The sequence below is a fragment of the Lygodium microphyllum genome, chromosome 18, assembly GCF_053477565.2.
Source record: "Lygodium microphyllum isolate KBCC chromosome 18, Lygodium_microphyllum_v1.1.10, whole genome shotgun sequence".
Taxonomy (NCBI): Eukaryota; Viridiplantae; Streptophyta; class Polypodiopsida; order Schizaeales; family Lygodiaceae; genus Lygodium; species Lygodium microphyllum.
In genome coordinates, this window is record NC_141152.1 from 118,270,727 (window position 1) to 118,342,815 (window position 72,089).

The 72,089-nt window shown below is 41.0% G+C and overlaps 1 protein-coding gene across 1 annotated transcript; it reads right to left on the reverse strand.

Annotated features, from left to right (window-relative positions):
* Positions 1–40,797: 40,797 nt before the first annotated feature.
* On the reverse strand, positions 40,798–45,034 carry LOC148021299 (cholesterol 22-hydroxylase CYP90B27-like). Its single transcript, XM_087699166.1, has 10 exons — positions 44,303–45,034; positions 43,537–43,855; positions 43,193–43,351; positions 42,420–42,695; positions 42,202–42,306; positions 42,025–42,103; positions 41,814–41,920; positions 41,574–41,695; positions 41,297–41,448; positions 40,798–41,157 (listed from the first exon to the last, which is right to left on the reverse strand). Exons 1-9 carry the CDS (start codon positions 44,659–44,661, stop codon positions 41,346–41,348), a joined length of 1,629 nt encoding a protein of 542 aa, XP_087555292.1. The 5' UTR covers positions 44,662–45,034; the 3' UTR covers positions 40,798–41,157; positions 41,297–41,345.
* Positions 45,035–72,089: the final 27,055 nt, after the last annotated feature.

A 72,089-nucleotide genomic window follows, 5' to 3' on the forward strand; every position in this document is an offset into this window, starting at 1 on the left:
AGGTAGATTAGCCCATGTTTGATGTGAATGCAGGTCACTCTTATGTGGATGGTGAATCCAGTGGCTCAGAACAGAGCATTGATGATGAGTTGGGTATTCCTTCTATTGTTACACCTGGAGTAAGGAAGACCAGGGATGTTTTGAGAGCACCTGGGAGTGAACTTACTTTGCGCAGGTCTACCAGAGCTAGGTATCCTGTGGATAGGCTGAAATATGATGGATTTACAGCCATTCACTATGCCTATATGGTCAAAGTGATACAGGAACCAGAATCCACTTCTTTTGAGCAAGCCATGGGAAAAGAAAAATGGGAGAAAGCCATGGATGAAGAAATGGATGCCTTGGAAGCAAATGCTACATGGGAATTGGTACCTTTGCCTAAAGGTAAGAATGCAATTGGATGTAAGTGGGTTTACAAGGTGAAGCACAATGCATATGGTTCTGTGAACAGATACAAGGCAAGATTAGTAGTCAAGGGGTATGCACAAACATATGGCATTGATTATGAAGAAACGTTCAGTCCGGTTGCAAGGATGGCAACCGTAAGAGCAGTCATTGCTATGGCTGCATCAAAGGGATGGTCTTTACATCAGATGGATGTAAATAATGCCTTCTTGCATGGTGATTTGCAAGAAGAGGTCTATATGGAGCAGCCACCAGGTTATGTGCATGTTGTTCATCCTGAGTTTGTTTGCAGGTTGAAGAAAGCCTTGTATGGCTTGAAGCAAGCACCTAGAGCATGGTCTGACAAGATAGGACAGTATCTTGTCACTATTGGCTTTCAGATTTCCAAGGCAGATTTCTCACTTTATGTGAGAAAAACAGAGAAAGGTATTATGCTACTTGTCATTTATGTTGATGATTTGATTATGACAGGTGACAGTGATGAAGATATCCTTCATGTGAAAATACTATTGAAGCAAAAGTTTGAGATGAAGGATTTGGGAGAGTTGTGTTATTTCTTGGGCATTGAGGTGATTAGATCACCAAGTGGGATACAGCTCTTGCAGAGGCAGTATGGATTGGACATGCTGTCCAAATATGGGATGACAGGCTATAAGCCTATTTCAATTCCTTTGGAGCAGAATGTGAAGCTGAGCACAGATGCAGGTGAGCTTCTGGAAGACCCTACTATGTACAGACGCATAGTAGGAAGCTTGATTTATATGACTATTACCAGGCCAGATTTGAGCTATGCTGTTGGATTGGTAAGTCAGTTTATGCAGGCTCCAAGGAAACCGCATTTGGATGTGGCTAGACGCATACTCAGGTATGTGAAGTCCACATTGCAGTATGGACTATTTTATGAGACTGGGGTTCACATACAGTTGCATGGATACACTGATGCTGATTGGGCTGGTAGCATTTTTGATAGACGATCTACCAGTGGATATGTGTTTTCTTTTGGGAGTGCTGCAGTCACTTGGAGCAGCAAGAAACAGCCTACAGTTGCCTTGTCCACCACAGAGGCTGAGTACAGGGGTGCAGCAATGGCTGCATGTGAGGTAGCTTGGTTGCATAAGCTACTTTATGATATGCATCAGCCTACAGATGGGCCAGTTGTCATTTATTGTGACAACATGAGTAGTATACACTTGGCAAATAACCCAGTCTATCATGCTAGAAAAAAGCACATTGAGGTGCATTATCACTATGTGCGGGAGAGGGTTTTACTAGGTCTTATTGATCTAGTTTATGTCAGCACAGAGGATCAGGTAGCTGACATATTTATGAAGGCATTGGGCGCGGAGAAGCTGTGCAAGTTCAGAGACCTGCTTGGTGTGCAGGAATTGGGATTGAGCTCGAGGGGGAGTGTTGAGATATCGAGCTCCACTCGTGATATGCCAGGGTGACCGTTATGCATTTATGTCACCGACTTGTCAGTTGCAGATGCGGTTGGTACACCGCCCATGAATAATAGCTACATGATAGCTATCCTTATCTACTCTAGTTCGTGGCTCAGTTAGTATGCCACCTTAGTTAGTTGAGTTTGGTTTGAGACCCATATATAGGGTTCTTCTATTTCCTTGTACTAGACTTCTTTTTGGCTTACACAACTAGAAGAGGAAAACTGTTTTCAGCCTCCACCCTTGTGTGTATTCTCCCATTGTGCAAGCAAGAAAGCTACAAGTGAGACTCCTTCCTTCTCTCCCACAATCTTGACATTACTGACCAACTTACCATGGATGAACCAAATGAGAATGCATAGCCACTACTAGATCTTCTATCCATAGAGCTACCTGCCCAATCTGCATCTAAGTAACCAAACAATGTAGGCTTGATTCCTTTTTCATAAAACAAGCCATAACCAACTGTCTTCTTCACATATCTAAGAACTCTTCTCACTACATCCAAATGTGATTTGCATGGTTTCTGCATAAACTGATGTTTCAATCCAACAACATAACTCAAGTCTGGTCTTGTAATGGTCAAGTAGATAAGACTACCAACCATCTTTTTGAACATAGTGACATCCTCAACATAAGATCATCTCCAACGCATATTACCTTTGTATCAGCCATATACCATGAGGAGTGTCAATAACCTCAATACCCAAGAAGTATCTTAACAAACCAAGGTCCTTTATATCAAACTCTTTATGTAACCCATGCTTGACTTCGGTAATCTCCTTCTCAAATGTACCTGTAATAATGAGGTCATCAACATAGATGACAACAACAACCATACCATCTTCTGTATGCCTCACATAAAGTGAATAATCAGCTTTGCTCTGCTGAAATCCCATACTACATAAGAATTTGTTGATTCTATCACACCATGCTCTTAGTGCTTGCTTCAGTCCATATAAAGCCTTCTTCAACCTGCATACATAATGTGGGTATTTTGGATCTACATAGCCCTCTGGCTGATCCATGTACACTTCCTCTTCTAGGTTTCCATTTAAAAATGCATTTTTCACATCCATTTGATAAGGCTTCCAACCATAGATAGAAGCCAAGGCAACCACTAATCTCACTGTTTTCATTTTTACTACTGGACTGAATGTTTTTGCATAGTCCAAGCCATAAGTTTGTGCATATCCTTTTGCAACCAGCCTTGCTTTATACCTCTCAAGAGAACCATTCGACTTACATTTGACCTTATAAATCCATTTACATCCAATGGATTTCTTGCCATGAGGTAATTTCACCAAATCCCAAGTCTTGTTTTTCCCTAGTGCATCCATCTCTTCATCCATTGCTTGTCTCCACTCTTTGCTCTCTACTGCTTCTTCAAAGCAAGTAGGCTCCACATGTTGTACATAAGAAACCATGTATGCATAATGCATCTTCATGAACCCATTATAAGTCAATCTATCAACTTGATACCTTACCCTTTCTGACCTTCTCAATTGAGGTGCACTACCATGTGTCTCACTAATCTAGCGTGTGGTGGAACATACTTTCTTGCACTTCTAGTGCTAGGTGTTTTAACATGCGGAATGCCATACTCATCATCTATAGATTCATCTTCTCAACTTTTAGCCATAGGTCTTTTTCCTTTCACTACTTTTGCACTTCTTTGTGCACTTCTCAATCTACCACTCCATGGACTGTAACTGCCACTGCTTGCCACATTCTCTTGAGGTCCTGAAGCATCTTCCATATGCTAATTTTCAGCCTTGTTGTTTGCTGAAATTTTCCTTCCATAGCCATCATCATCACTGTTTTCATACGAATCAACATCCACTGCAATTTTGGGCTTGTACCATGATTCATATTCATTGAATCTGACATCCCTGGTTATGTATACTTCCTTACTCATTGGATCATAGCATTTGTATCCCTTCTTCTCATCAGGATATCCAAGGAAAATGCATTTTACAACCTTTGGTTCCATCTTCTTTCTCAAATCATCTGGAACATGAACATAACAAACACATCCAAAGACTCTAAAGTATGCAACAGTGGGTGTCCTGCCATACATTTTCTCATATGGTGACATATTATGAGTCATGGCTGTTGGTGTTCTATTCATGATGTGAAGTACAGTATGCGCTACTTCTGCCCAATATGACAATGGCATGTTCATTTGGTTCATCATTGCCCTTGCAACCTCTGCAATGATCCGATTCTTCCTTTCAGCCACACCATTTTGCTGAGGTGTGTACCTGCATGTCAATTGCCTTTTGATACCATGATCTCTCAAGAAGTCACAAAACTCATATGACATGTACTCTCCACCATTATCTGACCTCAAACATTTTATGTAGCATCCAAACTACTTTTTAGCCATAGATTTAAATTCCAAAAACTTTTCAAATGCTTCACTTTTATGCTGCATAAAGTACACCCAATTCATTATGCTAAAATAATCAATGAAGGTGATATAGAATCTACATATTCCGCTCATGGAAACATTCTGACATGGCCCCAAATATCTGGGTGTACCATTTCCAAAGGATAGCTACTTATTCTCACTCTCTTTGGAAATGGAAATCTGGACTGCTTACCAAATTGACAAGCCTCACATACATGATCAAAAGTCACATATCCAAAATGTGGTAGAACACAGACTATTTGTCTCGATTGCATTTGCTTGAATCTTTGCAAATTGACATGACCAATCCTTCTATGCCATAATTCCACATCCTTATCTTGCCCATGTCCTTTCTCAACATACATAGAGATTTGAATCATTGGAGTACCTGCATCCAAAGCAAATAATCTCCCTTTCTTTCTACCATGAGCAATCACCCTGCCAGGTCTTCCATTATGGAACTCCTCAATGAAGCATCAAAACTTATTGAATCTCACCTGCAATCCTTGATCTGTCATTTGACCAACTGATGCTAAGTTCTTAGTTATTGTGGGAACATAAAGTACATCACCTAGCTTATTCTCAATCCCATCTTTGGTAACAAGTGGCACACTCCTAATATGATTTTATGTATACTATCATCACCAGTGGCAACATATTCCTCATTCTACATCTGCTCCTTGCTATCAAACCACTCAGCATGATGAGTCATGTGGTTTGTAGCTCCTGAATCTACAAACCAGTCCTTCTCACGAAGAGGGTGAGTCATTCTCCCAAAGCACATGCTCCATAGCAAATAGGTGACCTCTAGGCGATCTACATCTAGGTCCATAACCTGTACCACCATAAGTGCCTGCATAGTAGCCATATTGAGTCCTTCCACGACCCCTAGACATGACATTCTGTTTCTGATAACAATCCCTCTCAAAATGACCAAATTGCCCACAATAATGACAAGTGCCATCTCTCTGTGAAGGACTAGACCGTCCTCTACCTCTAGGGAAAGATCTCCCCCTGCCTCTATGCATGAAGTCACCATGACCAAAGTTACCACTTCCACGAGCAAAACCATAATTACTATGACCAAGTGAAGAGCCTCTAGCTCTAGATGAGTTGCCACGACCTCTCTGGTGATAGAAAACATTGTCTCCACCTGCATTTTTGCCACTACTAGATGCATTCAATCCCAACTTGATTTCTTCTGTAAAAGGAGCAATCCAATAAGATCCTCAAAGTCAGGCATAGAGCCTCCTCTAACTGAAATAGAGGTATCCAAAGATTTGAAAGCTGGTCCAAGTCCATTTAGTGTCACTGACACTAAATCATCATCATCAATAGGTGCATTAATGGATGCAAGGTCTTCTACAATTTGCTTGATTTCTGCCACATAGTCACTGATATTGCGATTGCCTCTCCATGCACCATGTAATCTCTGCTTGAGTTGTATCGTACGAGCCTCTGTACATGTTCCATACATTTTTTCTATGATTTCCCATGCCTCCTTTACAAGTACTTGCCTTTTTGATATGAGGAATCAAGGCTTTTGAAATACATATGGAGATCCAATGCAAAACCTTCATGTTCTTCCCTATCCAATCCTTGTACGCTTTCTTTTGCTCTTAGGTTGGATGTTCAGGAACTTTTGGACATTCATCATCACCTGTTATGAGGTCCCATAGACCTCTGCCCATAAAAAAATTCTCCATCCTGTAAGACCAAACACAATAGTTGTCTTTGGTTAATTTGCCTCCCACAATCTGAGTGATCTGTGCCATATCACACAATAAGGCCCTGAAAATTCATAAAAACCAGCAATACAACCTGTCCACAAATGGTATTCAGCAGCATGCCCCAATCCAGAACATCAATGGTCCAATCTGAGACCAAAAAGCATAGAAAATAGTCCACAAATGCATGTAAAAATAGCTTCTAGTAATATGATAGTCATACATGTGTCCAAAATCTGTCATATACATGCATCCATAATGCCAACATGTCATACATTTAGTTCCCACTAAGAAACATCCAATTCGGATCCCAAATGATGTCCGTATGACCCAAAATGCATCAAAACACGGGTCTTAAATTGACCATTTTTCTTGCAATTTTTTTGTAGTTTTTTAAAAAAATGCCAAACTGTAAGTACAGATCAGTTGAAGCTATAGAAAATTTCATGGAAATTTTTTGCAATTTTGTGGCCTCCAAAAAGGCTAGGTCACCTCCTTGCTTTACTCATATGGGGTGCTGTAAATAGACTTAGGCTTTTCCCGGAAGAATGATCGTATGGGATCCTGTTTGGAATATTCATGAGCAATATTTGATACTGGCAATGAGCATTGCTCAAAATGGAGAAAGCTGAGTGTTGTTCTTGGACACGAGGTGATCAGAAGGTCTATCACTGCGCAGGGGAAGCAATGCTCTTCGAGTTAAACAACCAGGCCCAGAAACGACTTTCTCTATTCTCAAAGATGACACAGAAGTGATTTTATCGATGTTAAGCTAACTCTAGGTGGATTGGTTGCAATAACTTTGGGTGTTTTTCCAGGATGTTATGTGCTGTATGAATGGGAAAAAAACACTTCTGTTTTGCTGGGGTTGATTTGGATAGGGTAGGTTCTTTATTCTCGGCTTAACTCCTACGAGAGTGCGGATGATGTCAAAGATGATCTACGGACTCTCCTGCTGCTCCTGACCCAGCTTTGAAGGAAGGGTCCATGCTTAGCTGGTGCTTAGATTGTCTAGCTATCCATGCAATTCAAGGAGCATCAGGAGACCTCAGCTCTAGAAGAAACAGCTTCTGTAGGGTCAAATGTGGGAAACACACAAGAACAAATAGCATGTAGCTGCTGGATGGACTGGTAATGATGATGGCTCCAAACTTCAAAAGCATTGAAACATTCAATCAGAAATGAAGGCTGCTTCTTCTCCTTGTCCTTGACGTTGACTGTGGCAATCTTGTAGTCTTCTTCTCAACACCATAAGATATTCTCCAAGCCCTACAAATGATTTTCTTCCCAAACGGCCCCTTTAGTAGGCTGTTATTCTGCTGCCCTCTCTTTGAGCAGCTCACAAGGCGCTTTCTGTAGTGGCTTCAACTCAGCTCCCTAGCTACTCTTCACAGGCTACTTTTAGCCCACTTATCTCTCGGCTCTGCTCCACAATTGGCCTACAACCTCCTGATAATTTGCAACAGGCTACCCCCCAATAGTCTCCAGCTTATCTCTGTGCTCTGATACCAACTGACCAACTTGCATTAGTTGTCATTGGAGCTACATACTCTCCTCTCCAACATCATTCTTCTCCCATCTATAACACACTCTTTACAACCATAAAATAAGGACAAGACTTTTGCCATATTTTTCAACATCAAGCACTACCTTTCTCTTGTATTTCGATCCTCCCTTTCCAATAGGGTGGACATAGGGTTGTATAAATGAAGGAGGGCTCCTGGTGTGCACTAATGTGCTCCGGTTTTGTGCACTATGTGGTATTAATGTGGTGTAAATACAAAACGATTATGATTGAACAAGTAATTGAAATGAATTTGGAAATAATTAATGGGTTATCTAACAAAAAATATTAATATTTTTTGTAATGTAAATCGAGACAATGTTTGAAATTGTGATGACACAATGACTTATATTCTATTAACTTTTAAGGCTATGTCTCTTTCTTATGCTTTGTCTACATTAGTACATTATACATAAACAAATTCAATGCCTTTTTCCTTCCCTTAGCATAGATGATGGGCCATCTTGAACTTGAACTGAAAAACTTGCCCATTAAGCAAATCACTATACCTACATTGAGATTTAGGATACATTGAAGAAATTAGGTTAAATTATAGCCAATTGACTATCATTTTTTAATCCAAATATGAAAAAAAAACCTATATAAATACAGAGGGTGTGCCTAAGATGCAAGGGTGCCACTACAATAGAAATAAGGCATAGACGCGCATGTTAGACGCGCAAAGTTGGGTGCGTGTCTATCATCGCGTCTGTATGTGCGTGTAAAAGAGCATGTAAATAGACGCAAATTTTACGTCTATATTTCCACGCAAATAGATGCGAATATAGATGCGTTTTCAGACGCGTACACTACAACAAGCAACAGTTATAGACGCGCGCACAGACGCACACTAAAATTTTAAAAAAATTTGAAAAATATAGACGCAATTGCGCTTCTATATTTGCGTCTAATTTTCAGGTGAAATAGCATCTATGTGCGCATGTATATGCGCATCTATATCCGCATCTATAAATGCGTTTAACTGTGCGTATATAAGCGCGTCTATAGGCAATTCGTGCTCTATATACACGTGCTTATAGACGCGCACTAAAATTTTAAAAAATTTTAAAAAATATTACTGGTGTGTCATTCTTTTCAAAGTAGTCCCGTCTTCCGTTTCTTTTGGGTTTTTTTGACAGGCGCACGACACAAAGAGAGGAGAAAGGAAGAGGCAAAGAAGAAAGGGTAAAGAGAGGAGGAAGCAAGAGGCAAAGAGAAAGGAGAGGGAGGAGAAGGAGTTTGTAGCCCTGTCGCCGCCCATCACAACACCGATTCAAGGTGAGTCCTTCTTCTTTTCTCTCTCACTCACTCACTCACTCACTCTCTCTCCCTCCCTCTCCCTCCCTCCCTCCCTCCCTCTTTCTCTCTCTATCTTTGCTTTGAGTTGTATTTTGCTACCTTCTTAGATTTTGGTATGTTTGTTGCGACAAGGAGAACAGCCAAAGAGCAAGGAGATAGAGGAGAAGGAGTTTGTAGTTGTGCCACTGCCCATCACAACAAATATTCAAGGTGAGTCCTTCTTCTCTTCTCTCTCTCTCTCTCTCCCTCTCTCTCTCTCTCTCTCTCTCTCTCTCTCTCTCTCTCTCTCTCTCTCTCTCTCTCTGTTTACTCTGAGTTGTATTTTGGTTCCTTCTTAGCTTTGGATATGTTAGTTGTTGCTTGCTTTTCCTAGTTTTATTTTGTGCTTCACTGCTAATTCGCACCTACAAGCGTGTTTGATATACAGAGTAGACGCTCTTGTAAACGCGCAAGTGTTGAAGATCCATAAAACCTCCTAGGTTTTTTGAGTTTTGTGGACCTGGCGCGTGTAAGAGTGCGTCTGATCCACAGAGTAGACACGCCTGTAGACGGGCTCGCATTAAACAACCACATCTCCTTTGAGGTTTTTTTTTTAATACACTGTTTTTCGCGTCTATAATCGCATCTATGTGCGCATGTATATGCGCATGTATGTGCGCATGTATATGCGCGTATATATGTGCATCTATATGCGCATCTATAAGTGCATCTATCTTCGGGTGTATATGCGCGTCTATATGCACGTGTAGTTTTCACTATGAGCGCGCTTGTAGATGCGAAATTTTAGACGTGCTAGTAGACGCGGTAATAAACGTGCCTAATATTTTTAAACACAATTCAAATATTGCGTCTACAAGCCCATCTATGGAGCCTTTTTGTTGTAGTGTGTGTGCAAGGTAGGTGTGCACAAAGATAAGTGTGGGGGGGGGAGGGGGGGAGGTGTGTGCGCACAATGCACAATGTAGTGCACTTGATGGAGGTTGATGTGCACTATTACGATACACGAGTAAACTATGGGGTGTGCATTACAACACATGGAGTGCAGTTGATGGAGGTTGATGTGCACTATTACGATACACAAGTACACTAGTGTGTTTTAGGGGTGCAATAGACACCTTCTCCCTTCCCTACTATGGCTTCCAATTGTCCCTTCCACTACAACAGAAACGAGGCAGACGCGCATGTTAGACGCACAAAGTCGGGCGCGTCTATTAGAGCGTCTATAAGTGTGTGTAAACGTGCGTGTAAATAGACGCGAATTTTGCGTCTATATATCCGTGCAAATAGACGCTAATATAGACGCGTCAGCAGACACAATTATTTAACCACCTAAAATTAGTAATTCACATAATTAAAAAACCAAAGTTAATAATTATTTAACCACCTAAAATTGATTTTTGAGCATGCACATGTGCGCATGATAAAAACCATAGAATTAAGAATACACATTGAATCATTGAATTAAAAAAATAGAGTTAATAATTACTTTTTCATTGCTCTCTAATGAATGGCAGTTCCTCCAGTTGACAAGCCTGATATAAGTAATTAGCGGCAAGCGACAGAAACCTTACAATTAGTAGCAAGCATTGCAATATGTATCTCGTAATTTCTCTACGTACTTGAAGATGATAAAAGATACTTCCTTTTTATTATGGAAAAATCAATTTAGCTTTAAAATTGACTATTGATTCTTGAGTATGCACGTGTGCGCATGATAAAAAGCATAGAATTAGGAATACACATTGAATCAATAAGCAAATTAAGTATGTTACAGTGAATGATCCATCTCATCTTCAATGAGATCAGCCCTTGCTAAACTATCTACTTCTAGGTCTATGTTACCAAGAGGTAACGAAACAAATAAGTCTATCCCACTATCAGATTTGTTGCTATATTGCTCAATAACTTCATCAATATCATCGACAATCACATTATTGTCTTCTTCTGCGTTTCCTTGAACATCATCGCGAGGTTCATCTTGTACTATATCACGCATATCATCCATTATGGTGTCATCATGCACATCATCATTAATTGTTGGATTGTCATCTGCTATCTCCATGTCGGTAATATTACCATATATTGGTTTTGAACGATTAGATATAGGGATGACATACCACCATCGGTTATTGTTTACCATTGGATGATACACAACCTGTATTTGAAAAAAAAAAGCAAAAAACTTAAGTACTTATTATATTGTGTATATGTATTACATGTATACATATAAAAAAATTAGCCTTTGCATATATACCTGCTCGCATTGTTGAGGTAGTACTAATGTGTCATTCTTGTTTTGGTGAAATTTTGTAGAGTCAATGATTATAAAACCACTTGGATGACGTCTGATTGTGCAATGCTCACCATTTGTTACCACTTCTTTAAACCACTTCACATCCAGTACATATATAAAGAATCGTCTGAAGTCAAGCTTCAGAATATCTTGGATCAAGCCACAATAACCTTCCATGGTACCATTGGCATCCTCGAAGTGAGCAAGGACACCACAATCTTGGGTATTTCTCTTTTCATCTATACATTGAGTTCGAAGATGTTTACCCTCACACCAAAGTGCATTGAATAATGTGCACTAGTAGTAAAAGATAAAAGATCAAACATGTCAATTATTTATATAAAATAAAACTTATAGAAACAAATTAATTGATAGTATGTCTCACCTTTGATAAGCAACCTCGTGCGTATTCCCACTCTTCTTGAGATATATTAATTTCCTCCTCTTTTTCCATTCTCTTCATTTCCTCATGTAACCAATCTATATCAATATGACGTGGGAGCGTATTTAGATGATCTGGAAATGAGACATTACATTCATATCTAGTGCGAAATTCTTGTCTTTCGCTTTTTCTTCTTGCCCTTGCTTCATTATATAGTGTCACCCATTTGCTCATTACATCACTATTGAGCACACAAAAACTATTTAACTTACGAAGTTCTTCTTTTGTTAGCATTTTACTCATTCCTTTTCCTTGAGGTATTATAGAGGTCATCCTCAAGTCTTCATTATCTTTCCATAGTCGTGGTTGAGAGGGATCCACTTCAGCAAGATATTCAAAGATATAAACAAGGGATGATTAACAATTAATATTATGATTCATAAGCCAAACTGAATTGATACCTACTTCAATAACGCATCCAAACTGACATTACTCCATCCATAAATTGTTTGCAAGTTAAGTATCTTGAGGGACGCACGAAGAACGGAGTACGTACAACCTTCATACAACGGAGTAGATGATGCTACATATAGTGGATCATCTGGCTTCGTAGAGTGACCTTCTCCCTGAACTGGTTGCGAAAATAGATGGTGTACCATGTTGTCCAAAATCTCATCCTCTACGACTTGATGGGGCATTTCATGAGGGCTACTATCATGGTCGTCAGTCTCTACTCTTCTTGAAGACTCTGCCTCCTCACGTCGATGTTTTGCAGCCTCTCGATACCCGGGAGGGAGCATCTGAGGATGTGGCACCGCATCCTGCTCAACCACAAAAGGGAGTTTCATGTACGTTGATATATAATTCTCGTAACATAGACATGCAATCGTAGTGGTAAAAAAAACAATGAATACCGGTGATTTTTCTCGGTCCCATTCTCCATACAAGCTGAGGTGTAACATTGCAATTCGACGTGCTCAAAAAATACACCCTCGACAACGATCACACATGCATTTAATTTTTCGTCGTAGCCATGCATCTCGATTATGAAGACACAATGTTTCATCCTCACTTGAGGATGTGCTCATTGACTCACCAGCTTGCACCGCACTAGGTGATGACGACGTCGATATGATTAAACCTAATTCATGACAACATCAAAATATTTGTCATTCATATGTTTACATAAGATCTTAATTTTAAATACACAAAAATAATCATAAATACATTAAAACTTATGATAAGAATTCACTATCAAAACTTATCTTAAAAACAAAAAATTATGATAAATCCCAAATGCGCATCTATATCCGCGTTTAACTACGCATCTATATTCACGTCTATCTGAACAATAGACGCACATATACACGCAAAAATAGATGCACACGTCAAAATTCAAACCATACTTAAATCATTTCTTTTCAAACTTTGCCTTTCTTGTCCTGCGTTTTTTGCGGTTCTGAAGCTTGAGTTTAACCGACATGCAGTCTCTTCATGCCTCACCTCCTCATGACTCATCGCTTCTTTCATTTCAAACACACAAGAAGGGAAAAAGGAAAGCCAAGGAGAGGAAGAAAGAGAGGGCAAGAAAGAGGAGAACAAGAAGAAGCAGCAAGCATCAAGGGAGGATAACTTACCAAGGAGAGGAAGAAGGAGAAGGAAGAAGCGCCACCACCCGCCACACCAAACACCCAAGGCGAGTCTCTCTCTCTCTCTCTCTCTCTCTCTCTCTCTCTCTCTCTCTCTCTCTCTCTCTCTTTGTTTCTCTCTTCCTCTCTCTGCTCTGTCTGTTTATTTAGGATTTGTGATTCCATTATGAATTGCATTTTGTAAATCATCAATGGTGGTCGTCGGCCTAAAATTGGCCGACTGAGCGCGTCTGATAGCGCGTCTACATCTCAGTGTAGACACAGACATAGATGTGAAAAATGTTTCCTCTCAGAGCGATACACGTCTGTCAGCGCGTCTGTGCTGCATCTTAGATGTGCAGATAGACGCGCTGGATAGAAGGTTCACTCTGGAGTGCGTCTAACCTGCAATTTAGATGCGGGGATACACACGCCAGGTCTCCCAGTTCTGATAGTAAACAATATATTTTTGCACTGATGAATGTGACCAATCCCATGTTTGTGTTTATCAGTTTTCTTGTTTAAGAGAAGCATTAGCACTTAAGTGTTATGCTCAATGTCTAAAGAAAGCTCTTTGAAAATGTAGGTAATATATGATTTTTTGTATGCAAATAAATTTGTCTTTTTCCTGTGTTTTTTTTTACAGATGTCGTATCCTAGTTCATCTAGCAATGACCCAGATGTGGATTGCATGAATGATACATTGGCCTCCTTTGGCAGGGGGGTCAATGGTAAGATACATTGTCTTTTTCCCAAATACACAATCTGATGTATGGCAGGGGAAAAAAAAAACCAGAGAGCATTTCTAGTTTTCTTTTTCCAGTGCACCTTTTAATAAAGAGAATTAACGCATACTCCCACCATGCAATTAAGATATACACTCTAGAGGAATTAAAGAGACTCTCTGAAGTGGTTATTGCATAGTCTAGAACCTAGCTCCCTTTCACTCTCTTTCTTTTCCAAATCATGCTCCTCCTTTCCATAGGGTGAGCACACAAACATCACCCAATGCACCTTTTAATAAAGAGAATTAACGCATACTCCCACCATGCAATTAAGATATACACTCTAGAGGAATTAAAGAGACTCTCTGAAGTGGTTATTGCATAGTCTAGAACCTAGCTCCCTTTCACTCTCTTTCTTTTCCAAATCAAGCTCCTCCTTTCCATAGGGTGAGTGGCAGAGGGTGGGGTAGTGAGGTGAGGTCCCTACTTGTGAGTCCAACAAACTTCTTCCTCTACCAAAGTTTAATGCACCTCATGCTCGTATTCAAAACATACCATCTACTTATGTTGGTGTTGTGTGTCTATGGTGCTCACAATGGCTCCCTTCCTTCCTTGGCGGCTCTTCCTTCTTGTTGGGTAGTTCTCGATTGCTCCTCTCGTAATGGTCGTCCCTCTTATCCAAGAGTGATGTGCAGCTATGGCACACAAGCATATGAAGAGAGGGGTAGGGAGAAGAGATGGAGGGATGATGATGAGTGTGAAGATGATTGTGGCTATGCTTGTGGGGGAGTCTCAACGATGATGTAGATCATGTCGATGATGATCGAATGATGATGATGTCGTAGGTCATCAAGATGATGTTGTAGGCCGTAAAGATGATTATTCAAGTCATCGAGATGGTGATGTAGGCAGGCTATATATTCGTTGGAGGCCAATGAGGCGATGGCATATGTCGTGTTGAAGCAGGTCGAGATGATGGCGTACTTAGGCTGTGGTGGCGATGGCGGCAGGCTGTATGATCAGAGGCAGGTAGTGGCGATCTTAGGTAGGCTGTGCTATTGCCATGATCATGGCAGCATGTTGTGGTGCTGTTATTATCATGGTGCTATGATTATGGGCTTGGGCTCATCTCGATGGGGGGAAATCGTTAGCTGGTAGCAATCAATGGCTAGCAGTTAAGATGGCATATGTCGTGTTGAAGCAGGTCGAGATGATGGCGTACTTAGGCTGTGGTGGCGATGGCGGCAGGCTGTATGATCATAGGCAGGTAGTGGCGATCTTAGGTAGGCTGTGCTATTGCCATGATCATGGCAGCATGTTGTGGTGCTGTTATTATCATGGTGCTATGATTATGGGCTTGGGCTCATCTCGATGGGGGGAAATCGTTAGCTGGTAGCAATCAATGGCTAGCAGTTAAGATGGCATATGTCGTGTTGAAGCAGGTCGAGATGATGGCGTACTTAGGCTGTGGTGGCGATGGCGGCAGGCTGTGTGATCATAGGCAGGTAGTGGCGATCTTAGGTAGGCTGTGCTATTGCCATGATCATGGCAGCATGTTGTGGTGCTGTTATTATCATGGTGCTATGATTATGGGCTTGGGCTCATCTCGATGGGGGGAAATCGTTAGCTGGTAGCAATCAATGGCTAGCAGTGAAGATGGCGATGGCTGCAACCAACAATGGCGATGGCGTTGTGCTATTTCTACTAGTGTTGATGATGGCGACAAGGAGTCGATGGTGAAGGAGGTGACAAGGGCAGCATCAATACGATCGATGGGGAAGAAGATCCCCGCTGCCTTGTATCTTGGCATTCTTTTGATACCGCAACTTTAACATTATTAGCCATTGATCATCAAAAAGATCAACATTAGTCAAGTCTCAAGTGACCTTACCCTCAAGGCTCATGCCATACTTCTAATGTAATTCCCTAGCTGTAAAACATAATTTGCTAAGTACAATGTACTCATCCATTTTGTTTTTTCCTATGTTAACCTCATGAAGGTGAAGAACATGAAGGAAAAGAAGAAGACCTTGAATGCCAACAATTTTTTGGCAAAAAGTACTATATTTTTGAAGAAATCATTGTATGGAATTCTATAACAAGAGCTGAGCTCCTTCCCATACAAGTTATACTTATGATTAAAAGGCAACAAAGTTAAGGCATGCTTGACTCATTTGTAATCAACTATTCTAAGTGCATATAAAAGAAAAGATTTGTTAGAGGAAAAGTAAGAAAAGATGGAGGGGAGGAGAAAGAGTCCTCCATGCATAAACAAGGGCTTTGGCTTGCTTTTATAGGACTTAGACTTAAAAGCAAAAGCAAAATAGACAAAAATAGCAGAAGACGGTACGTGCTGCTTTCCCTTGGGCAAGGATAAATTCCTTGGGTAAAGCTTATTTGAAATTTTGGAGTGTTATGTTTTGGTGTGAATCTAATAAACTTAATATATGTCTATGGTACTTTTTGGTATTTTTATTATAACTAAAATATATCTCTTATTTTATTGGTACAATTCAACAAGATCATCACATGCATATATATATTGACTACCAAGTTTGGGTTCTTTTTTGGTACTACAAATCTCAAAATATGGTACTTTTTTGTTGGTACTACTTGATTGCTTATATGTTAGCTACCACTATTTACTATTTATTATCATTTTCTTCTAGGAGATTACCTTAGTATCTAATATAATATTTTCAGGTTTGTCTTGTAGATGGAATGTGATTTGCTTGAGGCTAAGTGTCAAGAGACTTAGGTCCAGTGTGACTTTGCTAAAGTCGTTGATTACAAAACTAAAAAGAGGCAGAAGATTCATATTATTTACTAGACTCCATATTGTAGATAAGGATAACACAATCCATGTTTTGGGATCTTGTCTTGCTTATGGGGAGTGTTTAGACTTTCCCTATGTGGTTGGTTCTTTCATGCTAGCATGTAGATACCAATACCATTTCCTTTGTTTCATGCCACTCTCATGGCAATACTTGTGCAAAAGCTGGATGCAATCAGTGAATCCTCAAAGTGGCCAAGAGTTGGTCTCACAAGAGACATATTCAAAAGAGTGAGTAATTATTTGCTTCTTTTTTATATCATTTGCATTGCTCTTCTTTTTCTTATTTCTAATGGGTCATCTTGTTGAACTGCTAGTGCCTACATTGCCTTGTATTTACTTCACACATTGTGACCACACATCTAAACACTGTAGGTGGTGGGTACCCATCACTATCGCTTTATTCTTTATTCTTTTAGTGACTATTGAATAATGAAAGATCAATCACACATTATGACAATTGGAGTTCCCACATCTTGACTCTCTCTCTCTCTCTCTCTCTCTCTCTCACTCCATCCTCCATAGCTGGCATCTCTCTTTCTTCTGCTTACTCGTGCTTCCACTCAGGCTTCTCCCTTCAATTGGTATCAAAGCCAACCATTCAAGTAGCTTCTCCATCATTTGCTTCAGCCCGGATTCAAATACCTACTCTTCTTCCTAAGGTATGCATTGTGTGCCTGCTTCTTCCTAAGGTAGTAGCCAACATGACTAGCAGGACTAGTAAAGTGCTCAGCATGGCCAACATGATTTGTATCTAAATTTTAAGCCCTCTTCCTAACCTGCAATACTCAGTCAATCACTCCTCACTCTTCTCAAGCACTCGGCAAAGGCTTTGACATCTTCCTAGCATCAGTATCTTGCACTTGGACATTGTTTGGATCTCACAAACCTCTGTTATTTATAGTATACAGTAGTAGTTGTATTGTAATACAAGTCTAACCAGTGTTTAATCAATGCTTGGCTCATGCTTGGAGCTCCTGTATGCCTTTACAAATAACCATTTGACCCCTCAAGAGTTTCTAGTGAAAAACCACTATTAGTGGGACTCGCCAACACATTTGACTTGTGTAGTGGTCTCCCTTTGTCTCCCTTCACAACCCCTTAAGAAGGCCATCTCTAACCAAAAGGATCTACAATAAGAAGATCAACCTTGCTTTCTTGTCGACTTACCTACTGAATTGTGGACCTCCATGGACATAAAATGAGATCAGCCTACCAATTTTGCCACTTGAATGGAATGATGGGTCGATTTATCTTTACTCTGTACTCTAAGTCATCTATTTGATACAAAGTATGTTTCAACTAAATCTAAGCTTTCTCTTCAATTCTGAAGAATGAAACAAATGAGTTAGATTCTCAAATTAATTAGTTAAGAATGAAAAAATGTAGTATAGATAGCAAGAAGGAAAAAATGATATGAACTATTTAACAAGAGAAATTCTTTGTAGTTTTTTCTACCAATGATAGTTTAATAGAATATTATGAGAATCCAGAATGAAGAAAAAACTTGACATTATCTTCAATACAACTCTGCCTTACTGTTCATGAGATATTATTGATTGCATAATGTATGGTAAGAGTTCTAACTTCAATTGCAAATTGATATGGAGAAACTTAAATGCTTGAAGGATGTTATGGTGATGCATTGAAGTGCTATTAGATTTCTTTGAGCTCAAGTAGCTCAATTTATGTGATGTTTTATTATTGTACACTATTTGGGTACCAAGCATTTAATAGGGAAAGACTCATGTATTTAAGGCTTACATGCTTCTCAAGTATGCCATATGCTTAGCGCACTGATGTATGTGCTTGGACATATCTATGATGCCATTTGAGGCTTTGCTTTGAACTACATTTGATGTCTCAGAGCTTTAGCTATCTTTAGTGCTTGTTACTTGCGGGTTTGATGACTCACTGGGTTGAATGCTCTTGGACGTATTGGATAATGTCTTTGGAAACCCAGATGTCATGTACTTGATGTACTGAGAATTGCAATGCTCTTTTGCACAATGGATACACTTTTGAGATATTTAAATTTACCTAGATATTTTGCATTAGAGCTTTGGATTTCTTCTACGCATTTGATCTTGGTTATTGAGAGATAGTGGGACTCTTGCCTTATGTATATCTTCTCTTGGATATTCTTGGATGTAGTTACACCTAGTAGTGGGCTAATTTGATCTACATGCTTTGAACATTGACAGTTATTAAGAGGATTTAGTGATTTATACATGCTTCTTGGTTATGTATTGAGCTTCATTAGTTTTTGCTTAGTCAATTGCGTATTCGATAGATCTATGCACTTGATCTTGAGATCCCTTACATACACGATATCTATGCCTATGGGATATATTGGTTACTACCTCCCTTGAGTTCATGATAGATTTTAGTACCAGTTGCATGCCTATTCATTACCATTTGCACTTACATATCCTATTGTTACCTAGATATTTCTAGTAATGAAAGCTTAGTATTTTGTGATTATTTGCCCATAGTGGTATTGGTCATACTGCTACATTTATTACAATAGTGCTATAATTACAGTTTTCAACATTGTCTTGAGGAGCAAACATTGTACTTTGGTAGTCTATTTCTTACAATTGGTGTCAATAGCTCTTTACTTTGGTATTTACTCCTATTTTTCCCGTGGTTTGTTTGAGTTTTGGGGTTGATTTTTATTCATTTACAATAGTCCATTCTCTTGGATTTTGTATTGATATACTATTATTATGGTTGGATCTTGGAATGATAGTGCTATTTTCAATATTGAAAATCCTAATGTCACTAAATTAATCTATTATATGATGTAGGTATGGTAGGTAGTATTGGTTCAAAAGAAGCATGTTAGGCCATTGAAAACCAAGATTCTAAAGCCCAAAGGCATGGATCATGATGATTAGGATGAGTTGGATGAGGTATGTAAGTCCACCCTGAGACTCATAGAGGTCTCAGTCTTGTAAGCAGTCTCACAGTAAGTCCTGTGGTCATAAGGCCTCTCTAACATGTCATTATTGTGGGAACTAGGGTCATATTTGACTACAGTGCCATAAGATATGTGATGATAAGCGCATAGAGAAAGGCAAGGACAAAGTGCAAGAAAAGTTTGATGATCGTAACATTGTCCCTAGTAAGTCCAATGTAAAGATTAAGAAATAAATATAATGCTTCCTCTCTTGGCAGCTTCTTCTCTTGATGCTTCAAAGTCGATCCATGCTTTGTCTACATATTTTTTGTGTTGGTTGCTTGATTCCAGGGCTTCCTTTCATGTTACCCAGTATAGGGATTGGTTTCAATCCTATCATAGCATGACAAGTTCTGTGAGATTGGGAAATGACTTAGCATTGAATATTATTGGCATTGGGGATATATGGCTATAGTTTCCTTTACATAACTCTTTTACCCTACATAATTTATGACATGCACTGGCTTTGACCAAAAGCCTTCTATTTGCTGGATGGTTGGGATGATGCAAGCTACTATGTATCTTTTGGTGATTCTGCATGAAAGATAATCCATGGAAATCTCGTTTTTGCTCAAGGTGCCAAGAGTGGCAACCTCTATCCTTTATTTATACCTGGATCCCTTGACCATATTTTAGCTATGGTTGACATACTACATGTATTCTTTATTTGTATTTGGATCCATTGACCATGTTTTGGTTGTGATTGACATACCACATATATCTTTATGGCATCATTACCTTGGGCACATGTTCTTAAAGGGAATGAAAATGCTTACTTGTTTGCAGTATCTTTTGCCTCTTAATTACAAATTTTTTAATTCTTGTGGCCGTTATCTTTATGGTACGCAAATAAGTAGTTCTCATAAGAATTCTGGCATTATTTGCATGGATTAGCCTCTTGAAAGGTGAGAAGGATCGAAGCTTTCTTGGAAGTGAGCTATGATGAAGAGCAAGAGCAAGAAGAAAGAGAGACACAAATACGAACTCCAATAGTCACAATGTGTGACCGGGCCTTCCTTTATTCAAACTGTCACAAAAAGAATAAGGAATAAAGTGATGGTGATGGACACCCGCCACCTGTAGTATATGTAGTGGCAGGTACTGCCAATGTAGTAATATACGGGTGGCTAGGCAGATGCGCCTTTACCCCCAACAACCTCCCACTTAAATGCGAATCTGCCCCAGTGAGGACGGAAAAGAAAAAAGAAGAGACAGTACAATGAACACATGTACAATAGGTTGAGGAAAAACGTCATCTCATCCAATGCCCATCAATCTCGTGAGGAAGGCAAAGCGCTCAGTAGTGAGGCTTTTCGTGAGCAGATCTATAGGATTTTTGTCAGTGGAAATATTGACAAGGTCAACAGACTTGTCCTCCTCCACGACCCCATGTATGAAGTGATACCTCACCTCACTGTGTTTCGTCTTCGCATGGAAGACCGAATTCTTGGCTAGCTGAATAGCACTCATAGAATCTGAATGCAGTGTAGGGATATTATCAATCCCAAGGACACAAACCAAATGGCCCAACCATATGGCCTCCTTGCAAGCCTCAGTGGCTACAACATACTCAGCCTCAGTGGTAGAGAGAGATGTACATTTTTGAACCCTAGACATCCAAGAAACATCACCTCCAGCATAGGTAAAGACATAGCTGGAAATGGACTTCCTACTATTTGCATGTCCTGCATGATCGGAGTCTGTGTAGCCTACAGCTCCCCTGTATCCTGGCTGCCATAGCAAATACACATATCTGTTGTGCCCTTCAAGTATCTCATGATACCCTTTACGGCATCCCAATGCTTTTTGCTAGGTGTAGCTATATAGCATGCCACAACACCAACTGCAAAGGCAATATCTGGACGAGTGGCTATCATGGCATACATCAAACTGCCCATAGTTGATGCATAAGGGATCTTGGCCATCTCGACCCTCTGCTCATCAGTCTATGGACAATCGGCATGTGAAACCTTCGCATAAGAAGGTAATGGATAGCCAATAGGCTTTACATCCTGCATGTGGAAACACTTAAGGACTTTATGCGTGTCATGCTTAATGTGCATACCAAGAATGTGAGAGGCTTGTTCCAAATCCTTCATCTCAAAGCTCTTCTTCAGCTGAGATTTAAGAGCATCCAACTCATCATGAGCTTTCCGTGTTATTAGCATATCATCCACATAAAGTTCCAAAATAAGCAAGGAGCCATCACGGGCTTTCTTCGTGTAAAGACATGGATCCATAGCACTCCTGCTGTAGCCCTATGACTGCATAAAGGCATCAAACTTATGATACCACTCCCTAGGTGCCTGCTTCAATCTATAAAGACTTTTCTTCAACTTGCACACTAGGTGCTCCCTGCCAGGTTCTGCAAAGCCCTTAGGCTATTCCATGTATATCTCATTATGCAGATTCCCATGCAAGAATGCAGTCTTGACATCCATCTGATACATGTCCAAGTCAAGCTACATGACTAAGGCTAAAACCAAGCGTAGGGTGGTCATCTTGACCACATGAGAAAAGACTTCATCAAACTCAACTCCATGCTCTTGTTTAAAACCCTTAGCGACAAGTCTTGCCTTATAAGCCAGCTTGGGGTTTCCAGGGGTAGGTACTTTTCAGCTCGTACATCCATTTGTGATGTTGAAGATAGCACTGTTAGTGGAAGAAGAACCCATAATGCAGTCCAAAATAGTGCAGACAGTTTAAAATTGCTTGCTGTTTTCTGTTGTAATAGCCAAAATACCACCAAACCCAAGGCAAAATGACCACGAACTAATAGCTAATGATGCTGCCCACCAAGTACCATCAAAAGTACATAAAATCAGGATGATTTAGCATGAAAATTTCATATCAGTCCATACATAACTGTTTGCTATAATAAATTACAATAAGTACAATGAAAGCAAATTGTAGGCAAAATCAATGCACCAAGTCAACCACGGACTATCAAATCATAACCAGCATCAAGCGGGCACAAATCAACATATGACAGTCATACGGACATTGACCAAACACCCAAGCATGTCAAACGAATCCGTCAGTAAGCTGGCACACCCCCTATGTAATAAGGCAAAGTGTACACAACACTGGCAAGACCTGACACAAAGAGGTGTATGCTCAGGGAGTGCGAAGCGCAAATCAGCCCAAGTACATGTATATAGACCACTGCATATCAATCATGCAACATCCAAGTGAGGAAGATTCCAGTCTCAGAAAACTCAAAGCTCAATAGCATAAACCACGTGCTCAATGTCTGTCAAACATCCAACGATGCTCCCACTAGCACAAAAGTTGTATGGATAGAGCCAAGAAGCTCAAGAAAGGCATATGAGAGCACCAGTGATGAAGGATCCAAGACCAGACATCATGAGCATATAGGCTATGTAGCCTTCAAGTATAGCATCCATAGACATCAATTGTATCCCAAATACAACTCTGGCAAGCCAAGAAATATCCCAAGTAAGTTTTGGGAGGCTAGATGCAAGCCAAGACAAGGCATAGTAGCAAGCAGCTCCAAACAATGTAACTAGCATGTAGTAGTGGCATAGGCCAAGCATGTCAAGACCGATCAGACATAGGTAACATACATGTCATATGTACACCCAAGACAGAGTATCAAATGCATTCGAAAGCTGAGCTCAAGCGCAAATAAAGATCCAAAACCAAAGACAAGCTTGATGTCGTACCCCAAAGGTCAATACTTCATTGCATATCCCAAAGACATAGCCCGAAACCAATAGGCATAATGAAACATGAGGTAATAGGCTTCAGCCCATTGTGGTATAGCAGTGATTTACTATTAAAAACTAAGCATTTTTAACAATAAAATCAGTCCAAAATAATGGCATAACATGTGCCTTGCATCCCCCAGACAATTGAGCATCAATAGGTACCAAATCGATTAAGTAGAAGTTCCCAAACAGACATAGCATTAGATGCCAATGTTACTTTTGCATAACATGACTGTAGGATTGTTGTAAACAGTCCTGGGAATGTACAGATCAAACTCGAATCTGATGCCAATGCTCAAGGAGGCTTCAATATATGTTAGAGATCATTGCCAAGTGCATTGCCAAGCCTGAAGAAGCATGACATAGCCATCAATGAGGAGTAGGTGAGCTGATGTAGTGTGCTATCCAGATCAGCAAAAAAAAAGGCACAAATTTTCTCATCTCTTCTTCTGATCTTGCGCATCCACGTGGCCTCAATGGTAGTGGTTAGAGGCTCTAGGGGGTGCCCAAGGAGGCTCACAACAACCCTCAAGTGCCCAAATGCAAGAGGAAGCAAGATCCAAGCTCCAAGGGTTTGCTGCCCTGATTGACTACAACCTGAGAACTAAATAAAAGCACTAAAAAAACACTTCAATACCTCTGTAGCAATGACTTGAGGGTGCCTCAGGAAGCCATGAAGTACCAGGAGCTTAGGAAGGTCGGCTATGGCTGCCGCGAGGAGACCCAATGCTGTAGGTATCTGCAATGTGCAGTGGCGGCAGGTATTGTCAGTGTAATAATACATGGGCAGCTAGGTAGAGGCACATTTACCCCCAACACCTCTAGCTCTTGTGCATTTGATGTATGTGGTCCCATGCACTATCAATCATTAGGTGGCATGAAGTACTTTGTTATGTTCATTGATTATTATTTTCTTAAGGTCTGGGCATATCTTATTAAGTAGAAATCGAAAGTCTTACCTACCTTTCAATGTTGGCTTGCTCTTGTTGAGAAATAGTTTGAGTATAGGCTGAAATACCTAAGGTTTGGCAAGGGGGTGAATATGTTTTTAAAGCATTTGAGTAGTTTTGTGATGAGAAGGGTATTAAGTGTCAGTTGACTACCCCATATACCCCACCCTAGAATGGTATTGCCAAGGACATGAACATGACCATTTAGAAAAAAGTCCAAAGTATGCTTAATGAGGTAGACTATTCGAATCATTTTTGGACTGAGGTAGTTACAACTACTGTACATTTGATAAACAGATCCCCATGCACTACTATTGGTTGGTAAGGTGCAAAGGAGGTATGGTGTGAAAAACCTCCCTTATATATGCATCTTAAAGTCTTTGGATGTGAGGCTATATGCCATGTACTAAAGGACAAATGCAATAAGCTGGATCCTAAGTCAGTGAAATGCATCTTTCTTGGTTATGGAGATGCAAGTAAGATGGGGTATTGCCTATGGGATCTGCAGGCTCAAAATGTCATTTGTAGCCATAATGTTGTCTTCCATGAGGAGAAGATGCATAAGCAACCTGAGCATGTGGTTGAGGTATGCAGGTTAAAAGGAGCCTCTTATTACCACATAGCCAAATAGATATCCTATAGCTAATGCTCTACTGGCCCATGACCATGATGTTTGAAAAGATGCACATGCCCCTAGCCTATTTTGAGATAGTTTACTAGAGATAAACATCAACCTAATTGGTTTGTACCCTCCATGGATTGTTTTGGTGAAAGATTCTAGTGAGCCTCTTACTTATGAGGATGCCATGCATAGAGGTGATAGTCACTCTTGGGAGAGAGCTATATAGTCTAAGTTTTATTCACTACAAAAAAACCATACACGACTTTTAGATCCTTTTCCTGGTGGAAAATATGCATTGCCATGCTAGTGGATGTAAAAGTTGAAGAATACCCTTGGATGCCCCAAGCTAGCATGCAAGGCTAAATTGGTTGCTAAGGATTTTAAGCAAGAGCATGGTGTTGAATTTGATGAATTCTTTTCTCCTATAGTCAAAATGACTACCCTATGATTGGTTTTTGCCTTGGTTTCATAGTTAGATCTAGACATTTATTAGATGGATGTGAAAACTGATTTTCTACATGGGGACTCGGATGAGGATATGTATATATAGTAGCCTAAGGGCTCTATGGAAAAGGGCAAGGAACACCTAGTATGCAACTTGAGAAAAAGCCTTTATGGTCTTAAGTAAGCACCTAGAGAATGATACCACAAGTTTGATGCTATCATGCATTCATAGGGATACACTTGTAGTGATATGGATATTGCCTTTATACGAAGAAGGCTCATGATGGTAACCTTATTGTCTTGGCACTTTATGTCAATGGTATGTTGATTGATGGAAGAGCTTATGATGAGCTCAATGTTTTGAAGACTCAACTCAAGAAGAGCTTTGAGATGGAGGACATGGGGCAAGCCTCACATATTCTTGATATGTGCATCATGTGCAATCGCTCTAAGGGTGGGGCTCCCTTACCTGTCACAATAGGTGTGCATACATAAGGTGCTTGAGGAATTTCATATACAAGATGTTAAGCCTATTGGTTGTCCTTTACCTTCCCATGTGAAGATCACTCAAGAAAATTGTCCCTAGTCACATGAGTAGAAGGATGAGATGGCTAATATCCCTTATGTATCTACAATGGGTAGTTTGATATATGCCATGATAGCCACTCACTCTAATATAGCATTTGCAGTGGAAGTTGTGGCAGTTATATGGCTAGACATGGCCAACAATATTGGGACATCGTGAAGGGTATCATGAGGTATTTGAAAGGCACTGCAAATATAAGCATTTGCTATGGTGGCCCAAATACTGTAATTGTGGGCTGCGCTAACTCTAACTATACAACACATGCAGACAATAGAAAGTCTGCCTTTGGATATGTCTTCACCTTTTCTAGAGGTGTTGTTTCTTGGATGTCCAAGGTGCAAAAATGCATGCCTTTATCTACTACTAAGGCAATAGATTATGTTGCAGCCACTAAGGCTTGCAAGGAGGCCCTATGATTAGGCCTTCTGGTGGTTGGCAGATCTTGGTATTACTGTTACTCCTACATTGCATTCAAATTTTATGAGTGCTATTTAGTTGGCTAAGAATCCGGTCTTCCATGTGAAGACAAAGCACATTGAGGTGCACTATCACTTCAGCACATGGAGGTGGTAGAGGACAAGTATATTGAGCTTGTCAAGATCTCAAGTAATGAGAATCTTGCAAGTCTTGAATAAAAGTAGGCCGGTTATACGTTGCGAGTGTTGGAGTTCCCATATCTTGAGTCTCTTTCTCTTGCTCCGTCCTCCATAGCTTGCATCTCTCTTGCTTCTGCTTGATCATGCTTCCAATCGAGCTTCTCCCTTCATGGACATATATGACCCCCTAGTTACTAAGACTTCTAATGAGGGGATGGTCAATGTAGTTGTAGAAAGGCATGAAGGTACACATGATGGGAAGCCAGAGTTTAGTGTAAATGGAGTCAAGGTCACAAGCGAGTATCTAAAATACTTTATTTTTGTCATTATTTATATGATCTATTAGATAGTTTTATTTAACTTTAGAGAGAGAGAGAGAGAGAGAGAGAGAGAGAGAGAGAACGTGTTATTTTAGTTGCTTGTTTCTTACCTTAGTAAGTTAGTAGGTTTGCATTATTTAAATTATTATCTATTAAATAGTTTAGTTAGATATTTACTTTAAATTATTGATTGATGATTGATGATTGACGATTGATTAGTAAGTTAGTAGGTTAGTAAGTTTCCTATATTATAAGTTAGTAAGATATAGTTTAGGGTTAGTGTAAATTTTTATTTTAGTTTATCAGATAGTTTAATTATCTTAATTTATTATTTGTCTACTTTAGTTTCTTTGGTTAGTTGGTTTAGTTCATTGATATGATTAGTTAGATAGTTTAGCTACTTACTTTATTATTTTCATTATCTATATTATATATTAGATAGTTTAGTTGAATATTTACTTTAATTTATTTAAATTATTGATTGATGATTGATTATTGATTAGTAAGTTAGTAGGTTTGTATTATTTAAATTATTATTTTTCTTTAATTGTTTACGGTTAGTAAGTTTCTGACATTTAACTCCCAAAGAGGGATTTCAAGCCATGATAGAATCATTAGGGGATGTCATTGAAGGATGCATAATGTTTGGCATATGCCTTTTCACGTTGAGATTGCAAGTGGCGATAATGAACTGGCTCGATGACAGTTTGGTGTGGATTTGACGAATGCTTTGCCATCGGTGGGTGGTTGCAATGGCCTTAATCATGTGATTATCGAGACACATGTTAATAATGTTTTGATGTCTAACTACCAAAATGGGGAAAATAATAATGGAGTGGTTTATGAGAGTGTGTCTTGCCATGTTGAAATTGTAAATGGGGATAATGAGCCAGTTGAACAGCATGTTGATATATGTTTGGCTATGATGCATGTTGATCGTGTTGTGCCTAATATTTTAACATCAACAAAGGGAATCACCACAATGTGAAAAATTCCATAGTTAATGAGTCACGTGTTGATAATATTGCTATTTTTTATCCCCAAAATGGTGGATTGTGCTCCATTTTACATGCTTTGCCTACAACAGATGTTCATCTAGCAACAACTGTATTGTTATTTCAAGAGTCAGATGTGCATTCCATGGGGAGTCTTTTTGAAATATGTGAGAGGTGTTTAGCTAAGTTGTGGATGTGCAAGACTCGAGTGCAAGGGTCGATTTTATTTGGAAAGCATTGCTGTCAAAATGGAAAAGTAGTGTGCCACCATTGCAATGTCCACCATAGCCATTGAAGATTTGTTGCATGGTATACACCCTTAGAGTAGGATATTTAAAAATAACATACGAGCATGCAATAGTTCTCTTGCATTTGTATCACTCGGAGCTAATGTTGATAAATTGCTTGTTGTTAGGAATGGTTACACCTTTAGAGTGCATGGCTCTGTTTATTACCGTATAGGTCCTCTACTTCTTCCTGATGTGCAACATCAAGAAAGGCCAAGATTTGCGCAACTCTATGTTTATGATACCGAGCATGAGTTGTTTAAAGTAGTTGGGGGTTATGCATGATTTATTACAAGATTTGCTAGGGGAGCTTCAGTGTATGATGCATCGACACAACATATTCATAGGCTTTTAGGTATGTGGGTACGCAACTGCAAATAATCTAGTGCAAGAACTAAGAATGAGCATTTTCGGTGTTCAAAGAATCGGCAAACAATACTCTACTCCTATAGCAACTGAGGTCGCATCTATCATGCGTCAGGGCAAGGTGACGAGAATACTCTTGATCATCGGGATATTCATGTTTACAGTTGGGGTGGTCGATGTGTTGCTATTTCAAACTTGCATAGAGTATATATGCCAAAGCTATGATGTCCTTTTTTCTCTGGGAGATGATGGTTGGCATATAAAGGTTCCCTATAGTACTATCAGTGTTCCTGTTAACATATATGAATTGTCCAATAAAAAATGTGTTGCCCAAATGCAATTTTATGCATTTCGTCTTCAAGTGCACGAAGATACTCAGGTGTGCATGTTGCACAATTGTCGACTATTGCAATAATTTATTGTTGAAGCTTATTGTAGTATAGAATAGTGTAGGTTAACTTGGTGTTGCCAGAATTAGTCAGTGTTGCGATCAGAGGCCTATTCAACATGGTAGGGGCAAACAATAATGGGCCAGTGCAGATTGTTGGTGCCTCTATTGGTAAGAGGATAGTTTTACCATCGTCATTCATTGGTGGGCCAAGACACATGTATCAACTATATCAGGATACCATGGCTATAGTGTGATGCAAGGGAAAACTTGATCTTTTTATAACAATGACATGCAATCCAAAGTGGTTGGAGATAACTAATGCTGCTTAGAGCTTATGACCATCCGGATTTGTCTGGCGCATGTTTCATAAAAAACATGCTGATTTAATATACACGTTGTTGTGAAATGACCTCTTTGGAAAGGTTGCGAGCTACGTTACAATGATTGAATTCCAAAAGAAAGGGCTGCCACATTCTCATACTTTGCTAATTTTAGAGCAGTATTTTAAACCTTCTAAAGCATGTCACTACAATAGATTGGTTTGTGCTGAGTTGCCAAATAAAGTTAAGTTTCCAGCCTTATTTGAGACAATATCAAAATGCAACATTCATGGCCATTGCAAATTGAACCCCAAGAGTCCTTACATGAAAAAGGGTAGATGTACTAAAGAATACCCGCGAAAACTAGTGGGCATGACAACGGTTGATAGTTTTGGCTATCCCATCATCTATCGAAGACGAGACGATGGAAACTCTGTGATCATAAATGGTAATGTTATTGATAATCGATGGGTTATTCCATATAATCCTTACTTGAGTAAGAAATACAATGCACACATAAATGTGGAGGTGTGCTCAACTATAGCAGTTGTTAAGTATTTGTATAAGTATGCGTACAAGGGCATGACTGTGCAACCGTCAAATTTTCTTTTGGGTTGATTCAGCACTTAATGATGGCAATGTTCATGAGGTGGACAAGATTCAAAGTTATTTGGATACACGATATGTTTCTGCCTCTGAGGCAAGTTGGCGGATCTATGATTATCTATTGCACGATGAAAAGCTTGATATACAGCATCTATAGGTACACTTACCTAGTGAGAATTATGTGGTGGTTCAAGATACATATAGTATACCAAATGTTGTGCAGAATGAAGCCCTCTAGAAAACTACTCCTACTGAAGGGTTTATGTGCAATCATATTCATCCAAAGGCTAAGACTATTCGCTATCAAGACTTTTCGATATACTGGGTGTGGAATGCGCGACATAAGATGTGGACTAAGAGGAAGCATGGGAATACATATGATCGGATGTATTTTGTGATGCCTACCTGTGGTGAGCTCTACTATTTGCAGATGCTTTTAACGGAGTGTCAGGGGTGTACTTCTTTTGAAGATCAGTGTATTGTTGATAATATGATCTATGATACTTTTAGGGATGCTTGCATTGCAAGGGGTATGTTGGAGAGTGATGATGAGTATATTGTGTGCTTGGAAGAAGCTGCCTCTATGCAAACCGGTGCTAAACTCCATACTTTGTTTGTTGGAATTTTTGTCTTTTGTGAGCCAGCTCGACCTGGCCATCTATGGGAAAGATTTTTGGTACCAATGGTAGAGGATATCATGTATAGATTGCAGCTATAGCATATGCATACCTCTCTTGGTGTTATGCAACATGAGGCATCTAACATGGCTTTGTTACATTTGCATTCCTAAACCTCATCAACCAAACTCTCAATTGCATGGTAACCCCCTTTTGTAAGATGAATATGCACACACACATTAGAACAACGTAGGTTTTCTGAATCCATGAAGGGAATGTTGAATCAGGGACAAGGAATTGCCTTTAGTGAAATTATGGATGCTATTGACACAAATACTAGGGATATATTCTTTTTGGATGGTCTTGGTGGATCTGGAAAGAATTTTCTATATAATGTTTGCTTGCGAATGTGCGCAGTGGTGGCCGTATAGTACTGGCAACAACATCATGTGGCATCGCTGCCTTGCTTCTACCAAGTGGTTGTACAACTCTCACTCATGATTTAAAATCCCAGTAGAATTAAATAATCGATCCACCTGTAACATTCCTGTTCAAAGTAACCTTGCTCAGTTATTGAGATAGTCGAGCCTTATTTTGTGGGATGTGGCTCTTATGACCCATTGATATGCCTTTGAAGCAGTTGATAGGACTTTGAGAGACGTTGTGAGTTTTGATAAGTCATTTGGTGGAAATGTTATTTTATTTGGAGGGGATTTTAGGCAAGTCTTGCCAGTTGTGGTAAAGGGTGTTGAGATATCGAGCTCCACTCGTGATATGCCAGGGTGACCGTTGTGCATTTATGTCACCGACGTGTCAGTTACAGATGCGGTTGGTACACCGCCCATGAATAATAGCTAGATGACAGCTATCCTTATCTACTCTAGTTCGTAGCTCAGTTAGTATGCCACCTTAGTTATTTGAGTTTGTTTTGAGACCCATATATAGGGTTCTTCTATTTCTTTGTATGAGAGTTCTTTTGGCTTACACAACTAAGAAGAGAAAAACTGTTTTCAGCCTCCACCTCTATGTGTATTCCCCCATTGTGCAAGCAAGAAAGCTACAAGTGAGACTCCTTTCTTCTCTCCCATAATCTTGACATGGTATCAGAGCCTTGTTCGTGGTAAGGAGCTCAAGAAAGCAAGCCAAGCTCGCGGTGTTCTGGTAAGAGGAGCAGTGTTGCTTTCATTTTCTATTTTGGGAGCAGATCTCTGCAGGTAGCACAGCCGGAAATTGCAAGAGTGCATTGTCTCAGGTTGAGACGCCCTTCGCGGTGAAGCAAGAGGGCAGTATATGCTGCGGGAAAGGGCTTTGGCCCTTGGCGACCCTGTTTTTTTTATTTGAGGCCATTTCGGGGCCTGTTTTGGAGGCGGAAGTTTTCTGCACGCACTCAGGAAAAGGCCCAGTTTTATGCTGTGCGACCACTGTTCTACAGGTCGGTGAAAAGTTACTGTAGAAATTGCATCGTATGCTTGTGCGCAGAGACATTGGGAGTTACAGAATCATCCTTGTTGCCTGTTGATGCAAAATCGTCACTAGGAAGTGACTGTGTGGTCAAATACCACTTTCGTCAGTTTTGCATATTAGCCCTTGTGAGGCTGAAGGTGTGTTCTTTGCAGTGACAGAATTTTTTGCAGTGTTCTATAATGGCATCTGATTCTCTCTCACAGATTGTCACTGAAAAGCTTGACAAGAACAACTTCCAAGCATGGAAGTTCAGAATGACGAATTTCCTTATGGGAAAAGGATATTGGGAATTTGTTGCAGGAAATGAAGAAGAACCAGTTCTTCCTGATGTTCCCAATCAACAGCAAATGCAGGTATTTAAAGCATGGCATGAGAGAGCCAAGAAAGTCATGTATTGGTTGTCTATCAGCATTTCAGACTCTATGATTGTGCATATTCAGGATGCAAGTACGTCAAAGGAGACATGGGATACTTTGTCAAAAATGTATAGCACAAATACGCAAGCCAGGAAAATGCAGCTCAAGCAAGAGTTGCATAATGTGCAAAGAGAAAATATGAGCATCAATGACTACCACATGAAGGTGAAGAAGTTTGCAGATGCACTTGCTTCCATTGGGTCGCCAGTGGAAGATGATGATTTAGCTTCTGTGACCTTGAATGGTCTAGGAAAGAATTATGCACAGTTCCGAACATCCATTTCCGTCCGTGAAAGATTTCCTGATTTTGAGGAGTTGATTGCTCTTCTAATTTCTGAGGAGCAGAGAAATGGTGGTGCATCTTCTTCAGGAGGAACTTCAAAAGAAGCTGTCTTCTACTCAAATGCTGGAAGAGGTAGAGGCAGAGGTAGAGGAGGCCGATCTGGAGGCCATGGTAGAAATCAGAATATGCAGCAAACTCAAGAAAACCAGTCCTATAGAGGAGGACGTGGTAACTCTAGAGGCAGGGGGAGCCAAAGAGGTCGTGGTGGATGGCAAAGAGGCCAAAATGCAAACAGTAATGTTGAATGCTACTACTGTGGTAAAATGGGTCATATGGCTAAATACTGCTATAAAAAGCAGAATGACATCATGAATGGAAAACTGCAACAAGGGAATTATGCATCTTCTAGTAGACAGGGTGATACAGAAATGAGCATTTGTTTATGGTACAGCACATGAATAATTCTGTGACAAGTGCAGAAGAAAGCAACGATGTATGGTATGTTGACTCAGGTGCATCAAACCACATGACAGGTCATGCAGAATGGATGGAGGATGCAAGGAAAATGGAAAAACCAGGATTTGTGGAGACTGGTGATGATACTGCACATCCTATTGTGCAGATTGGAAAAATTCCTTTGTCTATGCAGGATGGGAAAAAGAAATACATGTCCGATGTATTTCATGTCCCGAATATCACCAAGAATCTGGTTTCTGTTGGTCAAATGGTTGAGCAGGGCTTGCAGGTCAGATTTAATCCTCATGGATGCTTTGTTGAGGATATGAAAAATAAAGGTCGCTTGATAGCAAAAGGAAAGAAGAAGGGCAGAATGTTTACGTTGGATGCAGACATGTCTGAATTGAGTGCAGCAATGTTTGCACATGGCACCGGTGTAGTTGCATATATTGATATCTGGCATAAACGCATTGGTCATGTTAATGTACAGCGACTTAAATCAATGTAGGCCCAAAATATTGTTGCAGGATTGCCTAAATTCAAGGTTGCAGAAATGCATAAGGTATGTGAAGCCTGTCAATTTGGAAAGCAGGCAAGGAAACCATTTCCTAGACATGTTCAAGAGAGTAAGAAGCCATTGGAATTAATCCACTCTGATGTGTGGACTACTAAAGCTGCATCTCTTGGAGGCTGTCATTATTTTGTCACTTTTATTGATGACTATAGCAGAAAAGTTTGGGTGTATTTTATGAAAAAGAAAAGTGAAGTTTTTGGGCATTTCAAAACTCTTAAAGCTATAGTTGAAAAAGAAACAGGCCTGCAAATAAAATGCCTAAGGTCAGATGGAGGGGGAGAGTACCTCTCAAATGAGTTTGCAAGGTTCTTGCAGGAGCATGGCATAAAGCAGTAATATTTATGCAGTCATATCCCACAACAAAATGGAATTACAAAAAGGAAAAACATGCATATTGGAGAGGTATCTCGTGCCATGCTCAATGAAAAAGACCTGCCAGATTTTTATTGGGCTGAGGCAGTTGCTACAGCAGTCTACATAATGAACAGGACTCCCACTGCATCAATACATGGGATGACTCCAGAGGAGAGGTATACTGGTAGGAAACTAGATATTTCTCATTTGAAAATTTTTTGTTGCATTGCCTATGTTCATGTGCCAGACGAGTTGAGATCCAAGTTGGATCCAAAAGCTGAGAAGTGTATTTTTATTGGTTACTCTCTGCAGCAGAAAGGGTATAGATGCTATAACCCTTCTACTCGTAAGTTTACAGTGAGCAGAGATGTTGTTTTTTATGAGATGAGCAGCTGGTATAAACCAGTAAATGTGATTGATGATGTAGATGCACAAAATGGTAATGCTGCACAAAATTCACAGCAGCAGTCACAAAATATTAGTGGACCTGGAGTGTTCTCTAGCAGTGGTTCATATTCTTTGCCATGGACAGGAAAATTGAGATCAGGAGAATCTTCTCAAAGCAATGCAGATAGTGGTATGCAGGCATCACGAAAAGGAAAAGAGAAGGTTGATCAGCCCATGTTTAATGTGAATGCAGGTCACTCTTATGTGGATGGTGAATCCAGTGGCTCAGAACAAAGCATTGATGATGAGCTGGATATTCCTTCTATTGTTACACCTGGAGTAAGGAAGATCAGGGATGTTTTGAGAGCACCTGGGAGTGAACCTACTTTGCGCAGGTCTACGAGAGCTAGGTATCCTGTGGATAGGCTGAAATATGATGGATTTATAGCCATTCACTATGCATATATGGTCAAAGTGATACAGGAACCAAAACCCACTTCTTTTGAGCAAGCCATGGGAAAAGAAAAATGGGAGAAAGCCATGGATGAAGAAATGGATGCCTTGAAAGCAAATGCTATATGAGAATTGGTACCTTTGCCTAAAGGTAAGAATGCAATTAGCTGTAAGTGGGTTTATAAGGTGAAGCATAAGTGGGTTTATAAGGTGAAGCACAACGCAGATGGTTCTGTGAACAGATACAAGGCAAGATTAGTAGTCAAGGGATATGCACAAACATATGGCATTGACTATGAAGAAACATTCAGTCCGGTTGCAAGGATGGCAACCGTAAGAACAGTCATTGCTATCGCTGCATCAAAGGGATGGTCTTTACATCAGATGGATGTAAAGAATGCCTTCTTGCATGGTGATTTGCAAGAAGAGGTCTATATGGAGCAGCCACCAGGTTATGTGCATGTTGTTCATCCTGAGTTTGTTTGCAGGTTGAAGAAAGCCTTGTATGGCTTGAAGCAAGCACCTAGAGCATGGTCTGACAAGATAGGACAGTATCTTGTCACTATTGGCTTTCAGATTTTCAAGGCAGATTTTTCACTTTATGTGAGAAAAACAGAGAGGTTTTATGCTACTTGTCATTTATGTTGATGATTTGATTATGACAGGTGACAGTGATGAAGATATCCTTCATGTGAAAATGCTATTGAAGCAGAAGTTTGAGATGAAGGATTTGGGAGAGCTGCAATATTTCTTGGGCATTGAGGTGATTAGATCACCAAGTGGGATACAGCTCTTGCAGAGGCAGTATGGATTGGACATGCTGTCCAAATATGGGATAACAGGCTGTAAGCCTATTTCAGTTCCTTTGGAGCAGAATGTGAAGCTGAGCGTAGATGCAGGTGAGCTTCTGGAAGACCCTACTATGTACAGACGCATAGTAGGAAGCTTGATTTATATGACTATTACCAGGCCAGGTTTGAGCTATGCTGTTGGATTGGTAAGTCAGTTTATGCAGGCTCCAAGGAAACCGCATTTGGATGCGGCTAGACATATACTCAGGTATGTGAAGTCCACATTGCAGTATTGACTATTTTATGAGACTGGGGTTCAGATACAGCTGCATGGATACACTGATGCTGATTGGGCTGGTAGCATTTCTGATAGACGATCTACCAGTGGATATGTGTTCTCTTTTGGGAGTGCTGCAATCACTTGTAGCAGCAAGAAACAGCCTTCAGTTGCCTTGTCGAGCATAGAGGCTGAGTACAGGGGTGCAGTAATGGCTGCATGTGAGGTAGCTTGGTTACATAAGCTAATTTATGATATGCATCAGTCTACAGATGGGCCAGTTGTCATTTATTGTGACAACATGAGCAGTATATACTTGGCAAATAACCCAGTCTATCATGCTAGAATAAAGCACATTGAGGTGCATTATCACTATGTGCGGGAGAGGGTTTTACTAGGTCTTATTGATCTAGTTTATGTCAGCACAGAGAATCAGATAGCTGACATATTTACGAAGGCATTGGGCGCAGAGAAGCTGCGCAAGTTCAGAGACCTGCTTGGTGTGCAGGAATTGGGATTGAGCTCGAGGGGGAGTGTTGAGATATCGAGCTCCACTCGTGATATGCCAGGGTGACCGTTGTGCATTTATGTCACCGACGTGTCAGTTACAGATGCGGTTGGTACACCGCCCATGAATAATAGCTAGATGACAGCTATCCTTATCTACTCTAGTTCGTGGCTCAGTTAGTATGTCACCTTAGTTATTTGAGTTTGTTTTGAGAACCATATATAGGATTCTTCTATTTCTTTGTATGAGAGTTCTTTTGGCTTACACAACTAAGAAGAGAAAAACTGTTTTCAGCCTCCACCTCTGTGTGTATTCCCCCATTGTGCAAGCAAGAAAGCTACAAGTGAGACTCCTTCCTTCTCTCCCACAATCTTGACAAAGGGAACACATGAGGATATTGTTAATGCTACATTGTATTACTCTGTTTTGTGGCATTACATAAGGGTACTAAGGCTATCTAGGAATGCGAGTATCAACAACTGGTAGTGTAGTAGACAATGGGTTTGTTTGTTGCATTCAAGGAATAGGGAATGGAGTGGGTATTACCAAAAACTGTGATAAGTTGTGTATTCCACCCGGCATGATGTTGAAAGGGCAGTCTATCGAAACCTTGATTAGTAGTATCTACAGTGACGTATCCAATGTGGGTGACTACACGGCATATTTTAGTAAGCAAGCTATACTTGCCTCGCAGAATACAAAGGTGGCTACTTTGAATGATCATGCATTGCAACTGCCAAAGGAGGCTAGACAATATTATAGTGTAGATTCGATTGCAGAGTCAAATGACTCATTTTTGTACTCTATTGAGTATTTAAATACATTGGACCGTGGAGGTGGATTTCCTCATCATTTATTGTTGTTGAAGATAAATGCACTTATACACAATATTAGTGAGTTTTGGAAATCTTTCAATTTTCATTTTTTGAATACTAAAAAGGTGGCACTTGAATAACATGCCCATAATTTTCTCAAAACCATATGATGTGACCTATCATTGAAAAGTGCTTGAAAAATGAAATCTATTGAGCTATAGAGCACTCGATTTGGAGTTATAGTATTCAAGTTATGACAAATCCAAAGATTTGATCGTGTCCCTAACTTATGGAAAATTTTCATATTTCCCAATATGGTGGTCTATTATTCTTCTTAGAAACCTAAACCCAAGAAGAGATATTGATATGTAGGGCTTCCAATACAAAAGTGATAAATGCTGAGATAATAACAAGGGCAAGTGTGGGCGAACGATTTTTTATTCCCCGAATTACTTTTATTTCCAATGATTTACAATTTCCACTTACTATAAAATGGAGGTAGTTTACCATCCGCTTGAAATTTGCTATATGACAATTAACAAGTCACAGGAATAGACATTGTCCATTATTGGGCTTTATCTAAAGGTGCTAGTATTTGCACATGGTCAACTATATGCTGTGTTTTAGGGGTAAAATCTTCGCATGGTGTGAAAGTCCTATTGGGCGAAAATGACGAGGATATGACCACAAACATTTTATACAAGGATATACTTCGAAAGGTGCACTAATGTGCATTGCTTTCTTTGTGGAGATGTAGTTATTAACGACCATATATGCACACTGATTTGGCATGTATGTGAATTGTTCTTCGTGCCATATTTGGTTGACATATACTCTTTTAAAAGTGAATTATTTTTCATATTTCACTATTTAGGACGCTTGCAAGAGTCGAGTGTTTATATGATGATGTTAATATTGATATCAAGATCCCAGTTTTCATTGAAGCTGTACATTGTGGATACACGCAATGTTTTCAGGTGCATATGTACGAGGTTGACTATAAGAAAAGGTTTCAATACTCTCATACTAATAAGATACTAAGGCATTCGTTCTAAGTATGAATTCAAGGATTTGGGATCTTTTGTGACGTTGTATCAACGTATATTAGTATCTATTGAATGGTTCACAAATGTTCGATCAAGTATTATTAATGTTGAAATAAAATTATCTTTATTAATTGTTCCACGTACTTATATTGTGATTTTTATTCCAATGCAGATGCTAACGAGAGAGGTAAGACTATCGCATTGCCCATGCAATTATCAACAAAAACTATGGGATCATTTTCTGCTTTACCTTCGCATGTTTTGCTCGAGGATGAAGATTTTGCTAATGATTCCTCAAAGAAGGGAAAGCTTTGTTAGGTTAGACATCTTGGAGACATTGCCTTTTTTTGTTGGCATGTAATCATCCATTTCTCTCCACTACTCTCCAGGCATAAATAAACCTCAAAGGACACATGCAAAGCTAGAGATTCCTTAACAAATCTCTTAAGCCCCCAACTCCTCTCTCATATCTCTAATGACAAGGACTAGATCTTCGCCAATTTATCAAAGAAGGTAAAATAAAATAAAATAAGAGAAAAGGCAAAGAAAAGAGAAAAGAAAAGAAAAGAAAAAGATATCACGAGCAGAAAATCACATGAGAAAGCAAACGAACCATCTCTCGGGTGTCTTATACTTGGCCTTCGTGGCTTGCTAATGGAAGGTAGGATGTCTTATACCTTCCCATCATGTTATGATCAATGAAAAGAGGCCAAAGATATTGAAGGCTGGCTCTCCTTTACCACCTGTGAATGTCTTGCTTGGAGATAAGAATGATTCCTTAAGAGATGAGAGAGCTTTATTTTGACTAGGTCTCTTAGAGAAATCCTTTTTGTGGTCCTTGGTCTTTGTTTCAATTATGACCCATTTCAGCATAACATTGTTGTTTCTAGATATCGCGTGAAGCAAGCATGTGATCCTTTACATTTGTGTAGAGAGGAAAGTTTGTTAAGTATGGTGCATAGAAGAGATTGTTCTATGTCTGGCATTCTATATTCTTACGGTAGTATAGGCGAGATTGTGTATATATCTAGCATGCTCTATTTAATAATGTGAGAGAGAGAGAGAGAGAGAGAGAATGAGATGAGAGAAACTAAAATAAAATAAAACAAAAGACAGAGATGGAGAGAGATAAAAAGAGGATTTATAAAGAGAACTGGGGGGAAAAAGAAAGAGAGTGAGCGAGAGAAGCAAAACATCTCTTGGAGAAATTCTTTTTGTAGTGCTTGGTCTTTGTTTCAATTATGACCCATTTCAATATAACATTGTTGTTTCTAAATATCATGCAAAGCAAGCATGTGATTCCTTACATTCGTGTAAAGAGGAAAGTTTGTAAGTATGGTGCATAGAAGAGATTGTTTCTATGTCTAACCTTTTATACAAGTTTGATGAGAGAGAAGAAAGAGAGAGAGAACACGCACGAGAGAGGGAGGGAGAGAGAGCAAGCACAAGTCTTCTTACTTTCCTATGTAGGTGAGATTGTATGTATATCTAGCATTCTCTATTTTACAATGAGAGAGAGAGAGAGATAGAGGGAATGAGGAGATAGAGAAAATAAATTAAAACAAAAGGCAAAGATGGAGAGGGGGAAAGAGGATTTAGAGAGAGAACTGGGGGGAAAGAGAGAGCGCGAGAGAAATAAAACATCTTGGAAATGGAGAGGGGAAAGAGGAGAGAGAAAGGAAAAATGGATTATTGAGTGAAGTTGCTGTGCAATAGCATAACCATTATCGCACAACAACTTCGCTTGTTGATGCGCATCGCACGACAACTTCGCTTGCCTCGCACGACAGCGTGAGAAGCTGCCGTGAAGCAACCTAGCGTCCATGGATCGCTAGTCATTAATAAATAAAATTATGTATATATGTATTATGTGTTACGTATTTACATTAATGTTAACTATAATCTCCTGTTATCATTTTAACTAATACTTATTTTGTATACTTATTTTTCATGCATTATTTATATTAATGATAATTTTAATATACTTATTTCATTTATATAGTGTTAATTATCAACATATCAATTAATAACTAATAAAATATATAATTATATTTTAATTAACATATTATAGACATAATTATTTATATATATTATTAATTATAAGAAAAGAAAAAAAGTATTTCTCAATATACTTTATGAGTTGTCAAATTAATATAATATTCTTCACTTAGTGTGTGAAGATAATATGCATGTCGAATCATGTTTCTTATATCAACCTACCATGAGCCCCCTTGCCACATGAAACATGCTTTCAAACTTGAATGCGAAGGATTGGGAGAACACCAACTCGAAATGCCGAGAGAATCAAGAGGCAAAACGCCTAGTAGAGTCCTAACTAGTAGAAGTAAAGGTTCTCTCTCTCTCTCTCTCTCTCTCTCTATATATATATATATATATATATATATATGTATATGGACACACACACACACATATATATATATGCATGTATCACCAAAAGTCAAAATAGTTTGTAAGCAATGTTTATGAAAAAACGTGGGTACAATATTAAAAAAATTTGCAAAAATCTCAAAAGAACCCTCCAAATTTACAAAATTTACTCCAAAAATTTCACATTAAAGGCTTTTGTCAACACTCCAATTTTGTCTAGTCTATTTATTATATCAACCTTATTATATCAACCCTCTTTTGGCGTGCGTCAAGACTGGCAAGCTTATCAACGCGTCTATTGCAATTTGCATCCGTTACAGTCGCGACTCGCGCACACACGCAACAAAAGAGCGTACCCCACAACGTTTAAGAGGATACAGGTAATATCAAATTGTCTGATTCTCGTTTTGTCGGCAGCCATGCCTCCAATCAATCCATGTTCTGCACAACACGACACAAATTATTAGCTATTACGCAGACAGTAGCGTCCCAGTGCCCACATGCTCCACTTATATTGGCAGATTGCAATGGAAATGACATTCATATGATCGCCTTTTGAATGCATTCTGATTATATCAACCTTGCAGCTTTAATCGGTTGTGGTCGTAATAAACCATATTGCCCCCCTTCTAGATTGGATGAACTTTGATAGGTAACCCATTACGCATGATAGGCAGAGATAGGCCCGAGAAGCAATCACCCTGACTGCTTCTATCAATCATGGGTGTCCACCTGAAGTTGAGAGAGTTGTTAATATGTCATGTTAGGAAGTAATTGTCTCATTAAGCAAAACTGACAGTGGATTCTGCCACTCTGCTCTGTTCATGTCCATGTGCATGTGCGTGTGTTTCCCATACCTGAAAGTGGTGACAAGGTAATGGATGAACATGGCTGCCTCAAACTTGATCAAGTTACTGCCAAGGCAACTTCTGGGCCCTCCTCCAAATGGAGCGAGAAATAATGGGTTGTTTGGACAATCCTACCAAGAATCAATATAAGGAAAACTAAGGTTAGATGGCTATAGGAGTGAGTTTGAAAGAAACAGACAAATGTTCTAAAGACTATTTGAGTATAGGCATGTTGGGTGGGAATTATACCTGCCAACGCCATGGATCAAATTTTGAAGGCTGTGAATAGTATGTGGGATCGAGATGCACCATTGAGAGATTCACAAACACTAGCCATCCTTTGGGAATCACAAGTCCTGCCAATATTCCCGAATTTATGTGCAACTAAACACAGTGCATAGGTCCTGATAATGGCTTTCTGTGAACAGAATAGAATGCTGTTTTCGTAATATCAGGCTACCTTTGTAGTGGACATCTTGGACTGCCTCCCGCATGAGATAATGGACCACACTTGTAAGCCTCAATGTCTCCTTAATCACCTGAGCTTGCAAACATTCAAGTTTGTATATAAACCAGGAATGCAATACCACTATAGTGTTACTAGCCATATACATGTAGTGACAAAACTCTGGTGTACCATTTGGGTGAATTCCATCTGTCGATAGTCCTCCCAAGTCAGGAGATGATGATCACCAGTAGCTCCCTTAATCGGCTTACTCATGCGGATACGGGTGTGCTCTTCCTGTCAATACCACAAGAAACATCAAATTGTTACAAGAGAGTCTTGCCCATGAGATCAATTAACAGGAGAGCTAAACTAAGTATAAGCTGCTGATATATTGTTAGCTAACGCACCCTCAATTTGTCCACCACAGTGGGACTGTCAGACATGAACTTCATCAGAAATGTGATGAGAACGCTCGATGTCTCGAAGCCACCGTATAACATGAAGAAGGTAAGATCTGAGATCTCTTGGTCTGACAACAGATTCCCAAATTCGTCATTCTCAGAGATCAACAAGCTCAGCAGGTCAAACGGCGGATTTTGATGGTTATCAGCTGCATCCTCTGCTTGTTTAATCCTCCTTGCTCTTGCTAATCTCTTTAACAAAGAGTCGACCCTTCTACGAGCCTGTTAGTGAATACAACAAAAGCATATTGATTGATTGCATTATTCAGCTCAGTTACTCTGACTTATGTACAGCAACTTCTAATCAATACCATGATTGTGAAGTCTGCATTACAGGTGAAAGTAAAAACCGAAATCGAAATCGAATCGAATCAGCGCTTGTTGCAATATGCAATAAAGACATACATGCCTTGCCAGATTCAGTTACAGTTCTACACTCCTGACTGTGTTGCAACTAAAAGTAACTTGGCATAATTCAGATCCCATTGACACTCTTGACTGTATTGTAACTATGAGTAATTGGCAGCATTCAGAACCCATCGAACTTGCAATTGAATTCAATCACCCACTTGCACGGGTGCATGCATGGTTATGGTGGGCTGTGCAAGACTCTCAGGTCCAGCCATGCGAATAAGTAAGTACTTGACAGGAACAGACAACCAGCAAAGGCTTAGTTATAAGGGAGGGACCCCATAATTAGCCTGCCAAATCCCAATTACCTTCATAACTTTGTTGTAACTTGTTCCTGGGACATCAATCGGTATGGAAGAGTATCCAGTTGACAGAAGATCAAGATCTGCCAGCAACTGGGCTGCCAGGGCCTCATCGTCCTCTTGCTTCATGCCCACTGTAATTTTTAGAATGAGTCTGAAAATAAACTGCCAGCAGATTGTCCAGTCAATAGCCAAATTGGAGACAAACAATAGCAGGTTGTCCAGTCTGAAAACAAAACCTGGAAAGGTAGCTACGAATTATCTGTGCTGACAGGAACAACGGTCCTGGCCTAGGGATGAGGCATTAAATGGAAGTTGAGACTGGAGATCCGAGCGAGGTTAAGTGTTACCTCTTTGGCTTCATGCTGAGCATCTATCAGTGGCTTGTCTTTCCAATGCTTGAGAATATCTTGAGCCTGTGTCTGCACCTCCTGTAAGTAGAGAGTTTGGATGATTGGAATTGACAATCGCATGGATGCTAGGTTGCGCAGAAGCTGGTGCCTTGCTCCATGGACATTTATCCAAGGTCCAATGAGCTTTGCGATGAACAATGGGTAGTATGCACGCACTATCTTCCCCTCACCTGTCAGCAAGAGCTTGTTGAGCTCTGGATCCATGGAAACCAATGATGGCCTTCCCATGAGATGCGATTTGAAGACGGTGCCATATCTGTATGACATACATGTAATGCATGTAAGCCCATCGGCTGGAAATGCTAATAAGGCATGCAACTTACATGACAACGCATAATTTGATTAAATTGTTCAACAAGAGCAAGGATTTGCAAACTAGAGTTTTCAATCAAGCGTTAATTTCTTTGGCAATCATTGAGAGCACCCATTAACCAACAAAAGCAAGAATCTGCATATTACAGTCCTCCATCCCAATTGCTTTACGTACGCAACTAGAATGGCCATAGTGTAAACAAAGTATGTCCTTTGCTGAAATCATATCGAGAAAATGCTGTGACGCTTGCTATACTTAACAGATAACATATACTGTAAACCGAGTATGTCCTTTGCTGAAAACATATTGAGAAAACGCTGTGACGCTAGACTTAGCTATACTTACCATACAGTCTAGCACACGAAACTGAAGTGCGAGCATAATCCATACCGATGCTTTCGGGCTGCCAGGAATGGCAGAGGATGTCCGATCGGGGAGCTATTGAAGCAAGCAAACTGAAGAGTTTCACCAATGAATGGCAATCCAAAGCTTCCTGGGGGCAAACAAGGAGAAGAAGACCCATCCTTTATCTCGGTAGAAATGATGCCACAGCACAGCCTGCCGGTTCCGAATTTCATCAGGAGCCATAATGTCATGACTAGGATGAGACCCAGGGCTAGCCAAACTTGAAGCATATTGATGTCAGGTTTCCACAGGCCTGCAGGTAAGAATTGATCAAGCCCGAGTGCATTAATCCTGCTCAATATGCTGGAGTACGCATGACAAGCGAAGGTGGCCAAGGAATCCATCTTATGTGCCGGATTCCTGCAACATGAATGATGAGCTTATGCAATGGAAGCAGTGCACAGATACGGCACGGTTGCGCATCTGGGGAAAGAACCAGTAACTATAAATGCGCCAGATTGATGGATTTGCCAGTCACTGAAGCAACACATTAATAAGAGATTTAAGTGATGCAGGGCATTATTATTATTATTTTATTAGTATTATGCGTCTTGGACGTTGGATCAGGAAGGCCAGCTAATCGTGATTCGTCATAGCTTATGATCATCACTCATCACAGTCAAATATCATCTCTCGGAGCTCTTGCTTTTCGTTATTCAATTGGGTCTTTGGTTAGCTCCCACCTAACAGTCAGATTGTGCTTTATCTGTATTAAATGCTAAGGAATCCATGGACGATGGCGGCGGCCCCTTCCCCCCGGGTCCCCGGCTCCCCCTTGGGCCTCGGGGCTCTAGGCTCTGAGCTCGCTCGCTCGCTCTCTCTCTCTGGCCTCTAGGCTCTGAGCTCGCTCTCTCTCTCTCGTGATTAATAATATCAGCAGTGCTGGAAATATAGTAATAATAATTTAAATGTGGGAAATTGGGAATACCTTCATTTAAATATTGTAATAATATTTCAAATGTGGGAATACCTTCATTTTGGGGAATTCAGAGGTATTCTTGTCACAAGTCAAGGTAAATTTAAAATCTAACATTAGAATCCCATTGGATTTTTGCACAATTGGAAGGTGGGCCCTGGGATTACACTAATCCTATATTCCTTGCTTGGTCTAGCACCTTCACAATAACTATTAGGAGCTATTTTTGGGATGGTCTCTTGGGGAAATCATTTTTGAAGTCCAAAACCAGGTTACACTAATCCTATGCTCCTTGCTTGGTACTTTCATCAGAACTATTAGGAGCTCCGAGAAATGGTTTTTAAGTCCAAACCATCTCTCCAGTTTTAATTTTTGGTCACACTGTGGGTTTTGGAAAACCCCCCTACTCCAAAGAATTTCTTGAAAAGAGTGCAGCTTGATGAACGGGTCCCTTCTCCCATATTTGAGGAAAATAAACCCTCTTGCGCACCTTACTTCAAAAATAGAAAGAGATTTTTTGTTGAGAAATATGGATTAGGAGGTTTTTTAAGAAATCGAGTGGTTTTTCTAAAAATTTGGAAACCCCTCATGTGGCCTTGGGGGGTTTTCTGTTTTTTTGTCTAATGTAGACAACTAAATATGCATTAATTGAAGTAAAAAAAGATAGTTACAACATCCAAATGGATCAATCTTGAAGACCAAAAGGGACTTTGCTTAGGCTTCAGTCTGTGATTTTCAATTTTTAATGGAAAGTTTTTAATTAAAAAAACCCTCAGAAACCCCTACGAGAACAGCTCCTTCGAGACTTGTTCCCGCTTGGTAAAAACAACAAATTCTTCACTTTTTTCTTCATACCACACAAGGGAAAGGTAGCATGAACTCACAACTCGAAAAATGAATCGAAATCCCTCTTTCAAGTGTGGAAACAAAATTCTCCAGCCTAAGAATTTGTGTCATCTACTAAAGAATCATTTAATTTCCTCCATCATGAAAACTTTAAAGTGTCTTCTCACAGACCACGGTGGTTTATGGAACACGCACCAAAATGAAGCAGTTTGTACTAAAAAGAGGCCTAAACTCCTCCCCTTTCCATGAAAGACATTTTCATCCAAAAAAAAAACATGAGATATTCACTAAAGGGGAGCAACAAGCTCTACCCCGAGACCTACGGACCACTTATTGCTCAAGTGTTTCGAACCGAGCGGCCATGGCTACCTCTCACATAGCCGACGTGCAATGCCTACCTTACGGGTGTAGTGAGCTTACCTTGATGCTCGATCAAGTACCCTCCTCTTTCTTGCACACCAGTAGCTCCATGATCCTTGAGGCAAGCTCAAGCAACCTCAATCCCTCTCCCATGAGCTTCCTCCTCCATAGCCACGTGCGAGACAAGAGAAGAGAAGAGAGGATGGGAAGATGAAGAGAGAAGATGGAGAGCTTCTTCTCCAAGATCCCTCACTCTCACACAATCACTCCCTCACTCCCTCACACTCTCTCAATCCCTCTCTCAAGCACAAGCAAGAAGGTAAGAAACAAGAGAAGAAGAAGAAGAAGCTTTGGCCACACACAAGAATGATCTTCTCATTCACTTTTTGAACTTTATATACATGCCCTACTTTTCATGGGCGGTCATCCCCTTTTTTACATGGCCGGCCATTAGCCTAGGCCCATTTCTCATTTCCCACCGTTCTAATCTATCCTATTCCCAACTAATGCATACAATTTGCACAAGAGTGAGCCTGGCGCTCTTTTACAAGGATTTGGGAGCGCTTTCACACTTAATGGTGCACTTTCTACTCTTTTACTTTCCTTGGGCGACTCTAAGACTTCCTGAGGGTCGTGCCCGTGCTTTTAATTTTTTCAGGGTCTGGTTATTGGTTAAGGCGCTTTTTTCTTCATTTTATATTGCACCTTTTGCTATTTCCTTTTTTCCATTTCCTGCTCCTTTGTGCTGCGGTAAACATTACCCCCCTCCTAGCCAAGTGCCAGTCCCATGGCACTATGGTGGGAAGTAGTGGGATAGATGATGTTGTTGCTAGGTGGAACTGGTGGGTAGATGACACTAATGCTTGTGAATGAGAGGTGAGGGAGTTTGATGACAATGACCAGGAGAGATTCTGGCGTGCTTTAGACTTCATGAAAATGCTCGGGATTTCACACACAGTTGTGGCTCCCATTCTGCAACGACTGATAGAGGTTCCAATTGGCTGGTGGAAAATAGGTAGCCGGTTATCCTTTGGTCAACAGAAACACTTGATCAATAAGCAATCCCTTAGGAGAATGGTGTTGGAGGAATTTATCCTGGAGAAACCCCCCTGAACTCTGTCTTGACAAAGGTTTGCTTTGTCTTCGCATGGAAGATCTTTGTCTTTGTTTTGAAGATCTTGTTATCCTGAGGATCCTTGTCTTCGATTTGAAGATCTTCAGCTTTGATTTCAAGATCTTCAGGTTTGATTTCAAGATCTTCAGTGCTGAGCTGAAGATCTTGAACCTCGCATTGAAAATCTTCAGGCTTGTGGAATCAATAAGCGATCCATAGATCTTGAGACGGTAGACATGCATCTTTGGAAGATAAGGTTCCAAAATCTAAGCCAATGGCAGATCCGTCACTGGGTTTTCCTTCTGCTTGATTTGGTTCAGTCATGGCAGCCATCAGTAGGCGGATGATTGGCAATATGAAATATGTTGAGCCATTTAAACCTTCGCAGCGAAGCTCCTGAAGTTGCAGTAATGGAGTCATGTCCGACTCATGGAAAAATTCATTGTCATTGGAGGATGTAGTGGATGATCTTCTTCAGCCAAGCAACCAGTTCTTGAAACACGAACATAACCTGCAAGAAAAGTTGTGCACTTCCTAGGGGGTGTGTTTGTCTCACTGTGTAGTGCATGGTGCCCGTGCGAGTGGAACTGGGAGATGGGTCTAACCTTGGGCAAGCCCTTGGTAATGTCCCACGCTTGAGGACCCAGTTCGTGCGTCGTTGGAGGTGCGGTGCAAAACTTAGGGTAACAGGTTTGAAAGTCCTGCCCTTGATGTGCCCTAAGTGTAAAGTGGGGAAGGGGCTAGGGAGAACCCTAGATGCAGTGAGTGTGGTGCACAATAACAATGAAGGGAGACTGCAAGCACATGTGAAGTGTTCTCCTTGTTAACTTGTTTAGTAGTAGATTCATCTTTCAGCTTTGCTATTTTTTGCTCTTGTCTTTCTCTCCAATCACCTTGTCTTTGTTTCCTTGTGGCTTTTTCTCTCTTTGCTTTCTTTTCTTTTCTTTTCTTTTCTTTTTTCTTTTTTTTTTGAGAATGAGAGAGGGAGTACAATTGTCAAGGCATATCACACCCATTTAATCACGGGGCGGTCGCAGGCATTGAGATAAGAATGCTCGACTTTGTAGGTATTCTTTAATATCGGCCTTAGCTCTCAGTTGAGTGGTTGACAAGAAAGGGTGATTACACCTTGTGAAGCGGGTGTCACTCATATTTTCTAAGAGCTCTAGATAGAAGGAAGGAAGGAGAGTAGCCCGCATCATTAACCTAGTCATAGCTCTACTATCTATTCCTAGGTTGATATCAAAGAAGAGTGGGGGGAGATAGGCTTCCCCTGCTGTGGGTTTTTGGAGTAGCAGGAATTTGATAAGTCGGAGGTAATTACAAGTGGTCAAAACCGCTGGATCTGGGCAGGAAGAGAAGTCTGCAAGGAAACGATTTATAGAAGGAAGTATATCTTCTAACCTAAACACTAAGCATTTCTCAGGACTCCTAGCATTTACATTATATATTTTTGGGAAGTCGTAATCCCCATGCAAGTCTCTATCATAGTCCACTCCATGCCTATGGGGGTAGGGCATGTAGATAGGATCATTGCGCTCTTCGGGGAGTGAACTGCAAAAGGCGGTCCATGCATCAAAATTGGTGTCCCAAATCCTCCTCTGCCATTTCGGCTGTGCCTTGTAGCCTTGGACGGTTTTGGGAACCAGATTGACCTTATCTTCCCAGTAATCCTGTGGTTCTTATCGCCACCTAGTTATTATCATGCTCCTCTCTTCAATCCATCTGTTTGCAAGTTCATTAGCCAGATCCTTGATCTTGGCTAAGACTCCTAGAGGCAGGGCCTGGTCCAGAGAGCGTGGAAAAGCAAATGAGAGCTCAAACGGCCTTTTCTGGAACTCTTGCTAATGCCAGATGACCAACTCCTAGGGCCAGTCTACAGGATGTGCATCACCTCTCAGTGGCATGGGCTCTTCAGGAAGTTGTCTTGGAATTGTGCGTGCTCGGCGTTGGGCCTCCTCAGCTAATTCTTGTCTTCTCCTCCTTGCTGCAACTATACGCTCAGGCAGATGGGCATCTGCAGGTTCTTCCTGTGGGAGATCGGGTTGAGGCGGACTCGGCATTCTTTGTTGCTCTTCTTCATCACCTTGCTCGAAATCCGGACCCTCTTCGACATGTCGCTCAACCACAAATGGGATGATTGGAGGTGGTGGTGGTGGCTGTTCATGCTCCTCAAATCCTAGCTCCTTGAGTTCAGCAGTGGAAAGGCCCGTACAGCGTAAGTAGTGGAATTGTTGCTCCTTAGTAATCCCTGTACTCATTGGGAGCTCCCGCTCTTGAAGACCATATCTTAGAGCTCGGGTGGTCAGCTCCAACTTTCTTTTCATCTTTTCCACTGGATCATTGCCCTCAGCTTGTATGACATGGAGTACCGTGTTGAGGAAGGCCTGCCGTTGTGTTTTAGTAGTTATTTCGGCAGCTTCAACCCTGGCTTCTACAAGCACCCTTTTGCATTCTACCACTGCCAAGCATTCGGTCAAGTCTCTCACCCTATCAAAATTATTCATTTTCCAATCCATAGCTCTATCCTCCATCCTTTTTCTCTCTTCCTCCAGTTGACTCGCCAAGGTGGTCACTACCTGTTGCTGCTCATTTGTTAAAAACCACAACTGGTTTCTTTCTCTTAACTTCTGAGCCAGCTGCTCTTCAGCAATCCCTTTGGCTTGATCTACAATGCTGAGCCTTTGGTGCACCTCGGCCAGTACTTCTGATTTTTCCTACACCAGCTGCTCTTGGCTTTGGATCTCAACAAGGAATAGCCTTTTTTGATTGAAAGCCATGGCCATGAGGGCCTCTACATCTTCATGGGGGGTCTCCAATGCATCTTGTAATCTTTGCGCTTCATCTTGTAGCCATTTTGCTTCTGCTACTGAGACTCCTGGCGCTTCACTCTTCAAAAACTCGATTTCACTTATTAATCTGTTTTGTTCTTCTAGCTCCTGCCACAAACGGAGCTCCATGGTATGTTCTTGTAGTGTACTGGCTTAGCCTTCTTGAACCTCCTGTCTTAGCATTTCCACTTGAGCGACCTTTTGCTGTAGATCATTGTATTGCTGCACTAGTAGCTTTAGACTCCTTTGCTCTGCCATTTCTGCTCTTCGTCTTCCAATCTTTGTCTAAGGCGGCTTTCACTATCCTGGGCTTCCTTTGCTTTTGCTACTAGCTGGTCCTGCAGGGCCTTCATATCTCTTCGTCGGTCGGCTCCCTGCCTTGAGACTTCTAGCCTAAGAGCAGCTGACGTTTCTTTTTCTTTTTCTAGCTCCATCAAGGCCACTTTCTTTTCTTCCTTCGCCTTGTCTAGTTGTGCCAGTAGCTCAGCCACATATGTGTCATAGTCAGTGTCGGCAGGCATGGGAGTATGGGGTGTGGTGGTTGATGCCTCCAGCCTTTGTCTTTTAGGGTCTTGCCGTGACTCTGCATCTGTGGCAGCGGGCCTTTTCAATCCGATTTCTGGCACGATCTCGGCCACTTTGCTCACTAGCATTTGCATCATGTTCATTAGCTGTGCCGTGTCGAGGGGAGGTGTGGGTTGTGTGGTGGTTGTAGTCTTGGTTTCAGTCATTGCAGGCACAAAAGAGGAAGGAAGTGGATATAGTAGGGACTTGCCCTTGCCTACAGCCACTGGAGCTGCTTCCACACCTGGACTAGCTTCGGCTTTATGACGGGGGCTCACAGGTTCGAGCTCTCTACCCCTGTGGGTCTCTTCCACAGATCTTCGCGTAGCCTCTGCCAACTCGGCCAGCTCCTTCAGTCTCTGCTCTTCAGCTTCTTATTCCACCCTTCTTTTCCTGTCCTCTTCTGACTTTTTTTATTCTTCTCTTATCTTTACAAGCTCTTCCTCCTCTTTCCTCCTTCTTTCTTCCTTAGCCCTCCTAGACTCTCTTTGAGCCCTCTTGATTTCAGCTCGTTCTTCTTTGCTTAATTCCTCTTTCCTTTCCTTCTGTCTCCTGTCCCCTTTCTTTTGTCCTTCTGGTTTGCTTGCTTGTGTAGGCGGCACCTCCTGTTCTCCCTTGTCACTTATCGTTCTTTCACTTGATTCTTCTCCGTGGTGAGGTGGGCTTTGATGCGGTGGGCTTTGATGTGCAGCTTGCTCTTCCATGACTCCAGCATCCTTCATTGCTTCATTTATGATGGCTGTCAAAACACCACCATATCTAATTGTGGCCGCCTTTGAGGCAGGTTTCTTCCTTGTGGAGCGTGCTATTGAGGCAGGGGATTCTCCTCCTGCTGGTGCTTCTGCTAGAGTGAGAAGGGCAGCTGAGCTTTGAATGGTTTTCTGCACGAACCCATTCCAGTCTACCTCCTCAGGGACTCCTGCTGCGATGCTTTCTAACAACGGGACCCCGATCATGTTCATCAATGCGTTGTACCTCTGGTCCGAAAAGAGTGTGTGGATCATCTTCGCTTGCACCTTCACTGCTGGATCTGGGATGTCAGCCAAGCTGATTCCATCCACTGTGTGCACCTCTTCTTTCTTTACCCCTAGCATGGCGTAAACATCCCTTCTCGGCCGCCTCTCTTTCTTGGGTACGAGCCCCAAGGCCTTCTCCATGATTGCCGCATTGAGGGGCACTTCAACTCTTCTTTCCTGCTCCCCTGTCCTCACTGTGATAGTGCCAAAATTCCTGCCCTTGTCAAAGTTTCTCAGAAATTCAACACACATGTCCTAATCTACGGCCTGCCCCACCTTTTCCACATACTTGTGGAGGTGGCATTTGTCCACCAATTCTTTGACTGCAGGTTCCTCCGAGATGGCCTCATCCAGGTTCAGCGTGTGCTTGAAGGTGAATTGACTGAATCCTCGTGTCTCGACACTGATGCGGAACTTGGTCATCTCTTCTTCAGAAAATGGGAGTTTCCCCCCTTTGTCTTGTCCTGCCATGGTGGTTACTTGTCAACACACCATGCCAACATTAATGCTTAAAAATCGGCTTATTTCTAACAAAACTCAATTTTGAGAGAAAAATGTATGTGTCAAAAATTGGTATACTTGCTTAGAGGCTTGAATTTTAGAGACAAGCTCGCAGCAGCAATTGCTACTGTTTTCCCTTTGCAGTATCTTCCATTGAAACTCAATTAATCATAACATTCTGCTAGATAGCATGACTCTCATTCTGCTCTACTCTTGCTCACATTGCTCCCCCCCGTCTTGGATCTTTCAAGGAATCCTTCCTAGGATTAGCACAGGAAGTACGAGGCAAATGTTGTTTTTTGTGGATTGACTTATTTAGCCAATAACCAATCATAGAAGCTTGGATTGTATTTGATTTGGGCATGACAATCAAGAGCAAATGGTTGGATGGAGACTTGGGAGATGTAGGTCAAGACATTGTGAAAGAGATCTCCAGTATTAAGGCGGCTTGCAACATGTAATTCATCTTCCATAAGGAATTGGTCAATGTAAGGGTGAGGGAGCACATGGTTGTCTAAATGCTGGTTGCGGGTGATGGCCAAAACCCTAAACGAGATAGGTGCCACATAAGTAGGGTCATATTCAATGGTTTTAACTGCCCTGCGTTGCTTAGCATTGGTCATTATTTGGCAACCTTTTTTCTCCCATTGGATTCTCAAAGCAAACCACTGCTGTAAGAACGTGGAAGGCGAGCTTGCCATTTGCGTGAGCTCTTGCAACTCGTGCTCAGGAATAGAACGAGGAGGCTTACGATATGAAGTGATTAGTCTTCTGAGGGCAGCTTGCTCCTTTGAGATTTCGTCGTTTGCTATCAGTTCAGTAGCAATTTTAGGGAATTTAACTGTCATAAGTTCGTATTCTTCCCAAGTGCATGGTAATGCACGAACATCCAAAGCAAGTGTTTTGTCAAGAAGACCTAGGTCTATCCTCTCATAACTTCTAGCGAATGTAGTGAAAGTTTTGTCCAACATCTTGATGCAGGTTACTAAGTCATCCCCAGAAGTCGCAGCGAGGTCTTTATCCAAGGAAAGGAAAGGTCGTACCGCGTAGGAAGGTTTAAGACCTGCTGGTGGGAATGGTGCAAATGGACTGGATAGTGGTGACTCCATCATTGGTGTCACAGGTGTGGCTTTGCACTTCGAAGCACTTTGAGGTGTTGTAGGAAGCTCTGGGGCCATGGGAGTTGTGCTGGGTTCTGAGTGAGCAGTCATGGGGGTATTTAAGTTCTCTAGATTAGGTAAGTCTAAGGCTTGTGGCATTTGCTTTGGTCGATAGATGAGTTGGGGCTTACTAGCCACAGCGGGCAATGGTTTGCTGACTATGCCCTGGGCACCATGTGTGCAAGCCTCCCTCACTAGGGTGAGATTGCTTGTAGATGAGCTTTTAAACTTGCCATTTTTAGGCACCCAAATCCAGGGGTTGCCCTCATAGTATCCTTGTGCTCGCAAGAGATCTTTGGGGAGTGGTTGTGCGTCTACATCGATAGCATCTAGATTGTCTCTTAGGCTATGATGGCTGATTATTTTGGCATTTAGAATCACGTTTGGGTGGTCTACCCGGATATGGTCTTTGCCATTTTGGCACCCATATAAGCTTGGACTCCTTGGCCTTGTGAGCACTCTTGGTGGGTTTGGGCCTAGGGTCGAGAGCCTGGTATGAGGCCTTAGTTTTCTTCTGTTTAGACTTGGGCTAAAGCGTGGTCGTAGGGGTTTCTACCGGTGGCTTCGTAATGGTGGAGGAGTCAGGACAGCCCTTGCTGAAAGTCGTCACGATACGCACATTGCCTATAGCAAGATGAATGTGGTTTAGGTTGTAATCCACATTACAGTTCATTTACTTCTTGAAAGTATGACCTAATAATGACATATTATCGGCTCCTTTAGTGTCAGGCAACACATGGAAGAAAGCTGGTAAACTTTCAGACTCGATAGAAACGACTACCTTGCACTTCCCTAGGAGTGAATAAGCATTACCCCCAAACGGGGTGAGTTTTGCATTAGTGGGCTGTAGTTTCAGTTGACCAATGCATGTCCAATGGTCATGCGTCAAGATGTTGTAGTTGGCACCTTCATCAATCAAGGCATCAAAAGAATACGTCGCTCTTGTTGTGACTATGATTCGTAGATACGCTGGTGCCACTGCTTCTTCGTCATGATCTGTAAGCCCGGTTATAGTAGCCATGCAGACGTTCATTGGGGGTTCTAGCATGGGTGGCTCATGTAATGGATGGGAAGGAGGATAGTACTTCTTTATGCGGTTGCCATTAAAAAAGCCTATTCCTTCGCCGTTAAGTGTCTCTAACTCAACATTCCATGTTCTACCAATCATGCGTACTCTGAAAGGCCCTAGCCCCCGAAACTTCATCTTTTGTTTATGTCCTTTTACAGAGTATAGAAAAACAAGGTCCCCTTGTTCAAAGTCTCGCTGTTTGACATCTTTCGTCAAGCCTTCTCACAAATCAAAGAGTGAGTGGTGAGAAGTCGGGTCTCCGTTAGGCGCTCTAACTCCACTAAGCAATTGGTCCAAGCCTCTCTTCCCTCCCAACGCTCCTGGACTGCTATCCTTAAGCTAGGGATGAAGAATTCTAAGGGTAAAATGGCTTCAGTTCCGTACGTCAGCCTAAAAGGCGTATGTCCTACAGCCGTTTTATAAGCTGTGCGATAGGCCCACAAGACCGCCATTAGCTTGTTGTCCCAGTCACTTCTTGAAGTAGACACTACCTTTGTAAGCATGTTGACTAAGATTTTATTCGTGGATTCGGCTTGGCCATTAGCCTGAGGATAATAGGGAGAGGACTTCCGATGAATTATTAGGAAGGTAGAGAGCAGGTGGGAAATCACCTCATTAATGAAGTGCATGCCTTGGTCGCTTACAAGTTCGATTAGACAGCCAAACCGTGAAATGACCTGCTCCCATAAGAACTTTGCAGTGGTTCTAGCATCATTCTTCCTCGTGGCTCGTGCCTTTGCCCACTTCGTTAGATAATCGGTTGCCACTATGATGTACCGAGCTTGGGAATATTGTGTCGCAGGACTGATAGGTTCAATAAAATCGATGCCCCATTTTTCAAAGGGTTGTCGGGATATGATAGGGTTCAACTCCATCTTGTCTTTCTGCACAGGCACTTTGGTCCTTTGGCACTCATCGCACTGCTTTACGAATTTAGATGCATCGGGGAAAAGGGTGGGCCACCATAGTTGGGATTGTAGCACCTTTCGGATTGTTGTGTCCCCGATAAAGTGTCCTCCAGCGATTCCGCCATGTGCTTCTTTCAATGCATCGTGCATCTTGTGCTCACATATGCATCTGTGCAATGAACCGTCTTGTCCCAACCTGTAGAGTTGGCTGGCTATCAGTTGGTATGTCTGAATTTTTAAGATAAGTCTTCTCAGCCTGGCCTTCTCAATGGGTCTCTCAGGTAGTCCGCTCTCTAGCACTTGCACTATGTCATCGGCCTAGTACGGCATCAGATCAGCTTTAAACAATTCTCTCTCGCTAGACAGGTTAAAGAGATGAGCATCCGGTAAATCGTCAGGTATGCCTTGTCCAGCGGCTTCTCCTGTGGGTATGCGGGACATGTGGTTAGCCATGTAATGCTGCTTTCCTTTGCGTACAACCACAGAGAAGTCAAACTCTAGTAGAAGGAGTAACCATCTAGCTATGGGTCCCGTAGCGCAAGGCTTGTTCACAAGATATAGCAAGGCTTGATGGTCAACAAAGAAGACAATGGGAGTGGCCAACAGGTAATGCCTAAATTTATTTACCGCAAATACCATGGCCAACCCCTCCCTTTCTATCGTGGAATAGTTCATCTCGGTCTCTGTGAGCTACCTGCTGGCAAAACTCACCGGGTAATCTAAGTTATGTTCACTAGGCTGGCATAGCACGGCTCTAATAGCGAACTTAGAGGCGTCTATGTGTACATGAAACATTATGTTCCAGTCTGGGGCTCGTAAGATTGGTGCAGTAGTAAGAGCCTTTTTCAACTCCTCATATGCGCGCTGGCATTCCTCAGTCCACTCGAACACTATCAACAGCTTGTACAATGGTCTAGCAATTAGTGCGTAATTTAGTACAAAGCGTCGATAATATCCAGTGTGTCCTAAGAAGTACTGAACTCCTTTGTAGTTATCGGGTGGCGGTAAGTCAACAATGACTCTGACTTTAGAAAAGTCAGTGGCAATGCCGTTCCTTGACATTACGTGCCCTAAGATGCATCTGTGTTTCACCCAGAACTGGCACTTTAAGGGGTTCAACGAGAGGTGGTACAACCTACACCTTTCAAAGACAGCTCTCAATTTCTCTAAGTGTTCAGCCCAACTAGAGTGTATGGATAAGTCGTCTACAAACACTTCCAGCCAAAAGGCATGACAATGTAGACGAATACACCCCATTTCGTGGCAAAGGCAGTCTTGTGCATGTCGTCGAGGTGCACTTGCACTTGATTATAGCCCGAGAAACCTTGAAAAGTCACAGGTGCGTTCATCAACCCAAAAGGCATGACAATGTAGACGAATACACCCCATTTCGTGGCAAAGGCAGTCTTGTGCATGTCGTCGAGGTGCACTTGCACTTGATTATAGCCCGAGAAACCATCCAGAAAATTGTAAGCTTCTTTACCTGCTACCCTCTCAAGCATGTGCTCGGTGTAAGGTAAAGGATAGTTATCCCTCTTTGTAGCGGCATTCACTTTCTCGTAGTTCATGCACACTCGGATTTTTCCATTTTTCTTCATGACAATCACGATAGGTGATACCCAGTCCCTGTGCTCGATCTCATATATGAATCCTGCCCTCATGAGTTTATCAATCTCCTCTTTTACTGCATGGGCGTGTTTGGGATTCATGGGGTAAGGTCATTGTTTCGTTGGCACTACATCAGGGACCATTGGGATATTATGAGTCACAACCCTAGGGTCGACTCCCTTAAGTTCAATGTCCAGGCAAATACGTCAATGTACTCTTGCAAGGGTGCAACAAGTTTGGTCTCCTCATCCTCTGTCAAGTCATCTACAATGAATACAGGTCTTGGCTTTTCACCTTCCCCAGCCAAGTTAACTTCCTTGACTTTGGCGGGTCCCTCGATCAGTTCACTAGTTTGGCCTTGTCTTTTCGCACGTAGCAGAATCACCACTCTGTCACCCTTTTTAAATTTTGTAAACCGTTTGGGTAGATCCTGTAGTTTATTTTGCCTTTCTGCTTCTGAGTCCTTTGCTTGCTTCCTGGCCTCCTCCTTTAGCCTCCTACGCCTTAGGTGGACTGGCAAGTCTCCCTTGGTGCATTTGACTTTAGAAGGTTGTGGTATCTTGGGATCACTCTCAGTGCTGACTTCTGACTTTGAGTTAAACTCGCATCTCTCGAATCCCGATAGTAGCGTGGTGGCTAGGGCAGTAGCGCTCTGTTCAACGGACGTATTGTCCAAGAGTCTCTTTGCTACCAGTTCACTCAATGTCATGTCAGCCTCTGCTGCCCGTTCCCTCTCTACATTCGGTCCAGATTTGGCCGCTCTAGCTAGGTCTAGCACTTGTCTAGCCTTGTACATATCTACGTCTTGCTGAGCCTTCTAGCCCTTTGCTCATGGTTGTAGGCAATTATGCCTTCTAGCGCTCTCTTGATTGCTCTTCTCTATTCTTCCAGGTTTGCTACCACTTCCTCTACAGGTCTGCCCTGGATCACGGTCCTAGTGAGTAGATCATAGTTGTGGACCAGTTCCTGGACTGAGGTTGGAAATTCTCCTAAGTCTAATTGGTCCTCTCCTCGTTCGCCTCTTGATCCCGACATTGTTTCTACTTCCAACTCCATAAGGTTGTCAATAAATCCAAGCAGCTTCGGCAGCGTCCAATCCTCTATATTGTTGCTTTCCGTGTCTTCGTGTCTTCTCCAGGTCCTACTAGTAGGGCACTCAGGCACCTGTCTAAGTCTTGGGGTCTTCTCCTACTAGTGGGTTCCTTAATGTTATTAGATATCCTGATGTGTTCCTTGTTATTTGAAAGCAGCTGCAATCCTTATTCACACGTTATGCTTAGTGCTTTCGTGGTGCTTGGTGCGAAAACAGGCTTTTCTCTTTTCTTGCAGTGCAAACTTAGTGGAACACAAGAGTGAAGTGCTGATGCAGAAAGTATTTAATGTGAACTCCACTCTATTTCTCTCCACATTCTTAGCTTGATTTGAGTTCTAAGCTCGGTTCCCGGCTATTCTATGGTCTTTTTGAAGGTCTATGTTGCGTTTTCTATTCTGCTCTAAGTTCGATTGGTCTCTGAGGTTCTAATGGTCAAACTGGGTCTTGGGGGTGTTCAGGGTTGTGTCCTGGGGGTCAGGTCTGTGGCAGGGTCAACTAAAGATCCTTATTTCTTCTTCTGGCAGGATGGTCCGATTCCTAGAATCGGACTCTGAGAATTGGACAGGGCTGGTCCGACTCTAGTAGTCGGACGGTCCAATTCTTGCAGTCGGACAGAGTGGTCCGAGTCCAGCAGTAGGACAGGTCGGGTCCGCTTCCTAAAGTCTGATGGTCCGACTATGATGGGCAGTCTGAGTGCCACGTGGCACGTCCGATCGGACTGTCCGATTCTGGGAATCGGACAGGGCTGGTCCGACTCTAGTAGTCGAATAGTCCGATTATTGGAATCGGATGGTCCGGCTCCAGGACTCGGGTGGTCCGATTCTGGGAATCAGACCACTGAGACCTAGTCTGACTACGTCTGGCGGCAGGCGCGATTTCGACGCGTTTCGATCCCACTTGACGCTTGCTACACACAATCACAAGAGACTTTCCAGATCTGATCAGGGCACCACTAAGAAGCACCAGAATCACCTGGAGCAGCACAAATCGATGGCACCCAGAATCGTGATAGCGCTCCCTCGTCCTGGTAACCAGAAGCTCTCTCTCTCTCTCTCTCTCTCTCTCTCACAAAGCTAACCAGTGAAATGAGGTTTGTCCTGGCCTCCCAAGCCTCTTAAGGTCCTTTCCTAGTACTGCAAAACCTTAAAGCCAGTTCCCTTTTCCCTGTTTTACCCAGAAATTTGAATCTGGTCCCCTGTTTTCCTATTTCCAGCAGCAGCCAAAACCTCTGTTTTCTCTTTTCTTAACCTAATCTAACCTTAATCTAGTGCAGCCAAAATGCAAAACAGAGATGCAGAATGGTAGTCCTACACTAATACTTCCAACAAACCAAAACACTTACTTGTTTCACGGATTAAAACCTCCTAAATCTCCTAGCTATCTAGAGCACCGGTTCGGGCTGCAAACCCTACTTCTATGCTCGATTTGATGCGGGCGGTGCTCAAGGCTCGATTCCGTCGGTCCCAGCAACGAAACCAAAATTAAGGGGAGCAACAAGCTCTACCCCGAGACCTACGGACCACTTATTGCTCAAGTGTTTCGAACGAAGCGGCCATGGCTACCTCTCACATAGCCGACGCGCAATGCCTACCTTACGGGTGTAGTGAGCTTACCTTGATGCTCGATCGAGTACCCTCCTCTTTCTTGCACACCGGTAGCTCCACGATCCTTGAGGCAAGCTCAAGCAACCTCAATCCCTCTCCCATGAGCTTCATCCTCCATAGCCACGCGCGAGACAAGAGAAGAGAAGAGAGGAGGGGAAGATGAAGAGAGAAGATGGAGAGCTTCTTCTCCAAGATCCCTCACTCTCACACAATCACTCCCTCACTTCCTCCCACTCTCTCAATCCCTCTCTCAAGCACAAGCAAGAAGGCAAGAAACAAGAGAAGAAGAAGAAGAAGCTTTGGCCACACACAAGAATGATCTTCTCATTCACTTTTTGAACTTTATGCCCTACATTTTATGGGCGGTCATCCCCTTTTTTACATGGCCGGCCATTAGTCTAGGTCCATTTCTTATTTCCCACCGTTCTAATCTATCCTATTCCCAACTAATGCATACAATTTGCACAAGAGTGAGCCTGGCGCTCTTTTACAAGGATTCGGGAGCGCTTTCACACTTAATGGTGCACTTTTTACTATTTTACTTTCCTTGGGTGACTCTAAGACTTCCTAAGGGTCGTGCCCGTGCTTTTAATTTTTTTAGGGTCTGGTTACCAGTTAAGCCGCTTTTTTCTTCCTTTTGTCCTGCGCCTTTTGCTATTTCCTTTTTTCCATTTCCCGCTCCTCTGTGCTGTGGTAAACATTCACCTTCAAATGAAGCTTGCAAGTTTGTAACTTTTACTTTTTTGCAAAAGTTTGCAAATGCACAGGTTTGCAGGAGAGAGAAGCAAGATTCCTTCAAGCGCACCATGAAAACATAAAATTTGCTAGAACTACTTCTCTTTTTTCCCTCCAAACGTTATGTGAGAAGTCCCCTGCTTTGCAAAGAGCATTTCCATATGGGAAAACAAATTACCACTAGGTAAGTTGTGAGCATAAAAATCTTTTCGCAATGCTTGTCACACATAGAAATTCTCTACCACATAAAAGCCGCAAGGGAAACCTTGCTTCCCCATGTCTATTAAATTTAAGAAAACTAAACACACATACCAATCATGATGATTTGTCCAAAAAAGAACTTAAATATAGCAAAAATAAATGTGATGGTTAAATTAAATATTTAAAAATCAACATGGTGGTTAAATTAAGTACATGAAAAGCAAACATGATGGTTAGAAAGTTTAAAGTATTATTACCATCAAAATGTTGAAGACAGAGTATATTCCTTTTCATAAGATTTGAGAGAATATTATGAACCAAAATATCCCTTTTCATTCAAAGAACCATCAAAATGTTGAAGAGAGCCAATGTACAAATCCAACTATCTATTCCAAAATTTTCAAAGTCTTGGTACCATCAAAATATTGAAAAGAGAGTGTATTCATTTTCATTCAAAGTACCATCAAAATGTTGAAGAGAGTAGAGTATATTCCAAAGTTGGATCTTATTCCAAAGTAGAGATCCAACAATCCATTCCAAAATTTTCAAATGATTAGAACACACAATTCCCTCTATCTTTCTTATGAAATGAACCTTTTTTGTGTTCACAACACACAATACATAAGCATGAAGATCTTTTGGTGATGATCCATTTAAGCACTTTGTGGAAGTAGCTTCTAGAACTTGGCTTTAGTTCTACAACTAGGTGCTTCATGCCTAGATTATCTTGGTGTTTTGTGCCAATGTTCTCCCCACTCTTTACACCAGTGTTCTCTCAATGCTGAATTGAGAAACCTTTGTACTCCTCATATAGCTTTTCTCATAGTCTAGGTGGATCTTTCTTGAGTGGTGACACACATAGCATGAAGATGCACTCAAAGACACACACATTTTGATGGCTAGGAGCAAGGTTCAATAGTGCATGCATAGCTCGATAACAATTGCTCTCCTAGTGCTTCACATCAATATTTCAAAGCATCGATATTCTTCGGTGTTTCACTTCCATGCCTAGATTCTCCTAAAGTTTTGCATTAGTGTTAGGCCAATGCTTAACACGACTTGACTATTGTGATTGATGGCCTGATTGCCAACCTAGCCCACACCCATGCTACATGGAGCCCTCGAGAGCATCCCCTAAACTTTTGGTAAGGAATATAGTCTTTGTCACATGGCCTCATAGCCAATGATTTTTAAAAAAGCTTGAGTTTCCTCAATCTTTGATGGCAACATGATCACATCACTACTTTCTCCTCATTGGAAGAGATGGTGTAAATGACAAACCCTAGCATAAGGGACATTAGCCTGCATAGAGAGAGACCATTCACACAAATACATAGCAAGTCATGCAACATTTGAGGGGCCAACACATATCAAAGGCTACATCAAACTAACATGTTAAAAAGTTTATTTGCCAAATCAAACTAACATGCCAAATAGTTTATTTTGTCCATTTGTATATTGATTTTGTGCCCCTCTAAAGGCACATTAAAAAAATTGTTTCCACCAACACTACAAATTCTTCTATCATTTTTTAAAGCTCAAATCTAAATAAAATATAGGTACATTATACCTAGGCCAGTTCTTTGTATACACAACATGCCTCTCTCTCTCTCTCTCTCTCTCTCTCTCTCTCTCTCTCTCTCTCTCTCTCTCTCTCTCTCTCTCTCTCTCTCTCTCTACACATACTATGTATGTATGTATGTATGTATGTATGTATGTATACCAAACCAACAATAAAGGGAATACTCCCTAGCCAACTATGAAAGGTTCATAATATGGTCAGACATGCTGACCATACTATCTTTCTAGGCTATAAAAGGAAGACCCCTCCAAAGTCATCATCAATCCATCTTTCACCTAGTGTGAGTTCTTTTAGTAGCTAGCCTTAAGCTCTTTGCCTATCACCTGTTTGGATCACCATCTAATATCCATATCAGAAGTGCATAGGTGAATAGAGCCATCTTTATATCAATTTGTTTGAAATTAAAGTAGTTTTTATTTTTGTGTATTCTCTACTCCTTGCTTGGATTCTGTCAACTACGCCATGTAATTTTAACATTCTGTCTATCACCTTGACCACCTACAAAGTTTGAGACACTAACAATGTCTCAAAACTATAAGAAATCTAAGAACTTTCATGCAATGACCCTTGAAACCCTATAGTTCCTAGAATGTAGCACCAAATTGGAGCCTTTTATACATTGATAAGCATGGTGTAATTTATCATTAAGCCTATAATATTCGAGACCCACTATAATTCTCCCTTCCTCTACTAAAACAAAGATTAATATGACTAGCTATAACTCTCCTTTCCTCTCCATGATATTCAAACAAAGTGAGTCAGATTAACATAACAAAAGCTTTGAAGTAGTTGTTGCATTGGGTGGAGGGCAAGAGCTTTATGATTGCTCAATTTTAAAGAAAACAAACATCGACTTGAAGCCAAACCCCCATTTGATGAGAGTGAGATTTTGGTGACATCTCTTCAAAGAAACACAGAGGAAAACAGAGAAGATCCAGCAATGAAGGTGGTGCTTAATGTTGACAACATGTACTCTAATGTGTTCAACTTCAACACAAAAGTTGTGTTGGTTTTCTTTACATGCAGACCTCCAAAGGCCATGGAGGTGACAACTTGGTTTAATACAATCCTTAAGTTGGAAGGAGGTGTGGATCGGATTTATTATGTAATAAGGGGTTCTTTGAGATGGTGTTTGATAAGAAGGAAGTTGCAAAGCAAGTCTACGAGCAAGGCATTTGTTTCTAAGGTCTTGACTTGGTCTACATCATGCCATGGCAATCAATGGAGATCGAAAACGATTGTCTTCAAAAAGAATGCCTAGTTTGGGTTGAAGTTCGTGATGATTTGCCAACTTTTCCATGGAACAAGTTGCTTGGTATTGCAAAGAGGCTTGGAAAACTACACTAGATTCCACCCGTGGTAGCTAGTCCATTTAAGGTGGGGCCATTATTACAAAGAGTGCTTGCATGGAAATGAAGAGAATCAATCCTCTAAGCCCTCCTTTGCCAGGTCAATTTGCTCCAAATTTCTCAAAACCAACAAGTAGGTAGCACCTAACAATACATAGCAAGAGAGAGAGAGAGAGAGAGAGAGAGAGAGAGAGAGAGAGAGAGAGAGAGAGAGAGAGAGAGAGAGAGAGAGAGAGAGAGAGAGAGAGAGAGAGAGAGAGAGAGAGAGAGAGAGAGAGAGAGAGAGAGAGAGAGAGAGAGAGAGAGAGAGAGAATTGTTGGAAAAAGGCAAGGAAAAATAAGAGCTTTTAGTTCTATAGAGTATATGGACAAAGCATCCTCAAGTCAAGAACTTTTGGAATAGAGCTATGGTCCATAAACACACACACACAGAGGAAAATTGTTAGAAAAAGGCAAGGAAAAATAAGAGCTTTTAGTTCTATAGAGTATATGGGCAAAGCGTCCTCCAGTCAAGAACTTTTGGAATAGAGCTATGATCCATAAAGACAATACAAGCAAAGAAAATGCATTTACTAATATCAGTGGAATACCACTTGATCAATTGGGGTAGGAATACCTTGGGATAGACACCAAGTTGTGAATGCTATCAAGTTATAATGGTGCCAACACTAGGGAACACGGCAACACAATTGGTTCACTCCTTCAATCAACTTTGATTAGTTGGGGTAGATAGGAGGGGGCCCATGGCAACATGTGGCTTAATGAGCATGGATTGTTGGAGAACAAAGAAAAACACTTGGAGAAGGTGGCTAACATTAACTCAAATCATGAAGATGGTGTTGGAACAAAGGGGATTCAATGGCGAGATAAAAAGATCATTTTTTAGAAAATGGGTTCAGTTTCATCAATTTGATGATACTTATCAAGGAACAAAAGTTGCACCATCAAAGTGGTTTATATACCTCTACATACATTATGCATGCTTTACTTTGAGAAATGTGCAAGCTCTTATTTTAGTAAATGGCACATCCTTGAATCCATTGGAGGTGAGGATAGGAGTAAGACAAGGGTGTCCTCTCAATCCTCTCCTATTTGCCTTGGCTACTCACCCTCTATTCCATTTAATCAAAAACCTTTTTGAAAGCAAAGAGCTACTTGGATTGAATTATAATAGAAGAAAAAGGCTTGGTAGGCAAGACTTTGTAGATGATTTGTTATGATTTTGAAGGTAGAGAAAATAATTTTGGGAAAGATCAAGCTTCTTATTAAGACATGCTAGGAGCAAGATACCCCTTGGGTTAAGATAGTATCCAAGTTGACATTTGAGTGCATTTGGCTTAAGGCCTAGACACCACTAGAGTCATCGCTTCTCAAGCAATGAGGGTGACCAAACCAAGTGGGATTTGTAAAAGCTTGGTAAGAAATTGGATTAAAACTTTGGACTAAATCATTGGAGATCTTAGGGATGTGGGTGCTATGAGATGAGAATTAAATGTTTCCTAGACTTGATCATGTAGAGCTTCCCTTGCAATTGTGCTAAAAGAAGAGGGAATTTCTTTGGTAGGATGGGGAAACTAACTTATTTGTACAAGGTTGGATGGGAACTTGTGGTATTAGGGACAACAAGGATTATATCATCTCAAGTCATGAACAAAGTTGTCATGGATAGCTTGGGTCAAGAGCTAATCAAGTGGGCAATAGAAGGAAGTCAGAAGCTAATAAGGTTTGTAAGTCATGGCAAGTAGACATCTCCAAAGACAAACTTAGGGTGCTAAAAGGTGTTTGGTCTTTGAAGGGATCGGATCTTTTGGATCTTTTTTCAATGAGGAGGTAAGGGGTGTTTTTGTCAACAAAGTGCTAAAAAGACGAGGCCCTTGTGATGGTAATGCAACTACAAAAGCTGAAAATCAATCCAACATATATTTTGGGATGGCTAACCTTGCTATAGTAACTTGGTAGGATATCCTTCCTAATATGGGTACACATGGGGGGGAATAGGTAGAGCATGTTGTTCAAAATTGATTAAGTGTAGTTAAACTTTATGGCCTTCAAATTATCTGTATCTTCACTTTGTAAAAGCATTTGATAGTTAAGAAGCTATTTGAGGGCATAAGTATGGAAGTAAAGTGGGAACCCATTGTATTCAAAGCTCATTCAAAGTCACATGGTTTTTGAGTGTATCTTGTATGCTGTGGAAATGAGAATGTGGGAATGTAGCTAATATTCTAAGTTCTATAGGTTCCAACTATGTGTAACTCCTTTATTATACATAATATATAAAATCTGTTTGCATCCAATATTTAGAGAGCCTCAAACTCCTACAAAGACAACAACCAAAACAATCGTAATCATTTTGTTTGGTTGGTAGACCCTTAGACTTTACTCAAATCCAATTTTCATGATTGGAACTTACTAATTGAAATAAACTCACCGTCTATAAACACACCGAAACAAAAACCTTAAATCAATATCCAAACATGAAGGGCACCCCTAGGAAATACTTCCACTTCATGGATAGGAATTTGGATGAATGTGCTTGATCTTAGATTCTACCGGCCTTGCACTATGGGTTTTTGAATGTTGGAGCTCAATCATGACTTGCTTGGAGCACATGAAAGGAAGAGCCAATTTTTCTCGACAATGCTAAAGAGGTTAGAACTCCAATTCCAGTTGCATTGTCATTTTTGACTAGTGAACTCAAAGAGGTTTTTGACGGCTTATCCCCGGTCTTCAACATTCAATGGTATTAACATATCTCTAAGCAGGAACATGAGGACAAACAACCATGCGTTTATATTGACATTCAATGTTGTTAAACATATCTCTAAGCATAACACAAACAAACAACCACATGCTTATAATGTAGCTTGAGTGATTAAAGAACCGAGTTTTTCACCATGATGCCAATGGCCTACACCTTTGATAGTTGTCAACATCGCTAGCTATTCCTAAACATTAAGTCCTGAAAATCAAATCAAGTCTGAAGTAGTTGGAAGCGAGCACCCACAAAGCATGATAGAAGCTGCTAAAGATTTGGGATGCATCTCAGCTAAGCTACTATGTAGAAGGTATTAAACTACTAGCAGTATGTAAAAGAGTGAAGCAATCCAAGAACTGCATCAAAATTAGCATTCCATGCATAAGCCACTAAGTATAAATAATAAGAAAACTAGAGGTTTGTGTATTACGAGTGGAATTGTCAATCCAAACAAAAACAACTCACCACATACCTAGTTATATTTTATCGGTCCACAATGCCAACAAAAGATGTAATTACAGACCAAAAACTCTCTCTAAGATCCAAATGCCTAAAGAACAAATCATGACATAATCACCATAACACAAACCATGTAAATAAACAACATTTCCAAGTAGCTCATACCTAATCAAGAGATGATAGTCCGGGACAAAAATGATCATCTACTATAGCAGCTATGAGTAATTAGAATGGCATTTTAATCCTCAGACCTTGATTGGTCTAACCAAGAAACCACATGTGGAATGTAAAAATGGCTTAGTGGCGAGAGATACATCAAAACTATCTATACTAGAATCTACTCTATAGCAAAGAAAACTCACGAGTATGAAATTTGAGACTCCACTCTTATGAGCAATGCAGTAATATACGAGTATTGGTGTTCCACTATGATCAGACCCATAACAACATTGCTTAAGGCTTCATTATTGAAATGGATAGCCCCACCATCACAGTATCATTCAAAGCTTTTATGTCAACTTCATCAAATAATGTCACCAAAGACTTTGGCTTCCATTTATCCTGAATCAAAATGACGACTTTGCCCTGTTGGAATAAGTCGAGCCATCACCTATGTAAGTACATCCAACATGTACAGACCCCCAACAATGAAAATATTTTCATTCTTTGAAGTATTGTGACCATTTTCAACTGCTACAGTTCAATTGGTAAGTGGGCTTACATCAAGCACATATGAGTAACTCAAGTGTGTCGGCTAAAACATTTCTGCCACGCCATAAATAGTTTTTAGAAGATCCGATGAAGACCAAATCCTTGCTACAGTTGATCCAATGCACACATATAATCATATATATCACAACAAAAGAGTGTAAAATAACCTTGCATCAAAGTAAAATCGACATATTTTAAAAGTGCACTTCATGTATGAGTTACCAATCATTGTTCTTACTAGGGGGACTAAACCACCTAAAAGGACAAACTACACAAACATAATGCATAGCTCTTCCTACATTGCTTGCCCCTCTCAGGTGTCATACTTGTTACTAAACAGTTGAAGAGAATGATACTATGAGCTTTAAAATAGTGGTTAAGGATCATAACATTTATCTCGGCAATGCATGCACACCCCTTCCCCTAGCCAATTGCTGCAAAAGCACTCAAAAGATTGTTTTTTTTTTTATTCTTCTCCAAGCAAACATCAATGACATGTCTTTGAAGTGAAGAATGTTTTGGCCCAAACATACTCGAATATAATGGGGCCTTGTCATTTAGGCTTAATAAACGTTATTATCGCAATTGATCGGGCATTGTTCACTTGGCATTCATTACAAAGAACATTGAATGGTGGATACTAAATTTAGAACCACTTATGTATCAAGCAAGAAGGCATCAGAACATACTTTGTTAACATGCATTGCTATGCATCTACCAAAATCTAAGACTCAAGAGTACTCTCTTAAAGGTTGAGGTTTTCCAATCCCACAAGAAAAGACCCACATGTGTTTAATCAGCCAAATAGCATTGGGTTCGATGCTTGGAAAGATAGAAATGGATTGCATGCTTAAATAGCTTAAAGAGGCAAGATTGGCTGTAACTCTCCTTTCTGCTAAACCGCTACTGTTGGTTCTTGCACATTGGTGTGCACCCACATGGGCAGTCCATTCTCTTACATGTTACATCCCGCATGGGAGCTTCGGAGTCTCACATCAGCTTTCCCTTTGCCAGCTTCCCACAGCCCCTTCAACCAACTAACGCACATTTGCTGAATCGCCTTCCACAACACTCTTACAATTGCAATGAGCAAGTGATGTTTCGGTAACTTTTGCAAAGCTTTTGAAAGGCACTCCAAACATGATCTTATGGTATTCACCACCGCTCGAAGGGGAAGGACAAACGTGTGCTCAAGTGTCTTTTACACTCAACATAATAGAAATTCAAGTAGCACCTAGGTTTGGTTGGCCAACATTTATGCAAATGCGAATGGTTGGTGGATTAGTGGGTAGTATAGTTTTAGGGGACTAGGCTAGATCTGTGCTTTGTATCACATCCCACTAATGTGTACTATTAAATTCATCCTATCCAGCCAATCTTCATATCAGTGGCCCACAGCCTTTTTGCTTCAATCCTTCCTTCCCAAAAGATGGGAGATTTCTGGCAGTCCTTAAAAGGCTGTAGGTCAATGCTAGGCATAACATGGCAATGCTCAAGTTGAGGTTGGAGGAAGACACATTGGAAATCATAATATATTGAATTCAAGGAGAAGCTTATCCACGTTATTGCTATTAATCCTACTAATCCTCATCTTCATTGCTTGTGGTACGTGAGGATTACATTAAATTTAGAGGAGCTAGATTATTCAATTTTGAAAAGGTAGATGAGAGTCCTTGGGAGATGCACATACTCAAGTCTACTCCAACACACTCAAAATTAATCAAAAGGAAGCAACCATCACTGCTATAGAGGATGAAGCAATCCATATGCTTACTGATGACTTTGGCATCTTGCAGCTGTTTAGAAGGCAATTAGCACATCTTGCTAGCACCAAACTTCAAATGGCTCCGAACCATCATGCAAGGCTTATGGCCTTTTTTGAGGATACGATGGTCCCCCTTCCTATGGAGCTAGCAATTGGTCCAATCAAATGCCCTTTCACACTGAAGAGAAAGTATATGCATCACTCAAGGCAATGAAGCATGGGTAGGCCCCTATTGATGTTACAGTTCTTTTTAGAAGAAAAGAAGATTTATATAAACAAGTGGGAAGGTTTGAGGTATATGCTTAATACAACAAAATGTTTAATAAGGGACAATGTTGCAAATACCTCATGGAGTTGAACTGCAAACTTGAGGAAGCTTGATTTACATCACACTAGAGCTTGGGAGTCAGTTGGAGGTAAGGAATCTTAAAAGCACCAATGTAGAGGTATTTGCTTTACGACTTTCAAGGGAAACTTTCAATCTTAAAAGGCCTTGCAATAACAAATGACATAGTACTATAGCTTGTTTAGCTAATTAACATGTCAATAACTTATACTACATCCCATGTAAGGCTATCCTGAAAGGTGAGGCAAGAAGAGAAGAAGGACTAATGTCAATTTTGAGACCATTGGGAGGGAACAAAAAGCATTGAGAATAGCATCAATGTGCAAACTCCAAGCTTATTATAGTGGATAATAACTTTGCTGTCAATCCATTATGGACTGACATGGCGCAGGAGAGGCAGTTCTGTGGGTTCAAATCGCCACATGTCGTCTTGAAGGAATGCATGCAAGTTCGTCCTATGAAGCGGCTAAGAATGGAATCGATGCCTCTTGAGCAACATCACATGCCTTCATTGGACTTCAAGAATGCTCTTAGGAATGGTGAGATTAACATGGCAGAGATTGATAAGGAGTTGAAGAATGATCCGGTGAAGTATAATGATGCATGTAGAGCTAAAGCTCAACAGCTAGCTCGGGTTCACAAATCGCTAGTCACGATCTTGATTGACAAAGTCAGGTAGAAATATGCTCCCTTGCTATCTACTGGTATTTATATGTATTTTCTTGGCAAACCCCCATTGGAGGAGAAATTCTCCAGATGGTTCGATCTTACATATCAAGGCAAAGCCTCTCTGGTGTAGTATAAATTTGTTGGGAAGGGTTTTGCCAAGTTGTCGATCAAGTTGTAGTACAAATTTGTTGGCATCATCCGTTGGTTTCCATGGTAATCTGGTTTATGTCTTGCCCTAGACATCTTCCTTTTCTCGGGATGGAGTGCTGCAGCATGAATGTCCTATTTGGGTTGAGTTTGTCTTCAGCTTACACACTTTGTTCTTAGAATGGGGGGCCTCAAACCCTAGTGGTTGAACCACTTATGCCTCCTCCTTTGAGGTCACCATTTAAGAATGTGGATTTAATATCCATTTGGTAAACTGGCCACTCATTGTGGCCAGCCATTGCAAGTACTTTGCAAATAGTGGTCATTTTGATAGTTGGAGCAAATGAATCTTGAAAATCAAACCCATTAGCCTTGTACTTGACCTTCCAGACCCACTTAGTGCCAATAATCTTTCTCTTTGGTGGCCAATCCACTACCTCCCAAGTGTCATTCTTCATGATACTATCATTCTCAGCTTGCAACATAGCTCCCTTCCACGTTGGATCTACAAGTGCTTCTTCCAAGTTAGATGGCTCCTTTACTTCTCTCATAATATCAGTCATCAAGACCATATTGACTCTGTGTGAGCACAAGCCCTTCTTTGCTCCTCTATTTTGTGGACCAATTGAGAAACACAGCTGAAAAACCAGATGCACACTATTGTGGAAGTGAATCTACCCAGCCTTATCAACTTGATCGACAACTTGGCAAAATAAGAAGTCCTAGACATGGAAGAGGGTTGCTGAGGCGCCGTAGAAGCAACAAGGAGCTGAACCTATGAGACTTTCTTGAGGGCGTCCAGCAGTTAGTAAACAAATATGATGCTCAAACCCGGCTAGAACACCACGGTAGACCATTAGAGGATATCATAGCAAACCTCGAGGAGGAAAGGAAGCTGGTCTCTGCAAGGCTCTGCAAGGCCTAGCTACATACAACCAGGATTAGCAAACTAGAAACTTACGCTGGAGCTTAGAAATGCGAGAGATCTAGAGAGTGCTAGCCCTAGCGGGCAGAAATTGGTGAGAGAGCGAGAGAGCGCTAGAAGAAGACCTCACGCTAAGCAAGCTCCTAACAAAGCAGATGCTAGATAACACGGCCGCAGAACAAAGCGCTGCAGCATTGACAGCATCGCTACTGACAAGGTTGGGAGTCAACCAAGGCTCTAAGAGCCAATCGAAAATCCTTGTGGTAGCAAAGTAGCTGGTACAAATACCAAGCAAACGATGACCCATACAGCTTCGTGGAGCAGTTTGAGCAGGTCTATGAGGCCAATGGCCTCACTGATCCTACTCAATGTTCCCAAGCCTTTGGACTGTGCTTAGGCAACAAGGGTCAGGGACTTGGTACACAAGTCTAGATGCTGCGGAGCATGCCAACTTCAATGGGTTGAAAAATCTCTTCATTAAGATATTTTTCGAACCTGGATACTCCAACAACCTGTTAGTGCAACTCATGAACGT

Coding starts and splice junctions, on each gene's coding strand:
- LOC148021299 (XM_087699166.1), bottom strand. CDS start 44,661: ATGGATTCCTTGGCCACCTTCGCTTGTCATGCGTACTCCAGCATATTG. Junction 43,352..43,536: donor CTCAGCATGAAGCCAAAGAG/GTAACACTTAAC, acceptor ATCTGCTGGCAG/TTTATTTTCAGACTCATTCT. Junction 41,696..41,813: donor TTGATCCATGGCGTTGGCAG/GTATAATTCCCA, acceptor GATTCTTGGTAG/GATTGTCCAAACAACCCATT.